The sequence below is a fragment of the Triticum urartu genome, chromosome 7A (genome assembly GCF_056163025.1).
Source record: "Triticum urartu cultivar PI428250 chromosome 7A, HENAU_Tu73, whole genome shotgun sequence".
Taxonomy (NCBI): domain Eukaryota; kingdom Viridiplantae; phylum Streptophyta; class Magnoliopsida; order Poales; family Poaceae; genus Triticum; species Triticum urartu.
The window spans coordinates 671,142,792-671,201,384 of NC_141879.1; the positions used below are offsets into that span (position 1 = coordinate 671,142,792).

The window sequence follows — 58,593 nt, forward strand, 5'->3', positions numbered from 1 at the left end:
CCAACCCCGACGCTGCTCCGACTCACATCTCGACGACGCTCGACTCCAAATAGGAAGAAGCGCTCATCCAGTTCCTCCGTGAGAACTGGGACGTCTTCGCATGCAAGCCTTCTGACATGCCTGGAGTTCCCAGGGGGCTGGCTGAGCATCGTCTACGAGTCGACCCAAAGTTCAAGCCCGTGAAAGAACATCTTCGACGGTCCGCCGTCCAGAAGAGGAAAGCTATTGGCGAGGAGGTGGCTCGGCTCTTAGCAGCGGAGTTCATCCGAGAGATTTACCACTCCGAGTGGCTCGCCAATGTTGTCATGGTCCCCAAGAAGGACAAGTCACTTCGCATGTGCATTGATTTCAAACATATCAATCGGTCCTGCCCGAAAGATCATTTTCCTCTCCCTCGCATCGACCAAATAGTCGACTCGACTGCGGGACGCGAGAGATTGTCTTTTCTAGATGCCTATTCCGGGTACCATCAGATCCGTCTGTATGGACCCGACGAGATCAAAACAGCTTTCGTCACTCCATTCAGATGCTTCTGTTACGTCACCAAGCCATTCGGCCTCAAGAACGCCGGAGCCACGTTCATGAGAATGATTCAGAAGTGTCTACTCACTCAAATCAGTCGGAATGTGGAGGCATACATGGATGATATTGTGGTCAAGTCACGGAAAGGTTCCGACCTGCGGGCTGACCTTGCTGAAACCTTTGCCAACCTCAGGAGGTATGATATCAAGCTCAATCCATCAAAGTGCACGTTCGGAGTTCCTGGTGGAAAGTTACTCGGTTTTCTCGTTTCCGAACGGGGGATCGATGCCAATCCTGAAAAAGCTGGCACCATACTCCAGATGAAGCGTCCTGTACGCGTGCACGATGTCCAAAAGCTTACAGGCTACTTGGCCGCTCTAAGTCAATTCATTTCTTGTCTCGGTGAAAAGGCGTTGCCTCTTTACCGATTGATGAAGAAGTCTGACAAGTTCGAGTGGACTCCAGAAGCTGACGCAGCATTTGCAGAGCTCAAAGCTCTGCTCTCCACCCAGCCGGTGCTTGCTGCCCCAATCAGCAAAGAGCCTCTGCTGCTTTACATTGCAGCCACAGGACAAGTTGTCAATACAGTACTTACGGTCGAGCGGGAAGAGGAAGGAAAGGCCTTCAGAGTTCAGCGCCCAGTCTATTATCTGTCTGAAGTTTTGACCCCCTCAAAACAAAGATACCCTCACTATCAGAAGCTTGTATATGGGATTTACATGACCACGAAGAAGGTTGCACATTACTTCTCTGACCACTCCATTACAGTCGTCAGCGACGCCCCACTGTCAGAGATTCTACATAACAGAGATGCAACTGGTCGAGTGGCTAAGTGGGCGATTGAACTCCTTCACTTAGATATCAAGTTTGAAGCGAAGAAGGCTATCAAGTCCCAAGCAATCGCAGATTTCATCGCCGAGTGGGTTGAACAGCAACTTCCGACTCAAGTTCACTCGGAGCACTAGACCATGTTCTTCGATGGATCTAAGATGCTGAATGGTTCCAGTGCTGGGGTAGTTCTAGTCTCCCCCCGAGGAGATAAGCTCAGATATGTTCTCCAGATTCACTTCGATTCCTCCAATAATGAAGCAGAATATGAAGCACTTTTGTACGGGTTGCGCATGGCCATTTCACTCGGCGTCCGTCGCCTCATGGTCTATGGCGACTCAGACTTGGTGGTTAATCAGGTGATGAAGGAGTGGGACGTCAGAAGTCCGGCTATGACTGGTTATTGCAATGCAGTGAGAAAGCTAGAAAAGAAATTCGAGGGGCTAGAGCTTCATCACATCCCCTGACTGAAAAATCAAGCGGCTGATGATCTGGCAAAGATAGGCTCCAAGAGAGAAGCCATCCCCAGCAATGTGTTTTTGGAGCACATCCGCTCGCCGTCAGTTCAGGAGGATCCTTTCACAGAAGAAGCCCCGCAGCCGAAAAGTGCCACAGATCCGACTGAAGTCGAAGTTCCTGCTGTAGTCAACCTAATCATGGAAGTCTTGGCAATCACTCCCGACTGGACGATACCATACATCGCGTACATCCTAAGGAAAGAACTCCCAGAGGACGAGGAAGAGGCTCGACAGATCGTCCGCTGATCCAAGGCCTTCACAGTCATAAAGGGGCAGTTGTATAGAGAAAGCGCGACTGGAATTGGTTAGAAGTGCATAGCACCAGAAGAGGGTCGGATAATCCTTGATGATATCCACTCGGGGACCTGCGGTCACCATGCGTCCTCTCGGACCATTGTGGCTAAAGCATACCGAGCAGGATTTTACTGGCCAAGAGCAAATGAGATGGCAAAAGAGATAGTCGACAAGTGTGGAGGTTGCAGTTCTACTCCAACATGTCACACAAGCCTGCATCAGCCCTGAAGACCATTCCACTCGTCTGGCCCTTTGCTGTCTGGGGTCTAGACATGGTTGGTCCACTGAGAACAGGCAGAAGTGGTTTCACTCATGTGCTTGTGGCAGTCGACAAGTTTACCAAATGGATTGAAGCTAAGCCTATCAAGAATCTTGATGCTTGCACTGCTATCAGTTTCGTCAGAGGGCTAACATTCAGATATGGAGTCCCGCATAGCATCATCACTGACAATGGGTCAAACTTCGATTCGGACAAGTTCAGAGCTTTTTGTGCCTCTCAAGGCACTCGAGTCGACTACGCATCGGTCGCCCATCCCCAGTCGAATGGACAAGCTGAAAGAGCAAATGGTCTGATTCTCAAAGGACTAAAGCCTCGACTGATGCGTGATCTCAAGCACGCGGCAGGTGCTTGGGTCGACGAGCTTCCGTCAGTTTTGTGGGGGCTGAGGACCACCCCGAACCGATCGACTGGAAGAACTCCATTCTTTCTGGTTTATGGAGCCGAAGCAGTTCTGCCAAGTGATCTTCTTCACAACGCGCCCCGAGTCGAGCTTTACACCGAAGATGAAGCAGAACAGGCCCAGCAAGACGCAGTCGACCTCCTAGAAGAAGAGAGGGAGATGGCCATGATTAGATCGACCATTTATCAGCAAGACTTGCGTCGATTCCACGCCCGGAATGTGAAGAGCCGAGCCTTCTAGGAAGGAGATTTGGTCCTCCGAGTGGATCAACAAAAACCACACAAACTTGCTCCTACTTGGGAAGGCCCATTCATCGTCACTAGAGTCCTCCACAATGGAGCATATCACCTCTACAATGTTGATCACCAGATCGACGAGCCACGAGCTTGGAATGCGGAACTACTCCGCCCCTTTTACACTTGAGTTCTCCCTTGATGTAATAAGAAAAAAAATATGCAGTTCATTTTTACCAAAGACAAGAGCGTCCCAATAATTTCTGTCACTCTTGTTTGCATACGAAATCCCCCAGTGGGTGACTTAGCTGCGAATCCGTTTCGCCTAAGTTTGAAAAATCCTACCGAGTGAAGAGCAATCCTCCCACTCGGGGGCTTAGCTGCAGTCCAGTACTCGCCTAAGTTCTCTCACTGAGAGACTTAGCTGCAGTCAGGCACTCGCCTAAGTTTGAAAAAATCCTACCGAGTGGAGAGCAATCCTCCCACTCGGGGGCTTAGCTGCAGTCCAGTACTCGCCTAAGTTCTCCCACTGAGAGACTTAGCTGCAGTCAGGCACTCGCCTAAGTTTGAAAAAATCCTACCGAGTGGAGAGCAATCCTCCCACTCGGGGGCTTAGCTGCAGTCTAGTACTCGCCTAAGTTCTCTCACTTAGAGACTTAGCTGCAGTCAGGCACTCGCCTAAGTTTGAAAAAAAATTCTTACCGAGTGGAGAGCAATCCTCCCACTCGGGGGCTTAGCTGCAGTCCAGTACTCGCCTAAGTTCTCTCACTGAGAGACTTAGCTGCAGTCAGGCACTCGCCTAAGTTTGAAAAAATCCTACCGAGTGGAGAGCAATCCTCCCACTCGGGGGTTTAGCTGCAGTCCAGTACTCGCCTAAGTTCTCTCACTTAGAGACTTAGCTGCAGTCAGGCACTCGCCTAAGTTTGAAAAAATCCTACCGAGTGGAGAGCAAACCTCCCACTCGGGGGCTTAGCTGCAGCCCAACGCTCGCCTAAGTGTTTAAAAATCCTACCGAGTGGAGAGCAAACCCCTCACTCGGAGGCTTAGCTGCAGCCCAGTGCTCGCCTAAGTACAAGACTTCCGAGTGAAGATCAAGATCCACTCGACGAATCAAACCATGAAGATATTCAATGAGAGATCAAGTTCAGATAAAGCCTAAAAGGTCCCAGACCTCAAAGTACTCGAGCCCTCGGCTCGGCAGAGTTTAACTGTAACAAGTCCACTCGGCATCCCGAGGCAAATTTAAGGCAGAGTTTAAACGGTTACAAATCCACTCGGCATTCCGAGGTAAAATTCAAGTTTTTTCACTCCTCAGGAGGAGGACTGGAAGGGGCGACGAACTCATCCAAGTCGATCCCATCGGCAATACGGGTGGCAGCGGCGATAAAAGTCTCCATGAAGTCTTGAAAGCTGTGCTTCTTGGTATTGGTAACTTGGATGGCCGCCAGCTTTTCTTCTCGCGCCTCCTTGCAATGGACGCGGACCAGAGACAGAGCGACATCGGCACCGCACCTAGCAGAAGATTTCTTCCATTCCGCCACTCGACCTGGGACTTCGTTAAGTCGAGCCATCAGAGACTCGAGGTCGTTCTGAAGCGTCGTCCCAGGCCAGAGTGAGGTGTCGATCCGCGACATCGCAACTTTCAGCCGAGCCAGATAGTCAACGACGCTGGCAGTACGAGACTCCAGACGGAGCACGTTCATTGCAGCCTCGTCCTTCACAAGAGAGTTAACAGGGTCCAAGCTTGGCTCCACTCGATTGGTCTCCTCTTCAAAGTTCTAGCAGAATTCTGCAAACACGACTCAAGAGTAAGACAGTGGCCCTACACAGGCTTGGTAAACTACAAGACAGTCGGGGCAGGGTAATTACCTTCGAGCATGATGAACAGCTTCTTGGCGAGTCCACCGAGATAAGCCTCCAGATCTTTTACCTTCCCCGCCAGCTCACCCGCCTTGTCGTGCAGAGCCATCTTCTCCTTCTTCAGTCGACTGGCGTCTTGATTAGCTGTCTCGAGAGCAGTTTTCAGTCTGGAGTACTCCTGTTCAAGAGTTCTGACCGAAGCCAGTTTCTCTTCTGCGAGCTTCGTTTTGCTCGAGGCCTCCTTCTGTGCCTCTGCAAGGTCTTGGTCCTTCTTCTTCAGAGCTTCCTCCAGTTTCTCTGCGGCGCGTCGAGTGGAACCAACATCAAGAATGGACAAGAAAGAAAAGCCACACGTTAAGAATGGAGAACCTCACCAGCCATACCTTTTGCTTCTTCTTGCGCCTTCTTCAAATTCTCCTGAGCAAGCTTCAAGTTAAGGTTGAGCTGGATCTGCTGATTCTCCAACTCAGTATAGCGAGCTACAAGTTCGCAAGATTTCTGTAAAAAGAAAAATCAGTCGACAGACGTCCAAGCTAAGTTGCTTCCGAGTAACTAAGAGACAATGATGACGTTTCTAAGACCACAGCCGAATCAAAAACATTCGACAGTAGTCTCGGGGACTACATCCAGTGGGTGCACTCAGCGTGCCCCCACTGGTTCGATCAAAAAAAAGAGAAAAAGTCGACTGCCCGCAGTCGACCGGATATAGTTCCACTCGACCTGGCCCGACCAAACCGAGTGAAGAAATGCAGCTACAGCAACACAATGTAAAGACTACAGTCGACTGCCAGCAGTCCACCGTAGTCTCGGGGACTACACCCAGTGGGTGCACTTAGCGTGCCCCCACTCGTCCAAGAATTGGCAGACACACCCAGTGGGTGTACAGATGCAGATGCAAAAGATCTTCGGAAAAGAGACTCTCCAAACAGCATATCATAACAGACCAAGTGTTGAGTCGACTGACCTGGACGTTGCTCTGAAGAGCCGAACTCGCGTCATAGGCTGCTTGGCTGGCCTCCCGAGCCATCTTCACTTGCTCCATCATGATCCCCGCCTGGCGTATAGCCTCTTTCGCAGCAGCTGCTTGGTCCTCAGGGACGGGGTATGCGGCAAAAAGTGAAGACGGATCCGCAGTCGACGACGAGGGCCGCGCACTCGCTAGAGGAACGGCGAAGGTCACAGAAGCCCGAGTGGTGTCACCACCATCCCGAGCCACGGCCTCGGACGCCGCAGCGGATTGGGGGGTCTTGTCAGCCGACGCCCTCTTGTGCCTCCTCACTCTCAACGGACCGTTGTTGTCGTCATCCGGGAGGTCGATAACATGAGGAGGGGCTACAAAGGAAAAGTTCAATCGACCAGAGTTGCAATAAATGATCAGTTGACTCAACGCAAAACGTCAGTAATCGTATCAGGGTTGGAGGTAACAGCATCCTCCATCTCTTGGTCGTCGTCCTTGGCGGAGACCTCAGAAGTAGCAGCACTGCAAGCCTCGAAAGTCAGTCAGTTGGCTCAATGGATCGACCAAGGATCCGTCCACGGTCGACAAAGGAAAACAAGTTTTATTATTACCCGGAAATGGTAGGGACAGCTATCTTCATCTTGGGCAGAGCCTTGGGCGGCTTGGACATCGTCGTGCGTGGGTGCTTGGGAACCTTCCCAGTCGGCGTAGGAGAAGAGGTCCGAGGGCGCTTCGACGACTGCCCAACAGGAGCAGTCGCCTTGCCACGCTCCCGCGCTGGTTCGTGTGTGTGCTTGGACCGCCCCTCGGGGCGAGGGGGTTCGACCTCCTCCTCCTCTTCGCTGGAGTCGACGTTGTCGTCTCCCTCTCCTTCACCGTCGGACTCCCACTCGCCTTGGTCGTCCCCACTCTCACCTCCACTCGCCTCCCCCTCCTCAGTTGGCTCCTGAGCCCCGTTGGGCGTCGAGTACATCTCGGTGGTCGCCTGGAAAGCAATAGACAAGGCGAAAGTCAATCGACCAACTCAAAGAAGACCAATGCAGAAAACAAGATTTCAGTCGGGAGCATGAAGGCATACCTGGTCCACTTCATATGAGTTGTCGAGTGGAGTTACCCTCCTGGCTCCTCGGGGGTTGTCTTTGTTCCCCGTGATGCTCGATAGCCACCCCGCCAGCATCTCGTCGGTGACCTCCTCCGGGTGGATCCGAGTGGTGTTATCGAGACCAGAGTACAACCACATCGGGTGGTCATGGGCCTGGAGTGGTTGGATGCGTCTCTGGAGGAAGACCTCCAGCAGGTCCATCCCAGTCACACCCTCACGGACAAGCTCGACCACTCGACCGGCCAACACTTTGACTTGGGCCCTTTCCTCCGGCGTCACTTTCAGAGAAGCGGGTTTTTCAGCTCGGTCGAGGGAGAAGGGAGGAAGACCAGTAGGCTGTCCTGGGGTCGCCTGGTCCTGACAGTAGAACCAGGTCAACTGCCAACCACGGACCGACTCCGGGAAAGTAATGGATGGGAAACAGCTCTTCCCCCTCGTCTGGATCGCCAAGCCCCCGCACAACTGGATCACCTGCGTCCTCTCGTCACTCGACTTGGCCTTCTTGACCGATTGAGAGCGACAGGTAAAGATGTGCTTGAAGAGTCCCCAGTGGGGGCGGCAACCCAAGAAGGCCTCGCACATAGAAATGAAAGCGGCGAGGTATACGATGGAGTTGGGAGTGAAGTGATGGAGCTGCGCCCCGAAGAAGTTCAAGAAGCTCCGAAAAAGGGATGGGGTGGCAGAGAAAACTCTCGGTCGATGTGGGTGGCTAGGAGCACGCACTCACCATCGCGGGGTTGAGGTTCGATCTCTCCCCCCGGAAGACGCGCGGCTTGGTGGGGAATGACTTCCCCCTCGACCATGTCGTCGAGATCCTCTTGACGGAGCACCGACGGCATCCAGTCGCCCTGGATCCGACCTTTGGGCAGAGCGGTCCTAGAGGAGAATCCGCCCCGAGCAGACCTCTTCCCTTTCCCCGCCGCCGCCTTCTTCGCGCGCTCCAGAGCGGAGGTCTTGCCCTTCGTCATCGTCGCCGGCGAAGTCTCGCACGGGCCTGCTGCGCTGGGGCGAGAACAGAGGTGGCGGAAGGACTTGTGAAGGGAGAGAGGAAGAAGAAAGGAGGAGAAGAGAGCGCACGGCTTGGAAACCCCGAGCCGGCCATTTATAAGGGGCCGCTTCCGAGTGGCTGACTGGTAGGCCCAGGCTATCCAGTCAAATCCCGCAGCAGACGCGCGCGCAGTACGTGGCAAAAAAGGCGACGCGGGAATCGAGGAGCTTCCGCTTTATCGCTTCCGATTACTACGGCCGCTCCCGTCCCGCGCGCTTCCCAAAATCCGAATCCCGCAACATCCGCGGGCCATAGAACAACTTGTCAAAACAGAAGACCCCGATCGCGCCGGCGCTCAGTATGTCACAGGCGAAGAAATTCACTCGACGAAAGGCCTGGAATGAATCAAGGCGACTGAAAAAGGTTGGCAACGTCATCCGTGACGATTGACCCAAAACGAGGCGCTCACGTAGCCCAAAAAGAACCAGTCGGAAAAATCTCCAACTCTTTCCCCACTCTAACCTCGATCCATTCGGGGGCTAATGATGAAGACATGTACCTAGGGTAGGGGCACGAACCTGGCCAAGGAGCCCTACTCTAGGACATCCCTAGGAGAAGTCACCTTTCAATCGACTTGACGGACTCAAGACACTCGACAGACTCAAGACACTCGACCAAGAAGCTATCACTCGACCATGAAGCCAACCACTCGACCGCCTGGAGACCTATAGTCACTTCGCAGGCAAACGGTCAGTTGTTAAGTAGTCTTTATGGTCATTATAGCACTTTATTAGGGGCGTTACCAGTAACGCCCAACCTTAAATGTACCTTAAACCCTGCATTACTGAGGGCAGGAGGGGGCCGGCGAACTCTATATAAGCCACCCCCCTCCTCAGTATGAAGGGTTCGCACCCCTGTTATTCACACGCCAGTAATTCATTCGACTGCCTCCGGGCACCGAGACGTAGGGTTGTTACTTCCTCCGCGAAGGGCGTGAACTCGTACATCTTGGTGTGTTTACAACTTCCCAATAGCTGAGATCTAGCCTCTCCATACATACCCCCCTACATTACTGTCAGAGTTAGAACCACGACAGGTACCCGCCACAATCTCTGAAATTGGACCGGATCCATGTATGCCCCTCGGACTGCCAGGTCACATACCAAGGACTCGATGATCACGGAGCCCGATTGATCAACCTTTAGCGCCTTCTCAATTAACCTCCTCAGCCCCAGTACCTCTCAAACCGAACATGCCCTATCACATTTGAACAAAACATGTGCTATGTCCTCGACTCTAGATTTACATATCGGGCATTGGGATGTGGTACCAATATGACGATTTGCTAGGACACATAAGTAGGTAATTGCATTGTGTAAACAATGAAGTTCTCTTCGGATAAAACCTCACACTGGGTAATCTATCTTTTCCATAATGGCCGACAGGCCACAAGTGGATCCCGAAACGTCGATGTGTACACTATTTTTTAACACATCACAGACACAGAATCTCATACATACACATATACACTCATCTCTATAAATGCTCGCACGCAGCATCTTCAAGAGACTGAGCCGACATATCATCTTGAGATTGAGAAGTCGCCACAGACGCCTTCGTAGTCGTTGGGGACATCTCGCATTGAACTCACATCGTTGGAAGGCCTGAAATAAATTCAGGAAAATGCGAGCAGCAATGTCAAGTCTGGGACTTGAACTCTGGCGAGCAGGGGATACCACTGTCTCCTAACCATCAAATGTCGATGTGTACACTAACACCTGTAAGCATGTTTAACAGATCTATTCAGCTGTCTGGCTAGTACTTTTATCTTTAGAAAAACCAGCACTTTTATTTTAAGTTGTAACGCATGAAAAAAGAAAACTTGCTGCGAGGTACATGTGCTGATGGTTATATATTGACGTCAAGATCATATGCGTGCCTGTGTTATTTAGGTGAGAGTAGGTGAGTCGTAGTAGCATAGCATCGGCCCATTGGATCCTACACGATTCCATCGACGCTTCAGCAACAACTTCAGGTCTGCTGGAAATTAGTTAACTAGCTCCTTAAGGTTACAGAACTTTCTTTTGGATTACCAGCGTCACCTTATTTCTTTGTGGTTTGTCTTGTTTGTTTAACTAGTAAATTATACATATACTAAACCTAGCCAGGTTTAATTTACCTGGGTTTTTTGACTTTTTTCAATCAGTGAAAACCGGACCAATAGGGTGAAGACACGCTAAATAGTGGGGGATTTGCTGGGGTACACCCATGGGTTCGCCTTGCTATTTCCTTGCAAATTTCATTTCCTGGTCAACCGTCCGTTCTGTCGGGGGGTGGCCTCCATCTCCTCACATGCATGCAACCCGTGGTGGCTAGCTGATTTTTCTCCCTTTTATAATTGTATGTTGGCTGGCTCGAGACGCCTCTTCCTCTCTCGAGAAGGCCCCAGCAGGCCGCCGCCCGCCGCTTATCCCCACCGCCTCCGCCGCACCGCCTCCACACCACCGCCCAACAGATCCCTATATAAGAAAGAGACCCAACTTCGCCTATGCATAAGGACAGGGCACGACCGCAGAGGGACGGCTCCATCGATCTGCCTCCAGAGGCATACATGGGAGGGGCTGCGTCGAGCCGCCGTGTCCATCTCGCCGCCCAGCGCCTCATCCCCTCCGGCCGCCCAGATCCCCTCGCCATCTTGCAAGTCCAGCCCAACCACGACACGGCCGATGTCAAGCGGGCCTCACCGTTATGGCCATCTTGGCGCCGATGGGTTCTCCACGCCGCCGATGCCTAGGCCGACCCAACGTGCGCCGCCCGCACCCCGCGTGCGACGGCCGGGGGCTCCGCCGCCCACGATAGCGAGCACGCTCCAGCCTGGCTCACCATGCGCCATCTTCCCTGACGCCCCGAGGGTGGCCACCCCAGGACCTACCTGGCGGACGAGGTTGGGACGGGTCCAAGGTTCTTCGCCGAAGTCCATGGCTTCACGAGCCCAACGACCAGAAGTAGGCATCCATAGAGGGATCCTCGAAACGCCACCCGATGCTCCCTCCCTCTTCTTTCACTTCTCTAGCTAGCTGAAGGAAGGGCTCGAGCCGAGAGCGCTGCCTCCGTCGGTCTCTGGCTCCCCAGCCGGTCTCCGCTATCTGGTCCTCGTAGGCCCTCTTCCCCTCCTCCGTTCCTTAACAAAAACATTAAGTACTTCTTGCCTCTCCATTCTCTTTCCTACAATTCAATTAACCGAGTCAGAAACATATTACGGGATATTGCCGGTTGATCGATTGCTTTAATTAGTTGTTGGTTAGTAAGTCTGCCGTGTGTACACGAGTACGAGCAATGGATGTTTGTGAAGGCTATGAGATACTGGAAATCAAGGAGCTAATTGTTTGGGTCACTTGACTGAATTGTAACTGCACCATTTGAGGCGATTTTGCCCTGGTTTTGCTGGGTGGTAAGGTGGTTTATGGGAGTTGCTGAGTTGGTGGAAGATTGGGGCATTTGCATATGGTTGGTACTGAGGAGGACTGTGCTGCTGGAGTGGGAAGCAGGAGAGGTATGTTATCCTAAAATGTACACTCTTAACTGTTTTCCATTTGCTGCGTGTTAGCCTGAAATTGGTTATGTAGGAAAATTTTAGGTCGATTTGGTAGAGTTAATTCTTTTTATTTGGTGACTCGGTTTAACATGATGCACACCATATCGATGACAAATTTTTGTTGTTGCAGCAACCGTTGGGATCTTGGATTTTTTTCCCAGAGCAGAATGTGGACTTACTACCTTTATATTGAAGCTGATGTAACACGTCAGAAGTTCTCCACTCCTGCATAAATGGACTGCATCATCAACCTGCACTGTTAAGGTCATGCTTAATTGCTTATAGACGATCTAGGTTCAGATTGTGAAGTAGGAACACTCGAATTGTGAATTTACTTGAATCAATACCATGTATTCTTGACACTTTCTCTGATTCTTCAGGTGAAGTTGAAGAAAAGGAAAGAGAACACTGATTCTTCAGGAAAAACTGGATATGGAGCTGCAAGATCTAAATGAAGGACTTCGGGATGGTACTATTGTAATTGTTCATATGCGAATTTACAACTTGTCTGGCTAGACCTATGTTCTGAATAATCTTCATTCCTCCATCCATTGTAACTTCATGTTCAAAGGTAACCACAACTGACATATATGATTCTAATAGTCAAAATTGTGCTCTGTTATTCTGCTCTTTGTTCCATCTGGACATTTAATTATACCCTTTCAAATTTAAATTACTGAACGCGGAGATGAAACCATTTTCAGGTGCTTATGAGACGGAAGTTAAACGAGATGGGACAAGAAAAGAAGGCTTTTCAGGTTTTACTTGCTTAAATTTTCTGATCCATTAATTTTTAGAGAAACATAATTGCATAAGTAAGCAGATTTACTTGCTATCCATTGGAATAAAAAAATTGAGCGGAGATATGATTTTACTGTTCATGTTCTTTCTTTTCTATTTGTATTGAGGTTCATGCTCACTCAAATATATCATGTTGTGGGACTGTCTGATCCATGCATACTTTTTCCTTTCAGTTTGTTTTATTGATAGGCAACGTCGTATTTTTTTTAATCAAAAATCTCTATGGGGTTGGTGAATCTGCGTTCATTGGATGATCTCTTCTTTAATATAATAAGAATGGTCCTTTCTTAGAATAGCAAGACCGAATCTGGTTAGGTTGGGTGTGAAATCACCCGACATGGAATGCACTCTATACACCAATTATCTACTTCCATTTTCATTGGCATGAAGTCTGCCATTAACATACATTTTTGTTAACATATGTTTTAGTAAATGTGGGAAGCACCACTGGGTATAGAACAATCGCACCCTTGATAATTAACTTTGTCATTTGTTTCAGACTACAAAAGTTACAAATAATGTTACCCATATGTTTTGTAATGTTCAAGTTAAGATTCTGACGGGGGATAATTACCATTCATCTTCAAATTTATATTCTGAAAAGTTCTTCAGTTCGAACACTAAGGAAGGCTATTTCAGTTTTCACAACTTCTCCCAAGTTGGACAATGAATTTCTATTTCTACTGCCAGTACTTATGTTTTCACTACACCTATAGGCTGCACGTAAGTCTGAATAAGAATGAACTAGATGATTAAGGCGTTTTTCTATTATATATAATCATATATTTCTAAAATAAATCCCAGTCTATATGAAATGCTAATGAGATCTTGTGCTGTAAATACATTCTAAAATCTCTTCAATCTGGGGCTTCCTTTAGAGTTTTGTTAGTACTTCCTATGGAAAAATCATTAACAATTCTATCCAGTGAAATGCTGGCCCTTTTCATTCCAACTATAGGACAACTATAAACTCAAACTATGCTGCTTAGCTGTGCTATAATATGCTAACTCTGAACAATTGATTTGCAATCAATTAGCACCAGACGCCATGTTCTTCATTTTCGTCAGCCAAAATGCAGAAGATCGAATTGCCCTTCTCGGCATCCTGCCCTGCCGCCTCTTCCACTTGAAGCTCCTCTGCAGCCATGGTGATGGTTGTGCGCCTCTGTTACTGCAAAACCGCCTACCTCGAGGTATAGAACAGCAGCCACTGTTTTTTGCAAATGAAGCCACGAGGGCTTGGGAGGCCATGTCCATCGCGCCGTGTTGTCAAAGTTGCTGCTACTACCTCTGTTTACTTGGCCAAGATCGAACTACAGCCACGGCATCAGATGGTTCCACGTGTGCTTTTGTTTGCCCTATAGTTAAATCAAGTGTTCTCTCTTTTGCCGGCCACTAAGAACCAGCTAGAGTGATGGCGGCCACGACGACATGGTGTTTTTCTCCATTAAAAGCAGTAAGTGTATTATGTTCTGATAGTTACCATGTATGTTATCAGGATGTAGTTAATGGCATGGTTAGCATCATGTTATTTGTATAAATTTGTATCTTGATTACATGCAGAAAAAAGATGTGTAAACCACAAATAATTTGTCACTTCTCAGATTTAACTATGCAGCTGTAATACCTTTTGATAGGCTACGAAGCTCTGCTACTCTTAAAATACTATATTCTGCAAACTTTGAGTCTTCGAGTTAAGTTCCCATGTTTCACAGATATTATGAAGGAACATGAAAATGAAGCGGTGGACTGCCTTTGCAAATATAGAAAAATATCAATTGTGTTCTGCATCCATCAATATTATTTAGAGCACTCATCAGAAAGTCAGGATCTAGCAGTTCAGTAGTAGTTACGAGTTTGGGCCCCTTTGTAAGAATAGAACTTTTTGATAAATTTAGTAGTGACATGCCAGATGCCATACGGAAGGTATTCTTCAAGAATCAAGAGGATATATATGCTGAAGATCTCATATGTTAAGCGTGTTGATACATGCTTACATCTGTCAAAGTGGAAATTCAAGGAAGAGACGCAATGTATATAACCACACCATATCGATTCTTACCGGGATCATATATAGATGTCGTCCTCCAAACTATGTGCTCCTTCTGGTTCCATGGTGATTCTTACCGGAATCCATGACGTGCGTATTGGTTGGCACTTGCCTTAAAGAATAAATGCAATGTATATAACCGCACCGTATTGACCGTTGCATATTGGACGGGGAAGTGTCACAAAGAATAAACGCAACGTATATAACCACACCGTATCTACCGTCGCGGCGTGCCGCCGCGCGGGGAAAGGCTAGTTCTAAATATACTAAATCTGACCAGGTTTGATTTACCTTACTTTTTTGACTTTTTTCTATCAGTGAAAAGCAGGCCAATCAAAGGCTGCCACGCTAATTACTGGGGGAGCTGGCCGGGTGTACTTTTGTGTGGATCTAGCGAATGTTGGATTTGCTTCAGAGTTTGGTATTGGCTGAGCCTGCACCGAAGCGGCGTGTTTCCATTGGAGTGCATGCGTGCACTGCATGGTCGGGCGTGTTTTCGTTGGATTGCATGGATGGACTGCATGTGATTTGATTACTACTCCCTCCGTTTCTAAATATAAGTCTTTTTATAAATTTAAATACAGACTACATACGAAGCAAAATGAATGAATTTACATTCTAAAATATGTCTATATACATCCGTACGTAGTTTTTTTTGAAATCTTTAAAGAAACTTATATTTAAGAACGGAGGGAGTACATCCGTTTTGGATCTGCATGCCTCTCTGTTGACTACCGATTTGTTTATTTCTCTTATCTGTCTTATTTTTCTTTTCCGTGCATGTGTATGCCTGCGTGTCACCCGCTTTTGACGGCAGCTCGGCACATCCTTCTCGCGTCCTCCCGTCGTTGTGGTCGGAGTGTGCCACGTGTGTGGTTGTTTACAATTTGATTACAGATCCAGATCACGTACACCGTTGGTTCTCGATGTATAGGCGGCTGCCGCCTTAGTCGTCTGTTCTGGTTGCTTCGCAGCGCGATGGCTGTGTTTCAATTGGCTTCTTATATCCTCTCGGAGGCCCTATAAATATGGGCTTCTCTTGTTGCTGCTTCCTTCATTGTGGTCTCTGCTACCTGTTTGTTTGCGGCTGTATTTATTGATGGCTCCTCTTGCCACTGTTCGTCCTGGTCGAGGCCGGCGGGGTCTCGTCCGGTTCCTGCGAGCACCGTTCGTTTTGGTCGAGATCGGCGGGATCGTCCTCCTTGAATTGGTACAACCGTCATCAGTCGCGTGCGCATGCAACGGCGGTGGTCGTGCTCCTGCTACAGATCATTCCGTATTAATGGGGGAGGCTGCCGACGACTGCCGTTCGCCCCTGGAGCTCGCCGGTCGCCGCGTTCTGCGCCTGTTGGTATGTTTAATTAGTTCGTTTATGTATTGGTTGATCCAGATTGTAGTTATGCGATTGGGTTGTTTAATCTTCCAGGGGACAGGCGTTTGCCTTCTGGTCGTTTGCCCAGCGACGGCTTTGATCGTCGTCCGTCGGGCCGTTGCTAATTGTATGTGTAATGGCGAGGCCGTTCTGGTGTACGGGGTCGTGATGCATCTATGGCGGAGCCTTCTGCTGATCGTCGGTGGCGGCCCACGGTCAGCACGTGGAGGAGATGGTCCTCACGGCCGGCGGCCAGATTGCCGATGGAGCAGTGTCCCGAGTTCCTCGGTCGTTCTTGGCAGCGGTGGCGACGGCTTCGCGGCAGACGATGCATGTCGGCATGTGTATGTCGCGGATGATCCGTATGAAAAGGGTGAGTCGTAGCCCCGCTTCTCCCCCAGTGTCGCATGTTCCCTCCCCCGCTACACCAGCACCTGGCATCCTGCGTGCCGCCGCTAACTGCAGGGACGACCGACATCTTCTCGGCCATCGACATCTTCTGGCGTTGGACGGGGATGACTCCATCACCATCTATTGTGCGGGTCAGTGTACCAGCAGGCGGCAGCAAACACATCGCCCTCTCCTCCGGCCTCTCTCCCACCTCCAGGTCCCGATTTCCTCATGGCGAGGCCTTTCCTCTGTCCATCCCGTGTCGAAGTCTGCCTGGGCGCAGGATGTCGAGTGAGCTTTCCCTCTGCATCTAGCCATGACCGGCTAGAGATCCTCGACAGCCGTGTGTGGTCTTCGCCGTTGCCGTCTTCCCCACACCCCATACATGTCCTGTACGTCTGGTCTTTGGAGCCACGTCGCGTGGGGCATCTCGGGCGTAGCTGAAGCGGGGGTACGTGCTGCCGGCGGCTGGTTCCCAATGGACAGGTTGCAAGGTTATGTCATGCTTGGTATGTACATAGGGATATTGGATGCATATGTGTGCGATCCTGACTTGTGTATGTCCCCGGGAGTGAAATTGACTAGTAGCATCTGTTTTAATGACATGATCTTACTTCTGTTTACTTCCCGGGAAATTTGTTCATCTTACATCTGTTTGTGCCCAATGTTATACTTCTGTTTTAATCATACAAATTAAATGGACATTGCAGTAAGATCGGCTTCTTGAATTATTCAGGAGCTGGGTCAATGCAATCTTTTTCTATAGAATTTTCCATGATACCATCCATTTGGTATATTCAGGAGCTGGGGTAATGTAATCTTTTTCAATACTACATTTAGTTTGTGCGTCGGTAAAGGTATGTTAAGTAATTGTATTTGGTTTGCCTTTGATAACCGGTGACATGGTATCATTGTAGTGACATACTAATTTTGATTCATTAATAATTGTATTTGCTTTGCCTTTCTCTTCCTAAAATTGTTTTCAGCTTTTGATGCATGTGTTCTCATGGCACAAATTGGATATCATTGTATCATTGTCTTTCTTAATTGATCCGTTTTTGTTCAAGCTACCCAATTTATTTAGCCATAATTATGGCCCGATTTTCTGCTACGAGTTGCTTTTTGGAGAGTTCAGATTTGAAGGGTGTGCATTTTGTACAGAAAATTATGTGCTTAACTGGTTCTTAACCCAAGCAGTAACTTTATTTATTGGAGAGTTTTAAATATGTCTTCCTTTTAGACAGATTAAATGAATGGCAACCTGCTCTATTTATCTCTCTTTTTTTTGCTTTATTTTTGGACTTCATTTGTGTGTGCACCATATGATGGAAATCATGGGGATCCTCCTTATTTAATAATCATACTATGTTTCAACAAATTAAGGCAAGCTTTAGCCCTACTGTACTATGAGTCCAACAATAATTTGGGTTCAACCAGTAAGAGATTGTACTTTCCGCTCTGGTGTGTGTGTTGTGTTTCCAATCTCAATTCAGTTTCTGGTGTGCACTGGGGAACCGGCGGAACGAGGTTAGTTAGGCAAGATCCCGATGGGAGGAATCTCCGCTGCTTCCCGGGGTCGCCGTCGTGGTCGTCCCGCCGTGCTCCATAGTCTGGAGTATGCCATCGTCACAGACTTAACGACCATCGCCCGGGCGATTCTTTGCTGTACGCGGCGTGGTCGGTCGCCACCACACTCAACTTCGTGGAGTGACGTCCGGTGTCCACTATCGGGCTCTGCATAGGCGACCTGGGCATGCTGGCGCGCACACTTCTCGCCGACTAATGGGTGATTCTACCTAGACGCATTGGAGGCGAGGGTGCTCAGCGGCTTCGTGTTGCGCGCGTCGCTGGACGCGACTGTCGATTAGGGATCGGTGGCGGGTGCACGAGATGGACGGCCTGCTCGGGTTTGGCTACTCGGTGGAGAATGACAATCATGCATGGATGCGCCTGACCATCACGTCGCAAGGGCTGCCCAACGACAATGTCGTCACGGTATCCAGAGCCTGTACGAGAGCAACTCAAACTTTAAGGTTGTCACGCCGCCGGCGACGAGCTGTAGGGAAATCCACAGCGGGTTTGCGGGCGCACTTCACGCGGTGGAGCGGCTTGGCTGGCATAGCGCACACAAGCGTTTGTGTGGGTAGTTGCTCATCGAGGGACAACCTTTTTTGACAATTTTGTGAGCATTTAAACACTCATCATTGGGTGTGGAAGATGGGGTATATTATATGTACTACGTGATTTTTACATGTATAGAGCAAATCATACACGAATAAATACTGGAGGCTTTTCAAAGAAAATATGATACACTTAGCAAAAGTAAAATGATACCCTGATTTATTCCTTCTAGATTTCCTGGGCGATCTGTTCCTTCCTCGACGATTTTCTTATCTACTCCCAGTCATCGGGTGGATGCGCAGAGAGAGGGAGAGTTCCCATGTATGCCAGCTTTTTTGGTGGGTAGAGAATTCAGGCTATAAACAGGTAGATCCAATCGGCTGCATGCAAACTACCTCGATCTATGTATCCGATCCATGCAAAACCAGGATGGTAAATCAGTCCTAAATTAACTTTACAGGTCAATTCTTTCCTCCGTATATCTTTTCTTTTGTCAAGCCTTTCCTTGGGTCCTTCCACATGCGTAGCCTAAAAAAATGAGGAAGTACTCTACAAGTTTTTTGTGTGTGTGTGAATAAGAGGAAGTACAAGCTAACAAGAAAAATAATTTACTACATGACATATGTGATAAGCTATAAAAAAGCATAAAAATAATTTTGTCCTGGAGGTCGTTCGGTTGGGAGTATTTAGGATCACTAATTAACCGCTTTACATGAGAAATGTTGGGAAGTTGACACAAATCTAGGGAATAAATTGGAAGCATGGACTGGCTTAACTGAATATGGAAATCGTACCTCTTCACCGTCCTCAATCTGTAGAAATTGTAAAATTACCACATACATGGATTTTACAAGAAATATGCAATGCTTTCAATTTAAAAAAATATGCAACGCCTTTGATTTAGAAGTACATCAGTTGGATCATCATTTTTATTTGAACTTACTTGGGTCAACATGGATGTACTAATCCCATCTAACAATTTCTGAGGCATTATACTACTCCATATACTCACGACACCCATACCCAATGATCCGATAGTACCATGCACCAGGCTTAAACCACCTCAGGATCACCTTCAAGAATTGTATTTTTCTAAATGTACCATCTACTGCCTTAACTTTACAACAAAATAATGGACTAAATTCATACTTTTTGTAAACCTAGATATATGACTGTTAATTAGCTAAAACATAAACTATAAAACATCCATACACATCAATAAACATATCATTCACACATTTACACTATTATATAAGCAGATGATCCTTAAGACTATATTTATTTATACACAAACAAACACAACCCGATGACAAAGTTAAGATATCATTTCAAATTAGTTCCAATCAGCTTTTGCGATAGCATATCTACATGTCTTTCTGTCATCCCATTTCGTAGTTCAACACTATATGGTATATTTTGCATCAAGGAAAAGCATTATTCTCCCAATTTACACCCTTCATTTCAAATTAGCCATCTTCCCTGGTGAACATATGATTCTCTCCACAACTTCCTTTGTGTATTCACGTCAAATATAACACATTGGTCCGATCAATATCTTCTATCAAATCAAACATGTTATCATTCGATATGAGTACCTTCACACTACAAATGTACTTTCACAATACAAATGTAACAACTCATACTATATTTCCCCTCACCAAGACGTCTACTTTCAAAAGTGTGTTCTCTTTCACCAATAGTGTTAGGAATATCCACAAAGAGACCTCTTCGTTCAACATACCCCATATCTGCGATCCTCAAGACATAATAATCAGCACAACTATTAAGACAAGGGAAAATAGTATTTTCCATCACATGAGCAAAAAATAGCACTTACACACGCAACGTATCGATGGGGTGCGGCGTGCCGCCGCACGGGCTAAGCTAGTTTCTCTATGCGTTGCAACAGGGATATACTTCGGTTCAGAGCAAACAAAATGTATTTAAATCAAGATGGTTTAATTTGCCCTCGTGGTATTTCTCCAGAGAACATTCCCCATGAAGAATTGCATCTAACGACAATGATACACCGCACATGATCCGCTAACATTCAGTTCATGTCCGTGTATGGCATGGATCATGGTGCGCCCATTCAACAACAACAATATGATGATGGACAATGTCTAGGAGGTCGGTGAAATCTAATGAGTGGTTGTATGCGAGTATTTGAAAAAACTCCCACAGGGTATAATGTAGGCTTATCATGGTTGGTGTAGATTGAACAATGAAATTTGACCTCCACAATGCATGATTTGAGCTCTTCTTCGTCTGAAAAAGAGCTAATCTTGGTGGTGCGATGGTACGCTTAGAAGAGCTTTGCATGCATCAGGGATAAAGATGAAAATGGAGTGGAAACTTTCCACTTTTCTGGCAGAAAAATGGAAACGGAGAGGGGAAATGAAAATTTACAAATCAAAAATGGAAATGAAATTTTCTGTGGGGAAACGGAAATGGAAACAGAATGATGTTTTCCGATGGAACAAGCGCGAAAAAGGAATATTCCATTTCCATTAGTACAGAACTTTTCGTTTTGAATTGGAGCACATGACTATTTTGTAGCCCAACAAACACACAATTAGGCCCTATATACATTGAGCAGAATCGCCTAGATGACCCAACTTCTATAGTACGGTAGTACCACTACTACTACTACATAGAGCATCGGAGTACATGAGTAGAATCCCTAATCCCTAATCGAGCACACCGCCATCGGTGACATATCCTATTATATAGCCATGATATATCATTATATTTCATAATCTTCTTATAATCAAACAACTTTGTTGATTTCCTTGTTTTTCTGTGTATGATTCAAGGGGCTTTCAGTTTCAGTGAACACTCCGCTTCCATCTCTGAGTCCGTGCCGAGTCACTCCATTTTCGTTTCTGGTAGTATTTGTTTCCCTTCTGTATTCGTTTTCGCTTCCACACGAAAATATGAAAACAAATATGGAAACATTCAGTTTCTTCCGTTTTCATCCCTAATCAGGGATGATGATGATGTCCAATGATGCATCAAGAGGATAGCTTTGTAATGTTCCACGATGTGCATCAGCCAGTGGAACATACCTTCGTGCTACCTGTGTCTCTCCCTGTGTGTGCGTGGTAGATCAATACATCAGATCAGATCGGATGGTGAAGCAAGGAGAAGAAGCAAACACCCTGGATAAGTTGTGTCATGTCACTACTCGAAGCTCAATTAGAATAACTTTTCCCACGGAAAAGCTAGTGATCAGATGTATTAGTAAAACATCAGACACGTCTAGGGAGCGTCCGGCTGCTCCCTAGCGCTCCAGATCGGCCGGCCAAAAATAGAAATATCGTATCACGAATCCATAAAAAGGAAATAATTTGCCCCCCCCCCCTTGTTGGGGAACGTTGCAGAAAACAAAAAATTTCCTACTCGTTTCACCAAGATCATCTAGGAGTTCATCTAGCAACGAGCCATCGGATGCATCTACATACCTTTGTAGATGGCGCACGGAAGCATTCAAAGAACGGTGATGATGTAGTCGTACACGACGTGATCCAAATCACCGATGACCAAGTGCCGAACGGACGGCACCTCCGCGTTCAACACACGTACGGGACGGGAGACGTCTCCTCCTTCTTGATCCAGCAAGGGGAGGAGGAGAGGTTGATGAAGATCCAGCAGCACGACGGCGTGGTGATGGATGCAGGGCGTCACAGTAGCAGGGCTTCGCCTATACTACGAGGGAGAGATGTAACGGGGAGAGAGGGAGGTGCCAAAGCTCAGGTATGAAGTCCTCCCCTCTCCTCAACTATATATAGGGGTGCCAAGGGGGGGCGCCGGCCCTAGTAGATGGATCTACTAGGGGGGGCGGCGACCAAGGGTGGGGGGCTTGCCCCCCAAGCAAGGGGGCGCCCCCTCTAGGGTTCCCCCCCCAACCCTAGGCGCATGGGCCCTTGGGGGGTGGCGCCCCAGCCCACTTTGGGCTGGGTTCCCTCCCACTTCAGCCCATGGGGCCCCCCGGGATAGGTGGCCCCACCCGGTGGACCCCCGGGACCCTTCCGGTGGTCCCGGTACAATATCGGTGACCCCGAAACTTGTCCCGATGGCCGAAACAGCACTTCCTATATATAATTCTTTACCTCCGGACCATTCCGGAACTCCTCGTGACGTCCGGGATCTCATGTGGGACTCCGAACAATATTCGGGTTACTGCATATACATATCTTCACAACCCTAGCGTCACCGAACCTTAAGTGTGTAGACCCTACGGGTTCGGGAGACAAGCAGACATGACCGAGATGACTCTCCGGTCAATAACCAACAGCGGGATCTGGATACCCATGTTGGTTCCCACATGCTCCACGATGATCTCATCGGATGAACCACGATGTTGAGGATTCAATCAACCCCGTATGCAATTCCCTTTGTCAATCGATATGTTACTTGCCCGAGATTCGATCGTCGGTATCCCAATACCTCGTTCAATCTCGTTACCGGCAAGTCACTTTACTCGTACCGCAATGCATGATCCCGTGACCAGACACTTAGTCACTTTGAGCTCATTATGATGATGCATTACCGAGTGGGCCCAGTGATACCTCTCCGTCATACGGAGTGACAAATCCCAGTCTTGATCCATGTCAACCCAACAGACACTTTCGGAGATACCTTTAGTATACCTTTATAGTCACCCAGTTACGTTGTGACGTTTGGTATACCCAAAGCACTCCTACGGTATCCGGGAGTTACACGATCTCATGGTCTAAGGAAAAGATACTTTGACATTGGAAAACTCTAGCAAACGAACTATACGATCTTGTGCTATGTTTAGGATTGGGTCTTGTCCATCACATCATTCTCCTAATGATGTGATCTCGTTATCAATGACATCCAATGTCCATAGTCAGGAAACCATGACTATCTGTTGATCAACGAGCTAGTCAACTAGAGGCTCACTAGGGACATGTTGGTGTCTGTTATTCACACATGTATTACGATTTCCGGATAACACAATTATAGCATGAATAAAGACAATTATCATGAACAAGGAAATATAATAATAATGCTTTTATTATTGCCTCTAGGGCATATTTCCAACACCCCCCCTAATTCATAAGAAAACTCCAATCCATATGAGGAAAAGGACATCGATAACGCCAAACTTTCAGGATTTGACCATGGCAAATCAAACACTTTCGATGGCAATATTAGTGACCCGAGGATAACAATTTTAGTTGCAAGCTTTCAGCTCTGTACTCAGTGTATTTTTTTTGTTAGAAAATTGTCTTGCGTGTCAACTAAACTTGTCATCCTTGCGTCACTAAAATTGTCATCTAAACGTTCGATTTGCCATGGTCAAATCCCAAATGTTTAGTATTATCATTTCCGTAGGAAAAAGTATCAAGTATACAAAAAAGAAAAAGAACAATTGCAAAAATGTCCAGTCATGCACAGGTGTGAACACATTTAATTCAAGTTTCAAATTTTTTTAAAACTATAAATTTTAAACCGCATGTCGGAATTAAGATCCGTTGTCATCGTTGGAACCCTCGCGACGTGCTCTTTGAAATGAGATCCAACATGGGTGTGTTTCAATTTATTTTGACAATTTAGTCTCCGTTTGATGCAACTGGCTATTATTCAATGTGGAACTACCTAACAGTTGATGTGTAACTTTCGCCCTACACATGGATGTGCCGATTTCACTGATGACACTTCGCCCCAAACTACCCACTGCCAAGTGAGATGTGCCACTTCATTTGCTGCCCCGGCCAACTACCTAGTAGTTGATGTGTGACTTTTCTCATGTATGTGCAAGTGCATTTTTCACTTTTGCTGCCTCGCCAACTGCCTACAAGTGAATATGCAACTTCAGATATTGCCCCGACCAACTGCCTAACAATCAATGTGCAACTTTTCTCCATTCCTTGTGGAGGAGTAGTTTTCAATGCTAGCACCATGTCCCACCCACCCCAGCTAGTGAGTTGTGCAACTTTAGGGTCCCACCTATCAGCAACTTCTCTCTATGCTCAAGGTCTCATGGATGTGCAGTTTTTTCATCATCGAACAAATATCTGCTAGTGTGATGTGCAACTTCATCAATTGCCCTGACCAACTGCCTAACAGACTATGTGCAATTTCATCCGTTGCACCCATCAATTGAAGCTACATATCCACAAGTAGGAACGGAAAAGAGTTGCACATCGACTACTAGGGAGTTAGCTGAAACAACAGACTAAGTTGTACATACAACTGGCATGGTACGTGGGGCATGGTGTGCCAGTAGCGAAAGACTATATCATCAACATGTAGGGAGGGGGAGGATTGCACATCGACTACTAGGTAGTTGGCCATGGTATAGTAAACTAGTTGCACATCACAAAAAGTTGGTGCTATAGCTGCTAGGTTATAATCTCGCAAGAAGTTGGAGCATGCAGCTCCAAAATCGGTTTCGAAAAAATTACACCATTGCGGTACTAAAGTTGCAAAATACGTGATCAACAAAATTCCAAGAAAAACATATAACACCATATAGAGTACTATAGAGTTGTACTCACCAAAGTCAGCATACAAAAAATCATCGAGATATACCCATGCGGGATCTAGTTTCAAATATCTTGTTGCGAGCATTACAATGCTGAAAAACGAATCTGAATTCTGACCCTCAATTTGAAAGATATGGCTTTTGAAAATAACTGAAAACCCCAAATAAATGCACACTAATACAAGGAATCTCTTACTCACGTGAACATTCTATAGTTTGTGCATTGTCACAAGTAAAAACAAAATAAGGAATACAGGACTGCATGCATGCATGTATGAGAGCCGGCTGATACCCACTTTTTAGAATTAGGGAAATACAGTCGTGCTAGCGTCGATAAGTTGGTTTTTCGGTCTTATCACTATCTTTTAACCAATACGTCCAGGGGCGGAGCTAGACTAATTCAAGGGTATGCAATAATTTTTGCAATAGGAAATCAGTATATATGCCCATATATACATGTATATGCGTGATAGCAATCTTTTCACGTGTAGAACTCAGGAAAAACGAAATGCATGGCCATCCCGTGACCTCGCGCTTCATTCCATACCCCCCTGGGTTTAAATATTTGCTTGGATGCTACCGTATCAATAGACCTTAATATCTGGAACATGCCTTTTATACTACCAGCCCTGCCTCCTTCCCTCCTAGGCTGCTGAGCACACGACACGGACCAGCGACAGGGGACAGACGGGAGACGACGCAGTAAACCCCGCCATACCCAGGGGCCGGTGCAACAGTGCACTACGCGATTGCGGCACGGGCGTTCTCTATTCGTGCTCACCTTATCCTCGGCAAGCATGGCGCACACAGGACACACTCCACAGCAATGACGCAATAACATAATTCTATGAGCTTTTCAACCTTCAATATGTCTCGGTTTCTGATTTTCGAGAGCATAGGATGATCTTTACTGTGTTGATTGATTTTCTTTCAGAATATTTTTTTTGGTTAATTCATTCTAACCTGTTGCAATTAACCAAATTTAAGCACTAACTTGCCATAGTTTACTTAAGACTTGAGAGAAGATCTAAATTGACTTGGCAGCAGGCATTGCAATTTTCTCCTTATTTTCAAAATGCCACAAACCTATTATTGGAGATTGTTGCGAGAAAGACAAATCGTAGTTTCATCATGGTCATCGTCAACTTTCATGTCTTATACTATTATTACATGATAGAAAAGAAATTATAGCTTCGTATACCCATGTAAAAAATCCTGACTCCGCCACTGAATACGTCTCAGATCGCTAGCTTCTAGTAGGCTACCGGCGATTTGTTTTCTTTCTTTTGGTTTATGCGTTTTTCACTCTTATATTCTATATATAAATTTTTAGTGAAAGACAAAGTTTGACAAAAAAACATTATTCAAAAAACAAGTTCAGGAAATTAAATAAATGTTTTCAAATTCAAAAAAAAGTCAAGAAATACGGAAATGTTTTAATATGCGGTGAAGAATTTTTTAATATGTGATGATTATTTTCTTAATACAAACTATTTTTTAATTTACTTTGAACATTTTATAATATAAAGTTAATTTTTTATATACGATGAACTTTTTAAATTGTACACACGGAACATTTTCTTAATACAAATTGGACATTTTTTATAGAAGCTTAATCCTTTTTAGTATACAATGAATTTTTTAATATATGGTAAACATTTTATAATATACACTAAACTATTTTAAAACACATACTGAACAACTGATCGTGTATTAAAAAAATGTTCGCAGATTAGAATATAATATATATATATGACTAAAATTTGGTCACGCATTCAAAAAATGTTCAGAATTTTAAAAGGACACCCAGGAATTGAAAATTGGTCATAAATTTGAAAAACGTTCAGATGTTTTTTTAAAGTAAAATAAAAAAGAAAAGGAAAAAAGAACGAAAAACGAACATAAAAACAAAATAAAAAACCAAAATACAAATAGAAAAAATAGATAAAAAAGAGAAAAAAAACGTTTGCAACCATCCCAAAATGGCCAGAGAGGTTCCTAAAACAGAGTCCCAAAACCCCACAACGCTCTTCCTCACGGCCTCCATGCGCGGTCGCCGGTGTTGCAGCCGCCAATGCTCCTCATGTGTGGATGTGGTAGGCTCCCATGGCTCTTCTTCCCACAGCCGAAGCGGGCCGTCGGTGCTCCTCCACGCGTCATGGTGTGCACCTCCTCCTCAAGAAGCCAGCATGAGCTGACGACAACACAGAGAGAAGATGAGGGGAAGGGGGAGGGGGAGATTGTGGGGGGCTGTGACGACGATGTCACGGGCGGGAGATGAGGTCGACCGTGTTGGCGGCGGTACAACACCCCCCCCCCCCCCCCCCCCCCTCTCTCTAAGTCTGAGAATGACGAGCATTGTTGTGCGTGGCTGTAGAGAGGAACGGGATAAGGTTGTACTCGCTCCATGTTGTTCATGCTGAGAAAACTTGGAACGAGCGAATGAAACAGATGACATGGCAGGACCTGTTCACCAAGATTCGTATAAGCTATCGAATGGTAAATGGAGAGTTCGCTCGGATGCATAAAAAAAGTGACGCCAGATTTGGTTTTTTATAGACCGTGATTTTGAATACTTTGATGTGTTTGGAGCAAATAAAAACTGAAGTTTTTATAAACTGTAGTATTCCTGGAACTGTAAAACTGTGACATTTTTGCTGTATTTGGAAAAGTGGTCCTGACCTCTTTTTAAAATAAAACAAGAGAAAACTTCGGAGTGAGAGAGAGAGAGAGAGAGTTGTTCAAGGAGTGCGGATTTTTGGAGGCCGAGCTCCAGTGAGCTCGGTATTTTGAAAAAATCAAAAAGCGTATTTAAAAGTTTCAAAAAAATCTGAAAAAATATCATGAAAACTTATATCTATTCCTCAAGGACGTGTTAAATTTCGTCGAAAAATGTTGTGATTTGTAGGCTGTACAAAAATAACAAATTTCTGGCCCAATAACAAAAATAAAAGGCCCATTAAAAAATGTGTATTTGTCTTTTTCCTGTAGGCCACATGTAAACGTATAATACTGTGAAATTTTGCATATACATAGTATACATATGCATGTGTGTTCAAAAAATAAATTTGAAATTTTTCATGCTCCAGAAAAATAAAAAATAAAAACAAGCTCACTGGAGCTCGGCCTCCGATGGCATTTTCCGGTTGTTCAAGTCGCTATCTAAGTCGAGATAAGAACAGCTGTGATCGCTGCCTTTGATTTTTTATTATATAAAAAAGTATGGTAAACGAGTTGTAATATATATGCTGATTATTAGGCGTTTCGGTAGATTAGATTGTGTTTCATCGGTCCCTCGGGTCCATCTTCCGGCGACCTGCGACTCCTCCATCGTCTCTCTGCAGCCATACCAAAGGTATAGAGCACATTCATATGTAGTATGCTAAGCCGGTGTTTACGTGGCTTGTAGCTTAATCTTTATTACATAAATAAGACACATATTTACCATGAAGAAGGAGAGATATGTTGTGTGCAAGTGGTTGGGAGGCGTGCTCTGGTTTTTTTCTTCTTCTGAAAAACCTAGCTGTCCACGGTGTATGGTTTGCACGATGAGCTGGATAGCATCTGAGTAAAATAGTTGTTTAAATAGGCTTAACCTTCCAAAAGAACTATAGTATTCGGAAGAAACCTTCGTGATGTTTCGGTCCACTTAAAACCTGCCATGTTATTACCGTTTACAAGTCTCGATCCAGAATTCACAGGATCAGTACGACAGTTGTGGCTTCAACTCAGGGCCGTACCTCAGAAATTTTGGCCCCGGTGCGAAATGATAATCTAGGCCCCATATACAGGAAAACTAATCGAAATATTTTTCATTAACCATTGAGAACTATCAAAGATAAATCATGCCAAAAAAATATTTATTACTTTGAAATATTAAATTATCTTGTATTCTTAGAATCGTGCCTACGTCTATTAGACATCTTAGAAAATTATAAGCCAGCCGGATGCATACATTCATGGAAGAGCAGCAAATTAACTTAAGAACAGAGGAGTTCAAAACAAAAAGGGACAAACAACCTACAGTTGTTGAGTGTTGATGGATGCAGACCATGAAGCAACAACGGCGTATAGTGCTCCGATTGCTTTGCTCCTCGACCAAGAGAAACAAAGAAAACTCCGATTGCTCTGCTGAGGGATGAAAGAGAGAATGAAGAATCAAACTAAATCCACCCAATTTATAAGTGCGAGGTAGCACCGTCGCAGCCGAATAAATCAGCAGTTGTAGCCATTTTTTTTGAAACAATGTGAATCCATTGAAGAAAAATCAGAGAGAGGAGACCAGGAGACGAAGCATTAAGTTGCAGCGATTTGATTTGCGCCTGTCGCTGAGCAGAATTTTATGTGTTTGCGTACGCGACTGCTTTAACTGCCGTGAAGATGAGAAAGGAACATGACTGGGCCGGGGTTAAGGTCAGCAAGTTCGGCCGTGCCTTATTTATTTAGTCTGTAATAATACCTGATTAGTTTTCTTGAGAACAAGTACCTGATTAGTTTTCTTGAGAACAAGTACCTGATTAGTTATAGTAATAACAATACTAATGTATTGTGCTAAAAAATTAGGGGCCCCAAGATTTTTTGGGGCCCTGTGCAGCTGCTCCGGTTGCGCCTGCCCACATACGGGTTCAACTACTTGTGCTTCATCACGTCAACGGAAAAACTACGTGCCATGCGCTGTAACATCATCCTGTTAAGAGTTTCCTCGTTTCTCAAGAATCTCACATGGAACCGAGAAAAAAAATCTGAAGTGAGCGCGTGGATAGGGGGAGCTGGAATAACAGCGAGTGGCTACCACACTCCTCATGATATATGTAGGGTTGTGTAGGAGGAAAGAAGGTTGACGTACGTGCTGGCATGTGCGCTTACGGGAACAGCTTGCGAATAATACATGGAAGTTGGGCAAGTGGCGTGTTCCTTGCACAAGCCAGTTCTCTTCAACTCGAATACATTTCTCGTCTTCTAGCTGGAACTGAAATAAAGTAGGGCAAGAAGGCTCTGGTTTCGTCTCTTCGGTCGAAGACTTGTAGGGTGGCGGGCATGTGGTAGGTGCGCACGATCGGCACATATATCCGGCGCATGTGGCAGCTTGTTTATTCCCACGTTTCGCGTGCCATATCATATGCACGACGAGGTTAGTTGAACGGTGTAAAACAAGTGGTTTACGTTGCGTGAGCGGCGAGAACGCACGGCACAGTGCGGGGATTGTTGATGAGAAGACGGAGGTTGCCGCGTGTGCATGTGTGTTCTTTGTTAAGACTTAAGAGGATAAACGGGATTCTCGCGAGTCAAAGTACCAACATGGGGATCGGTTGGGTAGGAGTGGGACGACGGCCTAGCCGACACTCTCCGTGATTACCTTTTCGACCCCTTTGTTCTTTACGCATGCATGATCGCGACGTCGCAACACTCGCTTGATAGCTTCCGTTCTGGTTCGTAGTAGTAGCCTTGTCTTGTTCATTGGCTGATGGTCGATGAAATGTACCGTTTAGATCAATCAATAATATCCGAGGGGTTGGTGCATATTCCTATATATCATTTCCACGAGCATACAGAAGAGAAAGTTCGAACCAGGTCATTGGTGTTTGGATGGTTGCAGGCATTATCGATAATTGGATCCATCATCGATGTGTAGTGGTCAAGTGGTGTTCTTTGGGTGTGCGTAGTGTACTCATATGTATATATTGCGTCTTCGTGTAGCCAGATCAGCAATACCCCGTGCAGATAGCATTATTTATATATACCCACAGCATCGCATTTTCAAAGTCGCTGGCAGTACATGGTTTACCAAAATGAAATAACAATCGTTGGTACATTCCTGCTGGGCTCTCATTATCGGTGGCTCGGTGCTGTACTCAATCATGCATATGAACGGTTCCTTCGAATAAAAATAGCTAGGTGCAGAAAACCACGCATCAACCGTTAAAAAACTAGCCGGACCCGCCGTTATATACCCCCGTCGAACCTTGAGCACAGCACCACATCATCTCACCAAGCAGCAGCTAGCTAAGCTAAGCCAAGCCTAGCCAAAGCTTCTCTAGCTTCGATAGTCCAGGAAACATGAGGCTCGCAGTGGTTCTCCTGTGTGCCCTGGTGGCCGTCCAGGTCGCGCTCCTCGCTGCATCGTCGGCGGAGGCCGGCGAGCTGGTGGTCGGGTACTACGACAAGAAGTGCCGGGGCGTGGAGAACGTCGTCCAGTGGCACGTCAGGAGGGCGCTCAAGACCAACCGCCGCGCCGGCGCCGCCCTCGTCCGCCTCCTCTTCCACGACTGCTTCGTCAGGGTACGTACATTTCGTGCACCGTGCAGTAGTTTCACTTTCACCTGGGTTTGCATTATCTGGTCTACGTTTCTGTCTAGCCAGCACAGAGTAACATAACGATGACATGCACATGCATGCAGGGTTGCGATGCCTCTGTCCTGCTTGACGCGTCCCCGGAGAACCCTCACCCGGAGAAGGAGGCGCCGGTGAACATCGGGCTGGCGGCCTTCGACCTCCTGGAGGAGATCAAGGCGGCCGTCGAGGACAGGTGCCCCGGCGTGGTGTCCTGCTCCGACATCCTCATCTACGCGGCCCGCGACGCGGCCCACGCCCTCAGCAACGGCAACATCCACTTCGACGTCCCTGCCGGGCGCCTCGACGGGCACGTCTCCTCGGCCGCCGAGGCCCAGGCGGAGCTCCCGGACTCCACCTTCACCGTGCAGCAGCTGATCGACAACTTCGCCCGCAAGGACTTCGACGTGGAGGAGCTGGTCATCCTGTCCGGCGCGCACTCCATCGGCGTCGGCCACTGCTCCTCCTTCACCGGCCGCCTCACCGCGCCGCCGGAGCAGATCAACCCGGCCTACCGCAACCTGCTCAACCACAAGTGCCACCAGGGCGCCAACCCCGCCGTCGTCAACAATGTCCGCGATGAGGACTACGAGACGGTGTCCAAGTTCATGCCCGGGTTCACCAGCCGGGTGCGCAAGATCAGCGACTTCCTCGACAACACCTTCTACCACAACAACCTCGCCAGGATCGTCAGCTTCAACTCCGACTGGCAGCTCATGACCCACACCGAGGCCAGGGGCCACGTCCACGAGTACGCCGACAACGCCACGCTCTGGGACGGGGACTTCGCCGACTCCCTGCTCAAGCTCAGCAAGCTCTCCATGCCGGCAGGCAGCAAGGGCGGCATCAGGAAGAAGTGCAGCATCGCCACCCACCCTCTCTACTAAATCATACTACGTACGTACGTAGTACGTCGGTACATGCATATGCATGCATCAAGGTCATCCAAAGAAGAAGAGAACCTTTGCCCCTGGCGGTGTGCAGATTTCTTCCATAATCATGTGGTTTTTCTCGTTCAAATCCATTCTTTTGATTCCCATTGGTTGTGTGTTTTGGTTATGGCTACATATATGTATCACGGTAATTAATAAAGTTACGGTCTTTCAAATGTATTACAAATGATCAGAAACATCATTATCGTGAGTCGTGAGTCGTGACACTACAAGCATAAAGCATCAAAGCCACATGAGAGAGCATGCACCTACCTGACAAACCTTACCAACCACATGATCCGTGCTAATCTGATACTCCCATCAATTTATTTTTGGACTGTGATATATACCGAGCGTTACGTATCATTGTGAAAAGTGAAAAGTGAAATGCAGGTTCCTAATTGTGAAATAGTAACAACAGAAAATGAAATTCTAATATATCATTGTGAAACTGATTATTTCAAAATGTGAAATATACGCTTGAATTTAAACGTTGTTGAAAAATATCCAAGATTGGTATAATTTTAGAGATTTTGGTTCACCCACCCTCTCTACTAAATAAGTCACACGTACATCGGTGCATGCATATGCATGCATGAGGTCATCCAACGAAGAACCACTGCATGTTGTTGTGTGTGGATTTCAATAATCTTGTGGTTTTTCTGGTTCAGTCCGTTATTTTCATTCTCATTTGTTGCTTATTTATGGCTACATGTATGTATCACGGCAATAAATTTATGGTCTTGGCAAAAGACAATGTATTACAAATGACGTTTCAAAAAATGTGGTACAAATGATTATAGATATCAACGTGGTGAGTCGTGATGCTACAAGCATAAAGGGTAGACCGTGAACTGAAAGCTCACATGAGAGAGCATGCAGCTACCAGAGAAATCCTACCAACCAGATCATGGCCGGCTCCTTTCGCTTAATCAAAGCTGATACTCCCATCAACTTGTTTTTTTGGGGGGCGACTACAGTAAAGTAACTAATTCTTAGTCACAAAAATACCCGAAAAAACATGTGAAAAACCATTACAAACAGTACAAAGGAAAAAACCAGACCAGTTAAAATGAGCTACGGTATTGGGCATGGACGGAGGTGAGATTTCCTTATGAATCAGTACATGCGACATATAGCGCTAGCGAGCAAAGTACGGGATTTCCTTAAGAATTAGTATGGGCGACATATAGCGCTGGTGAGCAAAGTACGATGGCTGCACGAACCAGCGATAAAACCATGGGCCAGCAACCCACGTGGAAAAAGTGGCCCGAGCAATCAGTTCAACACGTATGGGTGAAAAATCGAAATCACGAATTAAGGGTTATTCTTTGCTAGAAAACCATATGCCAAGAGCATATCTGCCTTCGCTGAGCACTGTAGATGCCGGTGCTCGGCATGGAACATTTTTCTGAAAATGCGTGGAGAAACCGATCTCGTTGCTCCACATGCCAATGTTGTTCAATATGTGCAAAGGAGTAAACAACAGGGGTGACGAGCGGATTATAGCAATTAACAGATGCTTATTGCATAGTCTTTTGGTTCTCAAAACATAATCTGCAGAGGGAAATTGAAAGTGTTGCTTTGCCAAATTTGAATTCTCAAATTTACTCCTTTTCGCCTTACTCATGACTTGGTATCGGAGAATTTGAGGTTCGGCGTTACATACCCAGATGAAGGCAGTACATTGACTGATTTTGAACAATCGAGCCATATTACAGAAGTCATTTTTAATTGGGACTTAACAAAACGCATAGACATGCATACATTTGTCTCTGTCCAGTCTGATTCTTCGGAGGCCATCCCTTCATTATCTTCTAGTGGCCTATCAGGTTCGGCTTATGGTCATCTTATCGCTGAGATTAGAGGTTTAATGACTATTTGGGAGTTTATTCCACTTAAGATTAAGAAAGAACATAATAGAGTAGCAGATGAATTGGGAAACTATAGCCACACGGAGAGCACTACGGCAGTATGGTGTGGTTCAACCATATCCCAACTTGTATTGAGGATTTTTTTTTTTGAAACGGAGGCAAAAGATTTGCCTCATCAATTAATTAAGCAGAAGAGAATTGCCCAGTTAATTAACGGAAAACTAGGCGAAAACTGATACAGACCAACTACAGGTGGACTACTCACAGAGTGACCACCATACCCAACACCTAACGTCCACCAACCCGCACACTGTTACAACATGAAGACACCCCAACGAGAGTAACTCTGCCGAAAACCACGGGCACCACCAAATCCACAAAGACAAGCCAGACCATAAGGACAACTCAAGAGACTGGTAACCATCCATCAAGCAGCTGCGGAAGCCTTTCTTGTGGCGTCACTCTTCTTTCCTTTGCTCCTGAGAGCCTCCTCCACAATCGCCTTGCCAGATCCAGGGCTCACCCTCTCCAAACGTTTGAGCAAGCTGTGAAGCTCTATTTTAAAGAGAATCTCATTGAACTTGTCACGCATGTGTTGCCGGCGGGGCTTGCTGAACTGCTTGTGCCAAGCCTGGGGGTGGCTCTCCCGGAGCCGTTGTTCTGTGCTCGCCAGCCTGCGCTGTTGATGTGTGATCCGGATCTCCCTCCTTCCCCTGCTTCAACACCACCCAGGAAGCCGACAGCCCGCCGAAAAACTCTCACTGGCGTGAAGATCTCCAAGGTGGGTGGCCTCTCCCTGCAGAGGATCAGGCGCCCTGTTGTCCTCGCAGCAACGACGTCGGCGGCACAGGCGGCTGAGCAGTTTATTGGCCGCAGCCTGGGCATCATCAAGAACGGGCAGGACGTCACCACTGCCACCCTGGATGCCTTCGCTGTAAAGTTCAAAGAGCAGCTTCCTCCTGATGTAATTGTGGCCATGAGAGTTCTTTGAGCTAGACAATGGGGCTGTTACAGCAGTGGAAGATGCTCTGATCGAGCATGATGGAGCAGGGGTCCTCGACACTGTGGGAGCAGATGTTGCCGCGGACTCGCTGGATGTGAACGCCTGAGGTTTAGATCTTGTAGTAGCTGCTGCTGGGTGAGTTGTTCCTCATGTTAGTGCAACATCTGTTGTTTTGCAAGGGTCTGTTCCAGTTCAAGGGCAATAGCTCTGTTTGTGGAAGAACTACAACTCTGTACGTGGTTTGTACCAGTTCAAGGGCAATAGCTCATGTTAGTGCAACCATGTACGTGGTTTCGTCCATTTGGCCTTGTGCTAGTCCATGCTCCATCTTGTTCATGCATGTGTGCGCCCCCATCATGGGCTTCATCCAAACCTCAGGGCCACCTTACTTTCCAATGACAGTACAACTGATTAACACAATTAGCTGGAATGTGCGGGGGCTTAATTGCCCAGACCGAAGAGCTATTGTTAAAGAAACGCTTGCCGACTCCTCCTGCCAGCTTGTCTGTCTTCAGGAGACTAAGTTGAGTGTTGTCGACAAATTCATCGTTGCGTCACTTGGGGGGAACAGACTGGGTGGCTTTGCCCAGCGTCCGGCGAACGGAACTAGGGGCGGTATCCTATTGCTATGGGATGAGAATCTACTTGATGCTTCCGACTTTGTCACCTCTGCATACTGTATTTCTGCCACGTTCTGTATACGTGCTTCTGGCTCCTGCTTCAAGCTCACTTCGGTCTATGGCCACACTGATTCCTCGTGCAAAGATGCTTTTTTTTGCGGAGTTGCTCAACCACAAACCACCTACGGATGTGGCTTGGTTGGTTGCCGGGGACTTTAACCAAATTTACCGAGCCAGGGATAAGAACAAGAGGAACGTCAACACGAGCAGAATTAACCGCTTCCGGTCGATGCTTCATTCCTGTGAACTCAAGGAAATCCACCTCCAGAACAGACGCTTCACTTGGAGCAACGAACGCGCCAATCCCACATTGTGCAAGCTTGATTCCTTCTTCTGCAATGCCGAATAGGACACCACTCACAACAATCACTTGTTACATGCCCTGTCATCTTCCCTCTCTGACCATTGCCCTCTGTTGCTCGCCGATGACAAGGGCCCTAGGCGCCCGCGTACATTCAGATTTGAGAATTTCTGGGTATCTTTGCCCGGATTTCACGAGGTCGTTCTTGATGCTTGGGCGGAGAGGGTGAGTCATTCTGAACCGTACCAGGTCCTCCACCATAAGCTCAAAAAAACGGCACTCCGCCTTGCTTAGTGGAGCAAGCGTATCTTCTCCAAGGCCAAGGTGCAGCTCTATGCAGCCAACATCATCATCCTCCGCCTGGACATTGCGCAAGAGGAGCGTCTGCTATCCCCAGAGGAGCTTGACCTATGCTCTAGGCTTAAGAAGCGCGTGATCAGTCTTGCGGTTCTAGAGAGGGCAAGAAAGAGCCAATGCGCTAGGATTGCGAACCTGAAGGATGGGGATGCTAACACAAAATTTTTCCACCGCCGCATCAATGCTAGGAGAAGGAAAAATCACATCCATAGGATAAAAAACGCACAAGGCTGGGTCACCGACCATAAGCAAAAAGAGGACATCATCCATAACCACTTTGCCGAGGTCATGGGCAGAGCAAGCACGAGCTGCGTTGACCTTAATTGGGATGAGCTTAATATCCAGTCGCATGACTTGGATGATCTCGGTGATCCCATCACTGAGGATGAGGTTTTGGCGGCCATAAAAGCAATGCCGGGGGACAAGGCTCCCGGGCCGGATGGCTTCACGGGCATCTTCTTCAAACATTGTTGGGAAATTATTAAGCATGATCTCATGCGGGTCATCCAGAGCTTTGACTCGCTCCACACATCCCACTTGCAATGGCTCAACTCGGCCAATGTGGTGCTTTTGCCCAAGAAGGAGGGGGCGGAGGGAGTCTCTGACTATAGGCCTATTAGTCTTGTCCATGCCATGGCCAAGATTATCGCCAAGATTCTTTCCCTGCGGCTTGCCCCTCACATGGACGTTCTCGTCTCCAATGCCCAAAGTGCTTTCATAAAGAAGAGGAGTATCCATGACAACTTCATGTATGTGCGCAATTTTGCGAGACAGTTGCACAAGCGCAAGACTTCAGCCCTCCTCTTCAATCTTGACATTAGAAAAGCTTTCGACTCGGTCAAATGGGAATACATCCTCGACTTATTACAACGCAAGGGGTTCCCTTGCAAATTCCGGAATTGGATCGCCGCTCTACTCTCATCTTCCTCTTCGCGCGTTCTCCTCAATGGGCTTCCGGGCCCCCCGATCAAGCACGGCCGCGGATTTCGTCAAGGGGACCCAATTTCACCTCTACTGTTCGTCCTTGCAATTGACCCCCTTCAACATATCCTCGACATCGCAACTCACAAGGGCATCATCCATAGGATCCGCGGCCGCGGCATCATGATGAGAACCTCCCTCTATGCGGACGACGCGGCCATCTTCATGGCCCCAATCAAGCAGGACATTGATAACCTCCCAGTCATCCTAAGGGGTTTCGGCGAGGTGACGGGACTCTGCACCAACTTCCGCAAGAGCTCGGTTGTGCCCATTCGATGCAGCCACCTTCCTCTGGAGCATATTCTGAGTAGCATTCCGGCGACCCGCGCCGCTTTCCCAATCAAATATTTGGGCCTCCCGCTCTTAGTACGACAACTTCGGAAGGTCGACTTCCAGTATCTTGAAGACAAGGTGGCCGGAAAATTAGTAACTTGGGAGGGACAAAGCATCACAACTATTGGGCGCACTACCCTTGTCAGATCGGTCATCACCTCTCAAGCGGTCTTCTCCATCACATCTCTCATCGTGCCACAGGGCACACTTCATAATATCAACAAGATTGAGAGGGCCTTCCTCTGGTCAGGGTCGGACAAGACGACCGGCGCAAAATGTAAGGTCAATTGGGACATGGTCTGCAGGCCTACGATCTATGGAGGCCTGGGCATCCTTAACACCGACAAGTTTGCTCGGGCCTTGCGACTAAGGTGGCCATGGTACGAATGGAAGGAGCCTACCAAGCTTTGGGTTGGCTTGGGCAACCCATGCACCGACGAAGATATGGATTTCTTCTATGCCTCCACCACAATCATCGTTGGCAATGGTGCAAAAACACCGTTCTGGGACTCCCGTGGTTGCTTGGCCGCAAGCCCGAGGATATTGCCCCTCTTATTTTTCAAGCCTCAAAAAGGAAGAGATCGACGCTTCGCCAGGCCCTGCGAGGGAACGCTTGGATGACCCACATCAAGCATGCCACTATTGTCTCCGCCGCACACATCCGGGAACTTTTCTCGCTTTGGGCACTTGTGCATGACTTCCATCTTGACGATCACGTTGAGGACGACATTGTTTGGAAACATGCTGATGATGGGCAGTACTCGACGTCCACAGCTTATAAGGTGCAATTCCTTGGCCTGACGCACTCGCCCATTCACCACATGGTTTGGAGAGCTTGGGGCCCCCCTAAGGTTAAATTCTTCGCCTGGTTGACCTTGCAAGACCGGAACTGGACCGCCGACCGGTTGGTGCGGCGTGGTTGGGATAACTGTGGGCTTTGCCCTCTTTGCAAACGTGAGCAAGAATCGGGCATCCACCTCTTCGTCAAGTGCCGCTTCTCCATTAGGCTCTGGCGATTGGTCATTGACAAGTTTGGTCTTGTGCACATGGACACCTCCAATTGGCACCTTGAGGATTCCCTCATGCAATGGTGGGATAAAAGGACCGACATGCGAAACCCCAATAGACGAGCGATGGCCTCCCTCACCATGCTCGTCTCTTGGACTATTTGGAACGAGAGAAACCCGCGGGTGTTTCGTAACAAGAGCGCGCCGCCGCCTATCCTACTCCAAAATATCGTGCTTGAGGCAAAATTATGGGTTGCGGTAGGTGCTAAGAAACTAGGGTGTTTTGTTGTACGAGAGTAATTGCCATGCCGTGTTGCAAGGGCGCTTGTAAAAACTCTAAACTCTATTCTCCTCTTATTTAATCGATGAGGCAAATCTTTTGCCTCCGTTTCGAAAAAAAATAATGAAACATATAAGGGCACGGCGATGAAAACAAACCCAAAAAGGAATGATTTGCCACATCCAGAACCATTTGGCACGAAACTAGATCCATCAAATTCAAGGAGAATATGGAGGCGCACACTAGTTACTCGGGCTTACAAGATGATTGATGTAGCATAAATGCCATCATTATATTAGGCCAAAGACAGGCTTAACTAAGTTCTGCTAGATCATGCATCGAAGGTGAAAGCACCAACAACTTGGACTTTAGCGACTAGCAACGCTTCAGTTCCTTCTCCCACGCGTAGACAGGACAATGCTAGTGAGCGCAGAAGGGCAGCTTGCCTCCAGATGCTTAGACCCCGTCGCCACCACGGCATCAAGGATCGCAGGAGTACTGATGATAAACTCGACACACTTCTCCTTGAGGTGCGGGCAATTGTGCTGCTCTGCCAAAGCCAAAGTAGTCGCCGCCGTGTCGACAGTGATGCCACCGATGAGCTTGCCCTCGCACATAATTTTGAGCCTGTCAATCCCGTACCTGTCAGCCGCCGCAAGCAGATGCTGAGCCATCGTCGCCACGGCCTCCAGCTCCCGGTCAAGTTCAGGAACATTGTCGGTGTAGATAAAATCCAGCAGCGCCCCGAACACGGTTGCCTCCATGTCCTTGATCTCCACGCGCCGGGAGCTCTTCTCCTTCATGTCCCCGAAGAACTCGGCCATGAAGACCGGGGATCTCGCGGCCAGCACGAGCTTGTGCGCGGCGAAGGCCTTGCCGGAGACGAGGAACGTGACGTCTGCTCCCGTCCCGTTCAGCAGGAGCTCCCGGAAGTGCTGGTGCATGTTGGATGCCGGCGCAGGCACCGTCGTTGTCGTATAAGCGAGCTCCTTCAGAATCGTGACGGTGCACTGGACGGTCAAGTAGTCTCCTTGGCGTGAAGTCTGGTCCAACAGAACGGGTCTGTCCACAAGCGAGACTGGAAGCGAACAGTCCTTGGGATGCTTGAACACATGCCACACGGTCTTTTCTTCGTTGCCATTGTGCGGCTGCGGCAGCCTCGGGTGTACCAGGAGACAGCCAAAGCTCGCCCTCACGTTGCAGGTGCTTGCAGTTTTGGTGAGGAACACGAGCTCGACCGGTGCCATCGCTGTCCCAGGGTACCACCGGATTTCGACGTCGTGGCCGTCGACGTTCCAGCTGGTTCTGAGGAACTCACCTTCGCGCATGGTCTTGTACGCCAGGCGGAAACTGTCGACCTTGAGCAGCTTCACGGCACGCACGGCGCCGGTGAGGACCGTGCAGGTGGTCGCCATGGGAAACGTGGATCTTGAACAGCCGCGCGGACAGAGCCGGTGTGCAGCGTGCTGGCTGGAGAGGAGCGATGGACTGGAGCACTGCGAAATTTATAGCGAGGCGGCGACTCCTCGATCAGGCACCGCTTCCAAGGATGCGATGCGTCGCTTTGACAATGATCTTGGTGCGCCTCGCCTGGCCTCGGTGACGTTTCAATCGCGTGCACTGCGGCACAAGTAGCGAAGGGGAAGAGAAAAGCATATCTACCATGCATGGGATATCCCGTGCATGTGCTGGCCGTTTATTTTGTTGGAGATTCATTTTCATGCATGCATACTTTATTATTATTGCTCAATCCATCTGCCGTATTCCATCAATGTGGTCATACCAATCAGTCACTCACAATAAAAAAAAGTCGTTGATGGTTGCATAATATTTCATAATCTTTTTTGGGGTTAATAGTTTCATAATGTTTATCATGTTTGAAGACTTAAATTTCAAATCTGGTCAAAATATATTCAAGAATGTTTTTGTTTCAAAGGCCACGTCACCAGAAACATTATTGAACTTTTCCCATGGAATTAGCAAATTTTGATGAAACAAGTTTGAAGCCCAGCGATTTAGTTGTCAAAAAAAATTTATTTCAAAAAACATATCAATATTAGTCTTGTTTTAAAGATCTTGCCCAAAAAAACACATTTATGTAAATAGAAAGTAAAACAAATTTTTATTTCAAAACGTACTAGGCATCTATTTGTTTGAATGAAACTTAATGACTAGAGAATAACACATGTCAATGGGCGCACAAAAAAAATAAAAAAAAATGTGCATGCATGCATGCATGCATTGGAGGTCCCATGCATGGTAGAAATTCCACTCTCCGAAGGGGAAGCGCTGAGAGTTATCTCTGCTGAAGTAATGACAGCGAGCGTGCTCTCGACCGTTCACTCGTTCGTCAAGTTTTGATCGAACGGCTGCTGAGGACTGTCGTATGCAAAATCGTACAAATTCATCGTACGTGTAGCAGTTCTCTTCCTCGATTCATCTGTGGAAAGTGGAATAGTGTGGAGTACACTAGCCGTGGACTAAGTATACAGTATTGCCTATGTTTTTCTAGAATAGAAGTTACTTTATTCAGATAAAATGACGCAATAACAGTTTTCCATAACGTAGTATAACCGCTCAGTCCAACAAGCAGCCGTCCACGAGAACCGTCCGTGCCGTAAAGAATTTTGCTGCAGGATGAAGCCACCGTCACCGCCACAAGGACTCCAGCGAGGAATCCTTGTGATGGCCTGTCTTATTAAGGATGATAGATTACTCATACAAAAAGAAATTACTTCTTTTCCGGAAATTCATTCGAACAAAACTCCAAAGTTAAGCGTGCTCAGCTTGGAGTAGTGTCAGAATGGGTGACCGACCGGGAAATTGCTCCCGGGTGCGTACGAGTGAAGACAAAAGTGCACAGAAAAGACTAGTATTGATCTATGGTGCCAGTCTAGATCCCGCCAGGAGTAACGACCACCGGCGGGTGTGTCCGGGACGTTACAAGTTGGTATCAGAGCCGACCTCGCGGTTACACGGATGTTTGCGGACAGGTGCGCGGTCATGTTATTCATGATGTTTGTGCCCCGTCGTGGCACCCGGCATGACACATATACCGGACTGGATGCACAGATGACAAAAGTGCGCATAAAAGACTAGTATTGATCTATGGGGCCAGTCTAGATCCCGCCAGGAGTAACGACCACCGGCGGGTGTGTCGGGGGCGTTACAAGTTGGTATCAGAGCCGACCCTCGCGGTTACACGGATGTTTGCGGACAGGCGCACGGTCATGTTGTTCATAACGTTTGTGACCCGTCGTGGCACCCGGCATGGCACACCGGACTGGATGCATAGACGTATGTGCCAAGAGGGAACGTTCCTGTGGCCCTATAAGGACGTCGGTTCCTCTGAGTGGGGTGTATGTGATGGCCTGGCTTATTAGGGATGATAGACTACGCATATCAATAAGGAATTCCTTCTTTTCCGGGAGCCCATTCGGACAGAACTCCAAAGTTAAGCGTGCTCAGAGCATCTCCAACAGCCGCGCCAAAAGACGCGCGCGCGGTAATTGGCTTTATAGCGCGCGCAGAACGTTTACGCGCGCTCCAGCGGTGGCGCGAAACTAGCGCGCGCGGGAAACGATTGCGGGCGCGCGGGAAAAGGCGGCCGCTCGCGCGCTACATCGCTACATTTGGCGCGCCACGTCCGGCGCGCCTATAAATTGCAGCGCCTCCGCCGCTCTCTCCATCGCCCTTTACCGCTCTCTCCGTCTCTCCATCGCCCCCTGCCGTGCTCTGCCGCCGACACGCCACCACCGCGCCACGATGCCGCCTCGGTGCCGGGGAGGTATGGGCTACCGCGGCGTCCGCGTGGGTCCGTCTGGCACCTACTCCGCCGAGATTCGGTCGGGCGGCGGCATGCGGCTCCGTCTCGGAATTTTCGACACCGCCCAGGAGGGCGCCCGCGCGTACGACGCTGCGGCGTGGCGCCTCCTGCGGTCCCGTCAGGACATGAACTTCGCCGATGTGGCGACGCCGGAGCGCGCACAGGAGTTGGCGCCTTTCCCGCGGCTTCTCACTAACGAGGATCATCGCAAGCATCGGAGGCGGGAGCATCGTCTCAGGCTGCCCGAGATGGACGAGCAAGCCATGGCGCTGTGGAGTCATCGCTTTCCTGAAGACACCAACGAGGAACAGTTCTTCGCCTAGAGGAGGAAGATGAGGGCGAAGAGGAGAGAGGAGCGAGCTGACTATCGCGAGGACAAGCGAATGCGGAAGGCCGTCGCTAAATACAACCAAGCGCTAGGAGATGCGTCCCCCTGAAACTCCGGCGTCGAGCAGTTCCTTGACGCCTACGCTCCGACGTCGGAGGAGGACATCACGGAGACAGAGTCCGAGTCGGACGAGTAGTAGTAGGAGAACTATCTATGAAACCAAATATGTAGTAGGAGAACTATCTAAGAAACCAAATATGTAGTAGAAAAAACTGAAATATAGCGCGCCTGCTGGAGCGGCGTGGGCGCGCTTTAATTTGCGGCGGCCGCTAGAGCCAGCGAACCGCTGCGCACAAAAGCTGGCTAACCCAGCGCTGTATCACGACTTTTAGCGCGCGCGCGTTGCGCGGCTGTTGGAGATGCTCTCAGCTTGAAGTAGTGTCAGAATGGGTGACCAACCGGAAAGTTGCTCCCGGGTGCGCACGAATAAGGACAAAAGTGCGCAGAAAAGACTAATATTGATTTATTGGGCTAGTCTAGATCCTGCCAGGAGTAACGACCACCGGCGGATATGTCTGAGCGTTACAATCCTCCGTGAGGTTTCCAGAGTTCGAACCAATGTACTACTCATGTAGTACTAGAATTCGCTACCCCACTAATCATCTGGACCGGCCTTTTGTTGTGTAATACAGATGTACGATTAAAATGCACAAAACCCATCACGATTGCGTCACAATTAGCAAAAAACACTACTTTACAAAACGCTGCATTTTGCACCGCACCAAAAATCTAACATCGGCAAAAAAACACTAACCTTTTTAGCATGTTTTGATGTGGCCAATCATCCACGTGGCGAGAGGGGAGATGGCGCACGTGTAAGGGCCGTCGACGGCCGGTCCGACCGCGCCGGTCGGAACGTTCCGGTAAAGAGAAACAGTCCAACTCTCCCTCACTCCTCTCTCGCGCTCCCTCTCCTCTCTCCAACTTTGTACTGCTGCCGACGACGCCACTCACCTTCGCCGTCGGGCCGCAATGCGTTCCCAGAAAGATGGAGAGGAGAGCAGCGATGACGACATGGTGCAGTTCGACTTTGATGTAAGCATCTAATGTACTCTGTCTGGTAGGCTAGGGTTAGGTTGTTGGTAGGATTTGGGGATTTTCTATTCGTGGTGATTTGGACCTGAACCATTACATTTGGCCACTCCCAATTCCTTTTGAACTCAATGTAGCCCCTTATAACCATAGGTGACTCGGACTTTAAAGATGATGTGGAAACAGAGGAGGACCATGTTCTTTGCTACCACCGAAAAGTTGCCAAGAAATTATTAGCATTTTAAGGTAGCCTAACTGGAAGGAGGTTTATATATGTGGTAAAGAATTAAGCAGCAATCCATGCCCTGCTCTTTTCCTCTGTGTTAATCTTTGTTATGTTAATAGTTTTCATAATTTGTGTACTTTTGGAAATACTATTTAGTTGAGTAAGTACTAATTGTGTGCATTCAGAACAAGATTCAGTCGGCGAATGCAAGCCAAGTGTTTCTACATTTTTTTACTGCATTATTTGGCCAAATGTGTGCAGTTGCTCTGAATTTAGTTATCTCTATGATGAACATTAACTCCATTGTTAGTGATATGAGCAGTGTTAATTGTGAATCATATAACATGTAGGCTAGTGTTAATATGATTTTTTCCCAAATGGCAAGTGATTGTAATTCTTTGCCAAATACCAAATTCGAAATGCCAATTGTCTTAGTATTTTGGCCAAATGTATTAATGCAGTTAGCAGTTATCTCTATTGTACCATTCTTTGGTAATGTAAATGATTTGAGTTGTGGTACCATTAATTGTTAGTAAATGTGAATTATATGATAGCCAGGCAAGTCTCAATTTGAATTTTTGGCCGGTTGACAAATGCTAATTGTCTTATTTATTTTGGCAAATGTCTTAATTCTGTTAACAGAGGTAGTGTGATTGATTTGAGTAAATGTCTTAATTCATTTATATTTTAGTTGCTTATGGTTCAGTGTTAATGCCTTTTCAATTGTTTAGTATTGCAGCTAGGTAAGTGTGGCTATATTCAATGGGTTGATATAGAGTCTCCTGAAGCTATGAAAAAAGCTCTTCAGAAGCTTTGGAGAACATATGAAGAATGTTGTCTTGCTAGAACCCAGGAAGGGCCTGATCATGCAAAGGTAGTGCTCAAGCTTCAAGACAAGGTTAACACATTGCACCTTCCGTACACCACCCTTGTTGCTGATGTGAACAAGATGAACAAGTGCAAAGGACATATCAAGAAATTCACAAGAGAATAATGTCCGAGGACACTGAAGCCTTGGAGAAGCAACTGGACAAGAAGCAATATGTCATAAGTGATCTGAAGGCCATTCATAAAGTGCAAGGAGAATTGACCGGAAATATGAGAAATGAGCAACATTAGCTGAAGCGGGATAGGAGATGGAATCAAGAAGGAGATGCATCTGCTCAAGACTGAACTCCAAAACCAGGAGAAGGATAAAATATAGCTAACCAATGACAAGATTGAGGTGATTAAGGAGAGGGATAAGATAAAAAGGAGAAGAAGCAGCTAGAGATAGCCATTTCTGAGCTACTTAAAGTTAGGGAAATTTACAAGGGCAAGCTGAAGAAGATCAAGGGGATTTGTGATGAGGAAGATGCCATTTAGCTGAGTGGCTGAGAGTTAGTCTACATTAGTGATGTTGTATGCCCTATGCTACCTGCCTATATTTGTTCTGTTGTATGCACTATGATAACTACCTATATTTCTGGTGTTGTATGAACTATGCTACTCTATTTGTGCTATGGTATGAACTATATATGTAGTTTAGTGTGTGAGAATGTTTTTTTAGAAAAGGATGATGACCCTCGGCCTCTGCATCTGGGCGATGCATACGGCCACTTTATTAATTATTCTCACAAGACCTTACAAAGTGATACAACAGTAAGACTAAAGCCACCGTCTAAGCAATAGACTGTCGCTACACCTATCCAGCTGATGAAGGGGCGCAGATAGCCTGGGCCTAATACCAAACAGACATTGCAGCCAAGCCTAACATCTAAGACCTGAGACTCCAACCTAGCCACTTGCCGTGTTTGGGGCACACACTGGTCCGGCGTGCTCTCCAAGGCCGCCGCCGCCAACTGCCACCGCTCCATCTTCAGAACTGTAGTGATGCATCAACCTTGCTCGGTCTAGCTATCGTCGTCGCCACCACGACGCCCAACGGCACCTCCTCCCTGCGCGCACATAGCTGAGCACGTCGGGTCGCCACTGATACACCTCAGCACCATGCTGCCAAGTACCACCAGCTGACACAGCCTGAAGTCCTTGGAAGATCTGTCGTGCGTAGCACCTGCCGACCAGGCATGACAAGGCGTAGCACCTGTCGGTCAGGCATGACTTGACATCTCCACCGAAGCTCCATGCAAGACGAAGCCGCTCCACCTCCTGCCTCTGACTTCCAGCGCTGCTCCACAAACGATGCTCCCAAGAGAGAAATGACACCGCAGTGCCGCCATCGTCCGAACTGGAAAACCAGATCATAGGGTTTCCCCCGGAGCAGCACGAGTGGGTCGACAGTAGTTACAAAACGATGCATTCATCAAGGTAACGGCGCAGAACGCCGCCATCGTCCGCCATCGGCTCGGTTTTCACTGGCAACTATGTCTCCCCAACTCGTAGCCGGGACTAGATTACAGATCACGAGATCCGATCATCCAGTCTCAGGTCGACCACCTCCGACGTAGGAGATGACCACCACCGCCATAATCCTCGTGATGCCATGCAGACCCGGAGTGCTTCAGCGAGCCGTCGTCGAATCCGATGAGATGCAGCAGTTTGAAGACGTACCGGCAGCCCAAGACGCGCCCCGGCCGCCGCTGCTGCCATCTCGTACTAATCCCGCCGGCTGCAGCCAAACCCCCGTCGCGCCCCGGCCGCCGCTGCCCACCATCCTCGTCGGGAGGGAGATCTGAATCAGGCCGCCGCCGCCTCAGATCTCAGGACGCCAGAGGAGGTCCGCCGCCGCCACGCCACGGGGCCTTCGCCCAGCGACGTTGCCGGCGGCGGCGGAGGGAGGGGGGTGCACGGGGAGTCGAGGGGAGATCGGGATGTGGCCGCCCGGTGCGGCCCGGCGGCGGCCGCACGGGGTCGGGAGGAAACTTCGCCATGGAATCACATGAACTATATATGTAGTTTAGTGTGTGAGAATGTTAGTTTCCAGTTTACAGTTTGTGCCATGTTTTTGGCAAGCTAGTTCCTAGTTTGCAGTATTTGTCATGTTGTTGGTAAGCTAGTTCCAATAAAATAGGAACTTCACGAGCTAGTTCCCAATAAAATAGGAACTTCGCAAGTTGTTACCAATAAAACACATTGGACTAGTACTAGAACTGGGATAGATAAATTCAAACAAATTTTACAACAAGGATCATAACAGGGATAACTGAATTCAGAGACCACAACAAGGATCAAAACATGGATCATAACTGAATTGAGAGATGACAAGAAGTTTGTGATGATCTTACAAGTTTGGTTCGAGCGAAGAAGGGGAAAAGGAAAGTTCATTGGAAGTCTTTGGCCAAACTGCAGCAGCCAACAAATAAAGGTGGTACCAGATTCTATGACTTTCGCTTGTTCAACCAAGCTTTATTAGTGAAGCAAGAGTGGAGAATTTTGGTTAAGCCGGATAGTTTGTGTGCTCATATTTTGAAATCTCATTATTACCCACACGGGAAACTTGAGGACACAATTTTTTGGTAATCCATCTTCCTCTTGGCAAGCTATTAGCTACAGACTAGAACTGTTGAAGGAGGGGTTGATGTGGAGATTTGGCAATGGCCGGAACATTCGAATTTGGGGTGACAACTGGATCCCACGACCGCACTCTTATAAACCTATCTCTCCGCAAGGCAGCTGCAAGTTCTGTTCTGTGTCGGATTTGTTAAATATTAGTAGTTCTTCGAAGGCATATTTGGTTGAGACCTACTTTTCCCCTTGTGACGCTGATGAGATCATAAAAGTTCGGGCCTCTCCAAGGCAGATGGACGACACTATTGCTTGGAGTCTGGAGCGTCTAGGATCTTTCTCGGCATGATCGACCTACAAGTTTTCTTTTGATGAGTCCTCAAGGGCATCCGAATCAGCCGCAAGTTCTTCCCCTGATGGTGCTATGTGGTGTTGGGATTTCATGGAAGAAAATGTTCCACCTACAGTCAAGGTTGTCAGAATCGCAATTCTATTGTATGATTCTATGTCTTTGCGATCCAAACTAACCCCTCTTCTATGATTTTAGTTCATAGAATCCATGTTTCTATGATCCTCATAGTTAAGATTCTACAATTTGAGATCCTAGCATGGGAGCTCCTATCCGATTCAAAATTGTGATTCTGACAACCTTGCATACAGTAAAAATAATTGAATGGCGTATGGCCACCAACTCACTCTCAACATGGCCTAATAAGAAGAAGAGATGTTTGGACGAATCAGACCTGTGTCCGATTTGCAAAAGAGAACCTGAGCACATTTTCCATACGCTGTGTAGATGCCAAAATTCAGTTAATTTGTGGACTTGGATGAACACTATTTGGCCTTCGACAAACCTAAAAGACGTACAACATAACGGTCCAAAAAGGTTCATGGATGCTTTGCAACCGTTGAATGAAACTGAACGATGTATGCTATTGTTTACGCTATGGCAATGTTGGCATGTAAGGAATGAAGTGGTTCATTTCAATCCAGTCCCGCCTTTGGAAGTTTCCAAACGTTTTCTGTCAAGCACATACAATCTATATATGATGAGTATTAAACAAGCTTCTATCTGCGATCCAATCAAAGGGAAACGGCCTGCTGTGTTGGATTATGAAACTCCAAAAATTGCTCTGAAGAAATGATGGGAACACATGTAAGTGGACCGCTATGCTTGAGAATTGGGTCAGTCTGAATACTGATGGCTCCTAGGCGGCTGACGGAAGTGCGGGAGCAGGGATGGTACTTCTAGATGCCACAAGAAACATAATCTACTCTTCCTGCAGAACTCTTTTCTCTTGTAGGGATGCTACGGAAGGTGAATTTTGTGCCTGTATGGAAGAACATTCTCTTCTATTCAACGTTCAGATTTACCAATTTTCTTGGAGATGATGACCCTGATAAATCGGTGTTTGCTTCATTAGTGGCGGAGATTAAATATGGCTTTCTCTTCATAAAACTTGTTACTTGTATTAAGCGTATCCAAAATTCTGTAGCAGACTATTTGGCTTGACTTTGCTAGAATTGAAAGGAGAACTGTAGCATGGTTGGGCTCTAGTCCACCGGGAGCGCTTGAGCTTAGCAACGTTCATTTTAATCAGGATATTGTTTGAATAATACAAGTTTTTACTCACAAAAAAATATATCAGCTGCGGTAGTGCTAATAAGCCCAATTCACAACATAGTTTAAATTAACTGCATTCATGGCACGATTTTTTTTTGTTTCTTGAGGTCTAAGTTACATTTTTAGCTAACTTTTACGACTTGACAGATATATATTGTGTACATCTACTCAGTTATTTTCAAATTTTTTGGAAAGTCTTTGCATGTGTTTTGGACGGGCGAGACTTGGGTGAGATCTCACCTAGATCTATGAGATTTTCTTTTGAAAAACAAAAATTACATGTTCAAACGTTCGCAAATTTTTTGTAGACACACATAAATGTTTGATGCACAAGTGCAAAAAGTTTCAGCTCCTAATTCAACTTACATTAATAGAAAAGAAAATCATATGGGAATAGTGTCAAAGTACTATTCACCCAAAGCTGCTACTATTCACATTCAAATTTGTCTTTTTTGAATGTTTAAATGTATAGCGAGTTTTGAGCTTATTTTTTTCCTGAGCTGTAGACATACCCCACATGAATGTTAGACAAATAATTTCAGGTTTTTTCAAAATGTCTAAATTCTCTTTTGGGGTTGATCTCAAGATCTCAACTAAATGTGTGATCTCACGCGAGTCTCCCCCAGTTTTGGACTTGGGTTGCACCAAATACGTCCTCCATGCATTGGGGCATGGAGCGATTGGGGCTTTATCACGTGTCATGCACGTGGCCAAGAGGCCCACCTGTGGATGACCGAAGGGCTAATTAATACACTCTTTCTTCCTTAATGGAAGACATTTTTTAGCTTAAATTAAATTACGAAAACGTGTTAATGTAATACCTTGCTGCGAGAAAGAACTCCATCTCGCCTTCAGCGTTCACACGAACATGCCGACGCAGCAAGCAGTTTTTCTGCGCGCGAAGGTAGCGCCCTTTTTTTGTGTGCGCTGGTTTCTTTCGGTTCGGTGTGCTTTGCTTCGGTTTTTCTTTTTTTGTTTGCCTTTCCATGTTTGGTTTTTCTTATTTTGGGCTGTTTCTTTTTCTTCCATTTTTAATTTTTCTTGTCTCGGTTCTTTACCGGGTCTTGTTTTTCCCTTTCTATGCATATTTTTTACTTTCTTTCTTGTTTTCAAATATTTGTCGACTTTTTTCACTACATGTTGTACATTATTTTTGTACATGAGTAACATATTTGCCACATGTTGAACATTTTATGAATACATGATTAACAAATTTTGAAAATACATGTTTGGGGCATTTTTTTGAATATCTGTAAAAGATTTGTTTCAAAAACACTTGAACATTTTTTTCAAATAATGCAAAACATTTTCTTTAACCTACGAGAACATTTTTTATATTACATAAACATATAAAATATCATGAACCTACTTTTTAAACACGTGAACATTTTTAAAATGTCACCATTTTTTGTTTGCATGGTAAGAAAGATGTTTTTGAATTACGCGAACATATTTTTACATTAGATAAACATTTCTTTCTAAATTGTGTTGAATTTTTTTAAATACGTGAACACTTTTTTGATTGGTACAAAAGAATTTGTTTTTGTGAATTACGTGAACATTTTTAATTCTTACTGTTTGGCCTTGAAACATTTGTTCAGTGTTGCCAAATCAAACATCTTTTTACCCAAATATTGTTGTGAATATGAGAACTCAGATGTGAACCTTATGACGAATGCTCTATAAACCACAAATGTGTGGGCCTCTTGACTATGTTAGGTTTCGGGAAAAGTGATTGCTTTTCATATGAGTAATTGGATATTTCAGAAGTTGCTTGTTGGAAAGGAAAAGTTTAGGTGTAGTGGAAAGAGGATTTTTTTAAATGATGGATTGTGATTTCGTATATGTAAATTCTAAATTTTATAACTAAAACTAACATTTCTAATATTTCTATAACTAAAAAACATTTCTATATAACTAACATTTCTAATATAACTAACATTTCTATATAACTAACATTTCTAATATTTCTATAACTAAAAAACATTTCTATATAACTAACATTTCTAATATTTCTATAACTAAAAAACATTTCTATATAACTAATATTTCTAATATTTCTATAACACTGTGTGTGAGTGTGTGTGTGTGTGTGTGTGGACGGGGCAGGAGCTCACCGGCGAGGTGCGACGACGGGGGGCGGTGATGGGGACGGAGACGGACGGTGACGACGGGGATGGGGACGGGGTGGCGACGACGGGGACGGGGACGGGCCGGGCGGGGACGACGGGAGGACGGGGCAGGGCGCGGCGACAGGGCGCGACGCGGCGACGGGGATGGGGACAGGGACGGCGATGGACGGCGACGGGGACGGCGACGGACGGCGACGGGGGCGACGACCATGGGCAGCGTCGAGGGGACATAGGAGAAAGAAGCAGAGGGAGAGATGAGAAACTGACAAATTTTTTGAAGTGTTTTCTTATATAGAACAACCTTTAGTACCGGTTGAAGCCATCAACCGGTACTAAAGGTCTGTTTTGGCCAGGCCAAGCGGCGGGAACGACACCCCTTTAGTACCGGGTGGTGGCTCCAACCGGTACTAAAGACCCCCCCCCCTTTAGTACCGGCTTGAGCCACCACCCGGTACTAAAGGGGGTGCGCTGGTGCAGGTGCAGTGCGAAATGTTTAGTCCCACCTCGCTAGCCGAGGGGCGTCCGCACTGGTTTATAAGCCCCAGTGCGGTAGCTCTCTCGAGCTCCTCTCCAAAGCAGGCCTACTGGGCTTAAATGTTCTGTGCTGCCCTATGGGCCTACTGGGCCTTTGCGGGCCTGCATCGTGCCCCAACAACAGGTTGGGTTTCTAGTCGTATGCAGGCCGTTGTGGCGCAGTAGGCGGGCTTTTTTTGCTTTATGTTTTTTTCTTTATTTATTTTTGTTTTTTTATTTTTGAGTTGTTTTTTGCTGTATTTAGAGTTTCTTTGTGAATATGTTTGCTTTAGGTACAAAAAATTTACAAACTTTCTGTTAGTGCCGGTAGTTTACAAATTTGAATAGTTTAAATTTTGAATTATTTGAAATTTGTGTGAATCACTAGTTTGTGAATAACTTAACTTTGAAAATAGATTTTTCAGTGATTCTTTTTATGTTTAATATTTGTGTGTTTTATCATTATATTCAATTCGGTAATGCTTAGGTTATTTAAAAAATGAAATGCCTTTGTAACGGATGAGTTTTTGTCCGAAACCTTGATGCTTCGAAAGAGATTGTCCATTTTGTACACAAAGTGCATCCAGTTTTTGCGGTAACACTCTCTACTTTTTTGCACATGCTATGTGGGTGAAATTATGATACCATGCCAACTTTCAACCTTTTCTGAGTTCATTTGAAATGCTTTTCAATTTCAGGGTCATTTAGCTGAAAAAATCAGTAAATGCATGAAAGAATTTGTTTGCACATAAAATTTCTTCGCGTTTCAAATGCCAAAACACATAACTACCCTAACTATTACAGAGATTCCCTCCTGGGTGTGAAACACAGAAGAAAGTGATGATAGTGAAGCCGATCACATCCCAGATCTTTGGGTGTGAAATTTTTTCTTCGCGTGTGTCCCTTTGCGCCGTAGGCATGGAAAATATTCATCATTTAACTGGATGCTCGGGTCAATATTCACTGTGAATGGAGCAATTTCATCAAACTTTTCATAATCTTCTGACATGTCTGTCTTGTCATCCACTCCCATGATGTTTCTCTTCCCAGAAAGAACTATGTGTGCTTTGGCTCATCGTATGATGCATTCGCTTCCTTATCTTTTCTTTTTCTCGGCTTGGTAGACATATCCTTCACATAGAAAACCTGTGCCACATCATTAGTTAGGAGGAATGGTTCGTCTGCATACGCAAGATTGTTGAGATTCACTGTTGTCATTCCATATTGCCGGTCTTCCGTTACTCCGCCTCGTGTCATATTGACCCATTTGCACCGAAACAAGGGACCTTGAAACCACGTCCATAGTCAAGTTCCCATATCTCCTCTATGTAACAATAATATATTTTCTTTCCCGTCTTGGTTGTTGCATCAAAGCGGACACCATTGTTTTGGTTGGTGCTCTTCTTATCTTGGGCGATCGTGTAAAATGTATTACCATTTATCTCATACCCTTTGAAAGTCATTATATTCGAAGATGGTAACTGGAACAGCGAGTACATGTCATCTTCAATAGAGGCGTCATGCATGGTACGTGTCTGCAACCAGCCGGCGAAACTCCTGGTTTGTTCACATGTAATCCAGTCATCAGACCACTCCGGTTGTTTGGAGCGCAGAAAATTCTTGTGTTCGTCCATATACGGAGCCACCAAGGCGGAATTCTGTAGAACTGTGTAGTGTGCTTCAGTTAGAGAATGTCCGTTCATACATATTATTTGATCCCCTCCTAGCGTGCCTTTTCTATCCAGTCTACCCTTATGCCGCGATTCAGGAACACCAATCGGTTTAAGGTCAGGAATAAAGTCAATACAAAACTCAATGACCTCCTCATTTTCATGGCCCTTGGAGATGCTTCCTTCTGGCCTAGCACAGTTATGAACATATTTCTTTAAGACTCTCATGAACCTCTCAAAGGAGAACATATTGTGTAGAAATACATGACCCAAAACGTTAATCTCTTCGCATAGGTGAACTAGGACGTGCGTCATGATGTTGAAGAAGGATGGTGGGAACACCAACTCGAAACTGACAAGACATTGCACCAAATCATTCTCTAACCTTGGTATGATTTCTGGATCGATTACCTTCTAAGAGATTGCATTGAGGAATGCACATAGCTTCACAATGGCTAATCGAACGTTTTCCGGTAGAAGCCCCCTCAATGCAATCGGAAGCAGTTGCGTCATAATCACGTGGCAGTCATGAGACTTTAGGTTCTGAAACTTTTTCTCTGCCATGTTTATTATTCCCTTTATATTCGACGAGAAGCCAGACGGTACCTTAATACTGAGCAGACATTCAAAAAAGATTTCCTTCTCTTCTTTGGTAAGAGCGTAGCTGGCATGACCCTGATGTATGCCGTCTTTTCCGTGCATACGTTGCTGGTCCTCCCGTGCCTCGGGTGTATCTTTTGTCTTCCCATACACGCCCAAGAAGCCAAGCAGGGTCACGCAAAGATTCTTTGTCACGTGCATCACGTCGATTGCGGAGTGGACCTCTAGGTCTTTCCAATAGGGCAGGTCTGAAAATATAGATTTCTTCTTCCACATGGGTGCGCGTCCGTCAACATCATTCGGAACAAGTTGTCCGCCAGGACCCTTTCCAAAGACTACCTTCAAATCCTTGACCGTATCATGTACATCAGCACCAGTACGGTGGCGAGGCTTCGTCCGGTGATCCGCCTCACCTTTGAAATGCTTGCCTTTCTTTCTTACGGCATGCCTGCTCGGAAGAAATCGACGATGTCTCAGGTACACATTCTTCTTACAATTAGCCAAATATATACTGTCAGTATCGTCCAAACAATGTGTGCATGTGCGGTATCCCTTGTTTGTCTGTCCTGAAAGGTTACTGAGAGCATGCCAATCATTGTTGGTCACGAACAGCAACGCCTTTAGTTCAAATTCTTCCCCCATGTGCTCATCCCACGCACGTACACCTGTTCCATTCCACAGCTATAAGAGTTCTTCAACTAATGGCCTTAGGTACACATCAATGTCGTTGCCGGGTTGCTTAGGGCCTTGGATGAGCACTGGCATCATAATGAACTTCCGCTTCATGCACAACCAAGGAGGAAGGTTATACAAACATAGAGTCACAGGCCAGGTGCTATGGTTGCTGCTCTGCTCCCCAAAAGGATTAATGCCATCTGCGCTTAGACCAAACCATACGCTCCTTGCGTCATCTGCAAACTCCTTCCCGTACTTTCTTTCGATTTTTCTCCACTGCGACCCGTCAGCGGGTACTCTCAACTTTCCGTCTTTCTTACGGTCTTCTCTGTGCCATCGCATCACCTTGGCATGCTCTTTGTTTTGGAACAAACGTTTCAACCGTGGTATTATAGGAGCATACCACATCACCTTGGCAGGAATCTTCTTCCTGGGGCGCCGGCCCTCGACATCACCAGGGTCATCGCGGCAGATCTTATAGCGCAATGCACCACATACCGGGCAAGCGTTCAAATCCTCGTACTCACCGCGGTAGAGGATGCAATCATTAGGGCATGCATGTATCTTCTGCACCTCTAACCCTAGAGGGCAGACAACCTTCTTTGCTTCGTACGTACTCTCGGGCAATTCGTTGTCCTCTGGAAGCATATCCTTTATCATTACCAGCAACTTTCCAAATCCCTTGTCAGATACACCATTCTCTGCCTTCCATTGCAGCAATTCCAGTGTGGTGCCCAGCTTTTTCTTGTCACCTCGCAATTCGGGTACAACAATTTTTTGTGCTCCTCTAACATGCGCTGCAACTTCTTCTTCTCCAAATCACTTGCGCAGTTTCTCTTTGCATCGGCAATGGCCCGACCTAGATCATCAACGGGCTCATCCGATGCCTCTTCTTCAGCTTCTTCCCGCATTGCCGGCTCAGCTTCTTCCCTCACTGTTGTATCATCGTATTCAGGGAACCCATGGCCAGGATAGCTGTCGTCGTCCTCTTCTTCTTCATTGTCTTCCATCAGAACCCCTCTTTCTCCGTGCTTGGTCCAAACATTATAGTGGGGCATGAAACCGGACTCAAACAGGTGGTCGTGAATGGTTCTTGACGTAGAGTAATTGTGACCATTCTTACAACTAGCACATGGACAAGGCATAAAACCATCCGCCCGCTTGTTTGCCTCAACCGCAAGCAGAAAAGTATGCACGCCATTAATGAACTCGGGAGAGCATCGGTCATCGTACATCCATTGCCGGCTCATCTTCAATACACAGCACCGAAAACACCAAATTAATACAATACATAAAGTTCATACAACACTTAAATGCAACAAACAAATAACTCTCTAACTAAAGAATTTAAATGCAACAACAAATGCGATCAAGATCGCAACTAAGGTAACAATTGATCCAACAGCATAATGATACCAAGCCTCACTATGAATGGCATATTTTCTAATCTTTCTAATCTTCAAGCGCATTTTCTCCATCTTAATCTTGTGATCAACGACGACATCGGCAACATGCAACTCCAATTCCATCTTCTCCCCTCAATTCTTTTCAATTTTTCCTTCAAATCCTCGTTTTCTCTTTCAACTAAATTTAACCTCTCGACAATAGGGTCGGTTGAAATTTCCGGTTCAACTACCTCCTACATATAAATATCTATGTCAACTTGATGGGCATAACTTGTCATAAACACGAAATGCAACAAATAGTTTTAAAAGAGAATATACCACATCCGAATCATAACCCGGACGAGGGCGGACGGGGACGGATATCAAAACCATGGCACTATGCATAACAAACAACGTATGGGTAAGATAATTATACGAGTAACTATATATCCAAATCACACAAACATCAATTTTTTATATAAAACATTCATGAACAAGAGGCTCACCACAAGGTGGTGCCGGCGACGGGACGTTGCGGGCGATCGACGGTGGTTACGACGGAGATTTAGAAGGCACTAAGTAAACCACACCTACATATGCAAACTAAGTGTTATTTTTGACCTCAAATTGCATATAAATCAAACACTAGCACATATATATAATTCCTCCCAAATTACTAAACTCAAAAATCAATCACTATATAAAGCATTGCACGAGCTAATCTAGCAATGAGAGATGAAAGGACAAAGTTGCTAACCTTTGTGATCATTTGAATGGATGGGGGCCTTCAAATCTTGAAAAATTTTGGGCAAAATATGTGATGAGCTTGAGAGGAAGAGGGAAAGAACAGAGAGGAGAGGGGAAAGGGGAAGAACATAGCGAGCTTGGGTGGACAAAGGGTGTATGTAGGACAACCTTTAGTACCGGTTCGTGATACAACTCGGTACTAAAGGTGCTGGAGGGGCCATGGACTGACAACATCCTGCCACCACTCACTTTAGTACCGGTTCGTGGCACGAACCGATGCTAAAGGTTCGCCACGAACCGGTACTAATGATGTCCGCCCGCCTAGCCGTTGGAACCGGCACTAATAGACACATTAGTGCTGGCTCAAATTCAAACCGGCACTAATGTGCTTCACATTTGACCCTTTTTCTACTAGTGAAGCAACACTATGTAAACAGTACTTGCACACAAATAATAAATACTTGCAATCCAATGCGTAAGAGGGGTTGTCAATTGCTTCTCGGTATTGAGATAGATTAAATCGTATGAGATTGGATAAATAGATCTATCGAAAACACAAAATAAAATAAAGAAAGAAAAAGTGCAGAAAGGTATTTTTGGGTTTTTGGAATAATAGACCTGAAAACAATATGATAGAAAATAGAACCGGGGGCCGTAGATCCCACTAGTGGCTTCTCTCCAGAAAATAGCATACGGTGAGTAAACAAATTACTGCTGGGCAATTGATAGAAGAGCAAATCATTATGACGATATTCAAGGCAATGATCATGTATATAGGCATCATGTTCAAAATTAGTAGACTGACTCCTGCCAGCATCTACTACTATTACTCCACACATCAACCGCTATCCAGCATGCATATAGTGTATTAAGTTCATGGAGAAACGGAGTAATATAATAAAAACGATGATATGATGTAGACAAGATCTATTCATGTAGGAATAGACCCCCATCTTTTTATCCTTAATAGCAACGATACATGCGTGCCTCGTTACCCCTTCTGTCACCGAGTGAGGACACCGCAAAATCGAACCCATCACGAAGCACCTCTTCCCATTGCAAGAAAAATCAATCTAGTTGGCCAAACCAAACCAAAGTTTAGGAGAAGAAATACGAGGCAATAAGAATCATGCATATAAGAGATCAAAAAAGACTCAAATAATATTCATAGATAGAACTGATCATAAACTCACAATTCATCGTATCCCAACAAACAAACCGCAAAGGTCATTACATCAAATAGATCTCCAAGTACATCGACGAGAACATTGTATTGAGAATCAAAAAGAGAGAGAAATTCATCTAGCTGCTACTGTCTACGGACCCGTAGGTCTGTGGTAAACTACTCACGCATCATCGGAGGAGCACCAGTGAGGATGATGAACCCCTCTGTGATCGTGTTCCCCTCCAGCAAGGTGCGGAAT

At 46.4% G+C, this 58,593-nt stretch overlaps 3 protein-coding genes and 2 long non-coding RNA genes across 5 annotated transcripts; 4 read left to right on the top strand and 1 right to left on the bottom strand.

The window, feature by feature from the left end:
- Positions 1-10,373: 10,373 nt before the first annotated feature.
- LOC125525229 (uncharacterized) lies at positions 10,374-14,446 on the top strand. Its single transcript, XR_015610667.1, has 4 exons — positions 10,374-11,536; positions 11,709-11,842; positions 11,959-12,149; positions 12,283-14,446. It is a non-coding gene; the product is annotated as an uncharacterized LOC125525229 (long non-coding RNA).
- Positions 14,447-15,422: 976 nt separating this feature from the next.
- On the top strand, positions 15,423-18,471 carry LOC125522086 (uncharacterized). The gene is made up of 2 exons (XR_015611436.1): positions 15,423-15,780; positions 15,856-18,471. It is a non-coding gene; the product is annotated as an uncharacterized LOC125522086 (long non-coding RNA).
- A 12,316-nt stretch (positions 18,472-30,787) lies between these two features.
- On the top strand, positions 30,788-32,271 carry LOC125521247 (peroxidase 2-like). Its single transcript, XM_048686312.2, has 2 exons — positions 30,788-31,108; positions 31,228-32,271. Exons 1-2 carry the CDS (start codon positions 30,887-30,889, stop codon positions 32,044-32,046), a joined length of 1,041 nt encoding a protein of 346 aa, XP_048542269.1. The 5' UTR covers positions 30,788-30,886; the 3' UTR covers positions 32,047-32,271.
- Positions 32,272-39,162: 6,891 nt separating this feature from the next.
- LOC125525937 (BTB/POZ and MATH domain-containing protein 1-like) lies at positions 39,163-40,362 on the bottom strand. The gene has a single exon (XM_048690940.2). It carries the CDS (start codon positions 40,320-40,322, stop codon positions 39,294-39,296), a length of 1,029 nt encoding a protein of 342 aa, XP_048546897.2. The 5' UTR covers positions 40,323-40,362; the 3' UTR covers positions 39,163-39,293.
- Positions 40,363-42,672: 2,310 nt separating this feature from the next.
- On the top strand, positions 42,673-43,056 carry LOC147961275 (ethylene-responsive transcription factor RAP2-2-like). Its single transcript, XM_087533741.1, has one exon. It carries the CDS (start codon positions 42,673-42,675, stop codon positions 43,054-43,056), a length of 384 nt encoding a protein of 127 aa, XP_087389867.1.
- Positions 43,057-58,593: the final 15,537 nt, after the last annotated feature.

Excerpts from the sequence above, each read along its gene's own strand:
- LOC125521247 (XM_048686312.2), top strand. The coding sequence starts at position 30,887 with ATGAGGCTCGCAGTGGTTCTCCTGTGTGCCCTGGTGGCCGTCCAGGTC. Across the intron at positions 31,109-31,227 it reads TCCACGACTGCTTCGTCAGG|GGTTGCGATGCCTCTGTCCT; the intron begins GTACGTACATTT and ends ACATGCATGCAG.
- LOC125525937 (XM_048690940.2), bottom strand. The coding sequence starts at position 40,322 with ATGGCGACCACCTGCACGGTCCTCACCGGCGCCGTGCGTGCCGTGAAG.
- LOC147961275 (XM_087533741.1), top strand. The coding sequence starts at position 42,673 with ATGCCGCCTCGGTGCCGGGGAGGTATGGGCTACCGCGGCGTCCGCGTG.